Genomic DNA, 69,453 nt, shown 5'->3' on the forward strand with positions numbered 1-69,453 from the left:
GCTCGCAGTAGGCAGATGAGCGCAGCCAAATAATGGGGTGGAGCCACAGGGAGTTACTATACACAGGCAAACACAGACAGCGAATGATGGGGCCAGTCAATGGCAGCAGCCTGGATGGAGAAGACGATGGCAGTGATGCAGCCCTTAGCAGACAAGAGGCCCTCGCCAGGTCTCATTCTCTGGGCTAGTTCTGGGTTCGGGTTCCCAGCCAGCTCTCAATGCCACACAATGGTAGACAGTTAAAAGATCGATAAACGATATAGTGGGAATAGTCAATGTACGAAGGAGGCGAGAACACCCCAAGCTAGAAATTGGCAAAGGGGGGTCACAGCATGTGGCTGGTGTGCGCCGGAAGGCAGTGGAGAGAGGGCTGCATTTGGAATCTGAGGATCTGGGTTTGAATCCCAACTCTGCTAAGTTAATACCCAGGTGTCTCGGGGCAAGCCCTTTGCCTCTTGGAGGCTTCTTCTGCCATAAGATCAGGGGGATTTGACTGAGAGCCATCACTCAGGACACTGATCCTATGGATCCATGCCATTCAGTGAGAGCCAACAGACATGCCATGGCAGTAAGATGCCACACAATCAAAGCTGGAAGTAGCAGAGCTGCCAAGATCTGAGGGACACATTTTCTTCTTTCATGCCAGCCTCTTGTTGCCAAGCTCCGGTCTTGAGGCCACCCAGCTGGCCTGGAGGTCCACGGCATATGGGACACACAGAATCACTAGGGGGCTAATGGCGAAGCTTGGTGTGTTCAGGCACCCTGAGGAGAGAGATGGAGGCTCCCCTGGTCTCCAGACCCTTGAGCACCCTGCCCTGCCCTGCTCAGAGCTGCATCCCCCAATATCGTGGTGGCCCAGGGGGGTTGGCATGAGCACCTCCACTTGAGAAGGAGCCTTTGTTTCTGGATAGGTGGGCAATCTTGTCTAACCCCTGTGCCTTGCCTGCTTTTACCCAAGATCTTTGGAAAGGACAGCCAAAAGACTAACGGAACCCCCTGGGTCTGAGCCCCTGAGGCCAAAGACGGAGCAGCAAATGAGTAAGCCTGTCCTCTGCCCTGGAACACAGCAAATTGTCTCCAAGGCCAGTTGCGGCACGTGAACCCAGCATGACCGTGTACTTTCTGTGTTCTCTCGGTACCTGTGGGAAATGACTCATACCCAGAAGGCCACTTGCCAAGCAGTGCTTCCCTCTGCCTTGGTTTGTAACTAAGGACAAAATCAAGCCTTTGTGTGACTTGCACCCTAAACTGTTGATAATGAGCATCCTTCCCATTTCCCAGTAGAGGCCTTGGGGCCCGAGTCACTTAACTGCCAACTTCCTGCTCCTTTAATCCCTAGGATTCCGAACCTCCTTTGAAAAGCCATGTCCCCAGCTAGCTCTCCCCATCCCTGACCCCTATTCCGTTGAGCCCTAGTCCTCCCTAGTCCCTTTCCACTGCAGCCCCCAGAATGCTCTGCTCTTAGTAGCACACACCCCTTCATCCTCCATCTCTGCCTCCGATGCACCTTCAGTCTTCCTGTGCTCACTAAAACTTACCTTTCTCTCAAAGACATGAAATCTCTTGGTGCCTCCTTCGAGGCTGGTTCCTCCTTCCCGGGCCCCTGGCCTCTAGGACCAGGGGGAGGAGCTGGCTTCCTTGTGGGCCCGATGCTCCTTTTGGAGCCTCTCTCTTCCACCACTACCCAGCTGGCACTGGGCTTCCTTTAGAGCACACTTCATTCTGCCTAGATCCTCTGGACTGCCAACTCAACCTCCCTTTTCCTCCTAGCTCTTCAGGAGCTGGCTTGCCACCTTTTTTCATCCTTTCTTTCAACTCAGGCCCTGCCCCCTTTGAAATACCCTGCTCTCCCACCAGTCTAGCCTCCTGAACTCCCTCAACCTCTGTCCTGGGCCCACGTTAGCTGTGCTCAACAGAAATGACACCCTCCCCCAGTCCAAACCGAACCCGCCCAGGTGTCATAACTCCTAGGTATGGCGCAGCATACAGTGACAGGCAGACAGTTACAGACAATAGCAAATTTCATACAGTGAAAGACAATTGATCACACAATGGCAGACAATGGCAGGGTAGGATGAGGGATGGGACGGCTTATGTGCAGGAAGAGGCAGCGGCAGTTCCACAGCACGATGTGGTGAAGAATGGGTAGCCTCCGCGGAATATCCTTTCACTCAAGTATTTACCAAGCACGTTCCCTGTATCCAGCACCCAGGTGGGCAGGGCCTGTGGTGGGCACGTGAGGCTTCCCTTGATCTGGTTTCTAGCTGCCACCTTCAGTCTTCTCTCCTGCCAGTCCCCTCTACTTATCCTGGGTCCCCCCAAAGCACCTTAGTTCCCGAACATGAGATCTCCATCTCCATCTGTCAGATTCCTGCTCCTCCTCAAGGTCCAGCTCAAGCACCATCTTCTTTCTATTGCCAGGTCTGGGCTCCCAGGGCAGGAGGTGACCTCCTTCCTTGGCCATTCCCCCAGTGCTGTTTTCCTGTGCGCTAATCACCATGTGCTTTGCAGCCCAGTTATTTGTCTTGCCCCCTCACAGACTGTGAGCTCCTTGTGGTCAGGGACTATGCCCTATCCATGTCTGTCTCTCTCTTAGCACTGAACGCTGGGCCTTGGCAGAAATGACAAGAGCTTTGTGGGATGAAGGAGGGAGGAAGGAAGGAAGGAAAAAAGGAAGGAAGGGAGGGAGGAATGAAGGAGGGAAGGAAGGAAAAAAGGAAGGAAAGAAGGAGGGAGGGAGGAAGGGAAGGAAGAAAAGGAAGGAAGGAGGGGAAGAAGGAAGGGAGGGAGAAAGGAAGGAAGGAAAAAAGGAAGGGAGGGAGGGAGGAAGGAAGGACGGACGGACTGACTGACTGAAGCATGACCTTCCTGGGGGAGCCACAGCACCAGGCACTGTGTCTGGTTTGGGAACCACACGGTCTCCATAAGTGGAGGACGTCCACACATAGAACCAGGCGGGGAGAAAGATACACAGAGATGTATGAATGTGCTGCACACAGAGCAAGGGGCGCTGGGGAAGCCGGAGTGGTTGGTCTTGCTGAATGGTCAGTTGTGTGCCGAGCCCTCCCTTCTACAGTGTGGCTCTGCCACCCACACGCACCCCTGGCCACACATGTCCACACGCACACTGTCGTGCTCCCCAGGGTAAGTGGGCAGCAGGTAGCACCTTGAGAGGATCGCCATTAGAACTCACAGAAAGTACAGGGACTTCAGCCCCAGGAAGGAATCAGGTGACAAGTCGGTGATCTGGTTGTTGTCCAGCATCCTGGAGAGAGACAAAAGTCAGAGGAAGGTACCCAGGATGGGCTTTGCTCCCTGTACAGGAGGAGGGAGAGGGACACACCATAGTCCCTAGCCAACACCTCTCCCCACCTCCCCATGAGGATCTGTGCTGGGTACCACCACGTTTCAGAGGGCCCAGGCAGGAGCTGGCAGCAAATTCCAAATGGACATGGTATCCAAGGCACTGGCTCATCCTCCCCTCTACCATGGTCAGCTGGGCTCAAGAGCTAAGCCCAACCCAGGCACCTGAGCACCCGACACGGCTTAGTGCACCCCCCCTGAACTCCCCAATAACTCACAGCCACTCCAGCTGGAAGAGGTCCTGGAAGAGTCTTGGAGGGAGGGAGCGGATTCGATTGTGACTCAGAAACCTGGAGCCAGGGAGAGACGGGGTCTCACTTAGGGGCAAAGCCACAGACAGGACCCACTGCTCCCCCTTCCCACCATCTCCAAGACCCTGCCAGAGCTGCCTGGATGCAGGACAAGACCTATAGAAGCATGGAATGCCAGGGCTGGGACAGAGCTCAGAGCTCCTCAAGGCTGCCAAGGTGCTGTCTCTTCCAGATTCCCAATTCTGGGGCTTTCCCCACCTCCCTCTGTTGTCTCCTCAAGAGTGGGTCAGCTTTTAGGGAAAGGCAACTGCAGCCAGTTCCTCCTCGTCCACACTAATGGGGAAGAGCAGCCAAGGCTGCCCCTCCCCACTGTCTTCTGGAGACTTCCAAAAGAATTGCTTCATCTACCTTCTTCCTTGGCCCAACATGCAAATGAATCTGCCATGTCCTGTTTAGAGCACCTTCTCACTGTGGATGGGCCTAACCGAGCCTGGGAGGGCCCATCTGAACCTTGGCAGGCAGGCTGGGGGGGCACAAGGGGGCACAGCCAGTCGGTGCACTTAACTGCTTTTCTTTGCCACAAGGTAAGTCTCCCTGGCTGGGGGAATGATTTCTCTGGATGGGCAAAAGGCCTCAGTGAAACTTGGATGGCTTGGAAAAAAGAGGGAAAGATTGCTTTCCCCAAGCTTCCACCAAAGTGCAAGAATGGGGCACCGTTTGGTGGCAAGAAAAGGCTGGGGCTCTGATTCTGCCAGCTGTGGGAGCCTCGCCAGGCAAGACATTCCCAGACTCTCATGCATGATAGGTGAACTCAAAGGGCCGTTCCGTAGCTGCGTGGCTCGGGCCCACGGCGCTAGTCCTGTGGGCTTCCCAAAGAACTTTCCCCAGCTACGCACCACAGAGCCTTCTCCCTGGCTGGTGGCCCAGTGAAAGTGCTCCTCTGGGCAGGAAAAGGACTGAGACCTGGCTAAGGGCTTAGGGATCAGCTAAGAAGGGAGGCAGCGTGTGCATGGTCATGTGTATACGTTTGCCTTACTACGGGATGGGCCCCTCTAAAGCAGGGAATCACGAGACTAGCAGAAGAGGACTATCAGATCACTACTGCCGCCTCATTGGCCTTCCCTGGTCTGGGAGGAAGAGACTTCTTGGCCACTTGGGAGCTGAGCACACCTTCTCCCCTCCTCCTGGCCTTCAGAAAGAGAGCTGAAGGGCCAAGACCAGGGCCATCACGGTGCCCAGGGAGAAGGCCCCCACTGCTCCCTAGAGCAGGGGGGGGTCGTCTCTCTCGGCTCCCAACCCTGCCGTAGTGCTGGAGCTTCTTTGGCAAGAGGCTCCCTGTCATTTCCAAACTGCTGTCTCAGTCCCGGCTGGCCCCTCCTTGAGCCTTCTGCCTCCCTCACCTCCTCCGGCGCCAAAGGCAAGGCAGGCCTAATCTGTCCCATATGCCTCCCTTTCCAGCTGGGGACAGAGGCCTTCCTTACAGGTTTGCTTTGGTCCCCTGGCCATCCCGCACCCCCCATCATTTCTCTGTCCCCTGCCAAGGGTCAAGGAGCAGCTGGCTACTCACAGCTTTCTTAGCTTGGATAAGCCAGCAAATGCCCCAGGAGCAATGGAGTGGAGATCGTTGTTCTGCAGGAAGCTGGTGGACAAAAGAAAAGGGTTGGGAGCATTCTGGGGACTTTCTGCTTCACCCCACCCCACCGCCCCTCCTAAGAGCAGCCCAGGCTCAAAGAGGCAGCCTGAGTACTGCTGGTACAGCAGAGTAAGCATTATATTTAGACTCAGATGATCCGAGTTCAAATCCAGCCTCTGTGGCATATCAGCTGTGTGACCTTGGGGAAGTCACTCACTGTTCAATGTCTTAGTTATCTCATCTGTATAAGAGAATTTGAATTCAGTTGCTTCTAAGGTCTCCAGCCCTAAGTCAACAATAATCCCCTGCTCCCTGGAGCCCACATAGGACAGATACAGTGCTCCCTGCGTCAGGGACTAAGCATTTAGCAAGCACTTACTATGTACCAAGCCCTATATGACGAGGAATGCAAAACCAGTCCCTGCCCTTGAGAAGCTCCCAGTCTAATGGGGGGAGCTGGACACCATGCAAATGATTAGCTATGGACATACTGCAGATGAGCTGAATTGGAGGGAATCAGTGGGGAAGACCCCAGCAACAAGGGGTGGGGCAGAAGAGGCTCCTTGAAGAAGGAAGCCTGAGGTGGAGATGAGGAGGGAGAGCATTCTGGGTGTGGGTGCGGGGCAGCCAGTGGAAATGCTCAGCATTGGGAGATGGAGTGAGGAGCTTTTTCAAGGAGCAGCCAGGAGGCCAGTGTGCCTGAACTGTAGAGGACATGGAAGGCAGGAAGGTGGAAAACGGAGGAAGGGACCAGGTTGGGAAAGGATTTCAGAGCTGACTCTAGAGGCACTAGGCAGCCACTGAAGTTTACCGAGTATCCCAAGTCAGACCTGGGGCTGAGGAAGATCAATTTGCCAGTTGAATGTAAGATGGGGCTGGAGTGAGGAGAGATTGAGGCAGGGGGACTAGCTGGGGTGGGGGTGGGGCTACTGAACAGTGGGAGAGAGACGACCCACCAGGCGAGTGGAGAGGAGGAGAGGCACACGAGAGATGCTGTGAAAGCAGAAATACCAAATGACGAGCAATCCGCGGGGAAAAAGGAGGAGAACCTAAAAAGGTTGGGCCTCAACATTATGCACAAAACATTAACTTTGGGTCTTTTGGCTGGGGGATCTTTGATGGCCGTCAGACTGAAATACTCCTAGAGGAATTGAAGCACATCCGTATTGACATTTGCACCAGATAGGAAGCAGATGCCACCAAATGAAAGGACGCTTCAGAGGTTCTCCTCCAAGAGGAGAAACAAAGGAGCTGATTTCATTGGGTACTCAATGGCCGGAGGAAATGAGGCCACTTATTTCTTGGGACCTTTGGTTATCTCATCCTGCAGTCCTCTTGATGAGGCTGGGGAAAAGGAACACAATGAAGATAATTGTACCTTTTGCTCCAACATATGTTGCAGAGGATGAATAAGTGGAGAAAAATCGATGAAGAATTTGACTAAGTCCTCCAAACTGAATCAATATATACCCCCTTGATGCTTGGCCAACTCAATGCAAAGGCACGCAAGTGGAAGGTTGGAAAACCTGGCTCGGGGTTTGGAAATGAAAGATACCAAAGCTCATTGATTAATCAGAACACATGGAGCTGCACAAACAAGCCGGATGCAGTGAGCCTTGAATAGCCTATCAGCTATAACAGAGAATGACTCATTATTGATGGGGGAGTCACGTCAGAGTCACCTTTCTATGTATAGACGGTGGAAATCCATAAGGAGAAGTATGATAAACAATTGCAGTGGATTCCATTTGAATAAGCTGTTCATTGGGAAAAAATGGGAAACAGATAAAAGTAAAGATATTGACAATGATTATTACCCCCTTTGAGGAAGTTTGCTGAGGCCAAATAAGTGAGAAAGCCCAAAGAGCAGAAACTACACTGGTGAAGGCTCGTTCTACTTATCAAGGGTAAAGTAGAAGACTCACAAAATGGTGAAAAGCAATGGAGAGGAAAATGAGCCTACAGAAAGCTTAGTAGGAAACCCAACTAAATCAGGTCACAAAGCACTTGTCAATGAATCTAAAAGGATGAAAACAAAGAGATAGTGAAAGTATTTGACAGAAATCTCTCCTCATCAGCAATGGTAGTACCATGCTTGCGTCTTGGTGGCACTCACGAGGAAGGGGGAATGGAGGAATGGATGAGCATGATCCAGAAAACATGGAGGAAGACACTCTGGAATCAACTCTCTAGAGCTTTCAGAGAGGGAGAGACAGAGACATAGAGAGGGAGGGAGAGACAGGGAGAGGAAGAGAGAGACGGGGGAGAGAGAGAGGGAGGGAGAGAGAGACAGGAGAGAGGGAGGGAGGGAGAGACAGAGATGCCCCCAAAATGGAAACAGCCAGGGATAGTCTAAAAGCAACCAAAGGATGACTGAAGAAACACTGGCAACTGAGCTATATGGCACTTTTTTGTTTCTATTCACTTTGTTTGGAAGATGGTCCACATCTGATCTACCCACCATGTCACCTTCAAGGAAAATATCTGATGGAAAGAGCTGGGCTTTTGTAAAACATTTTCTGTAGCCAACTACACCTTAAAAGTCCCACTCTTAACTGAAGCTATAAGAGTCCAGGGAGTTTTCTGTTTATTGAGTCCAAAAATGAGTTTGGTTTTGGTAGTGAGAGGCAGCCTCCTCTAGAAGGAATGGTTAGTTTGCACACGATTACTTGAGAGATGTAGCCTCAGAGATAACTTGGTTCAGCAATGATCCAACAACATATGATAGGGAGGTGGCACCGGTATAAGTCAACAAGGATTCTCCAGGATCATGGGGCATGCCCAGAATCGGCCCAGGGGAAGAGATTGGGTTGGGTTTGGGCAGTCGTGCAGACCCTCAGTGAGCCTAAGCTTCAGCCTGAAACAAAAAGCCTTGGGTTGAAGCCTGTTAGCTTCCCAGTGAGGATGGGGGGCTGGACATATTATTGTTCTCATCCAGGACACAGATGCCCCATGGGACAATGAAGAGACCATGGCGCTGGGGCTAGAGGCAGGTAATGAGGTGCCTATCGTCTTCCCAAAGATGACTTGTATACCAGCAGTGGCATGGAAGATGCCATCTAGGGAATGAGTCATGAGGAAGGGAGGTGGTTAGTCAGGTGGAAAGAGCAAAAAGCAATGGTGATGCCCGAAGAGCTCAGAAAGCCTCGGGGAAGTTAGGAAGAGCCTCTGGGTAAGGTTCATGAGAATACATTGGCACAGCGCACAGACAAGAAGCCAAGGGTGAGGTGAGTGAGACCTACTGTGGTGGAGGAAACACCTACACTGAAGAGATCCCTCAAGGCTGCGGAGTTTATGATTTGTCTCAACTTCCAATCTCTCTGCCCCAAAGCAAAGTAGCCCAGAATCCCCAGGGACTCCACCCAATCCTGGAAGAGTCCCCTTGACAACAGAGTTCTTTGGTGGGGGAGGAATCCACTGTGTCCTCACTGACTCTGAGGTACTAGAGCAGGGATTCCTTCGGTGCCCCTGCCTTCTTCCTGACAGTGACCCAGAGGGTCAGGGGTCTCGGGAATTCTCAAGGCAGGGGGAAGTTTTCTTCAAAACAAGCCCAAATCAGCTTTCCCGTATTGCCCTAGTTTGGCTTCCTGAGCCCCAGAGGACAAGCCAATGCCCCTGCCACACAACAACCCTCGAATGCAGGGACACAAAGAGCTTCCAGGGGTCCTCACTGCTCCCGCCCCACCCAGCCCAAGCTTCTTTTCTCCCAGGGAAAGATCACCTATCACCGCTTTCCCATTCCGATCGCCATGCCCTCCCCCAATGCAAACACACACAGAGCAGCCAGCTACTCTTGGTCCTTGGCCCATCTATCTTCACCATTATTCAACAGCTTTCTCAGCCTTGAAGCCCCCTCCAGCCCCCTCCTCTGGCTAGTTAATTCCTCTCAGGACCGCCACTTGAAGGAAGATGCCCAAGCCAGCCGTGCTCCCCTCTTCACCCCCTCTGGTTCTCTTCCTGGCTTGGCACCAAGGCCCAACCAATACCTTCCAGATCCAGACCTTCCCCTTCCTTTGTCTTCCCCTGTGAAACTGAAGTGCCTAGAGGCTACCCCGGGCTTCCCATTGGGTCTTGGATGTGCACTCCTGAGCTTTAGCACCTGGTTTGGCCTTAGAAAACACTCAGGGACTTGACCCAGCCTGGCAAGAGCAAGGACAGGACAAGCTTCAGCTCTGGCTCCCCAGAAATCCCAGGGCATCCGGCCAGGACCACTGAAGACTGGCAGAGTATCCTGAAAGACCACCATTGTCCAGGCCCTTGGGGAGGGCAGCTCTAAGAGGGAGAGGCCCCAAGGGCAGTGCAAGAGATGGGGGAGGGAGAGACAGAGGAAAACCAAAGACCTGAGGTCACAGGCAGCAGAATGGCGAAAAGGCCCAAGAGACCTCCTTGGGGCCATTAGGCTGAGTGGGAATCAGGCTGCAAGACAGAGGTGCACTAATGACCCAGGAGAGGGCACTGCCGCCCCCCAGCTCCAGGTGTTTGCTCTCCTGGCCTGGCCTCTCCCTGGCATTGGTTTGGCCCAAGGGACGAGCCCAGCACTGGGGTGGGAGGAGAAGTGATCATCCTAATCCTAATGATCAGTGTGCCTGTTTCTGAGGCTGAGAAAGATGGCCACACCAGGGCTGCGGGCACAGTCAGAGGGCACAGCAGAGCCTCTCGGGTCTACTCACAGCCCCTCCAGGCTCTGGAAGCCGATGAATTGCTTGTCCTGCAGCTGGTGGAGCTGATTCTTCTGGAGGTTCCTGGAGAGGAGGAGACCGGAGGATGGGAGAGAGGGAACACCTGGAGGGCCCCAGCCTCCCCATCCTCCCTCACTGCTGGGCTCATAGCACCTCCACCCCCAAACTTGGGCCTGACAGCATGGTGGGGGAGCCACTTTCAGGAGGGACGCTGGATCCCAGGGCAGGCTTCTGAGAAGGGCTGCCTGACTTCGTCCCTCCTCCAGTTTCTCTGGGCTCTTGCTCCACTGGCCTCCTATTCTGGGGGGAAGGAGAGGGCCTCGAAGCTGGGGACAGCAGACCCCTCCTGTTTGTGTGCCTGCTGGAGAGGCAAGCAGGGCTCCTCCTAAGGGCCACCTGGGGATGGCTGAAGAGCTCTGAGCCCCCACATCTCTAGCTGAAGCCTCCCTCCCCTTCCAGTACCAGGCTTGGGACTTACAGAAGAGACACGTTGTTGGGGTCCGGGGCTGGGGGCACCCCACTCAGCCCTTGAGCTGTGCAGTCAACCACCCGCCAGGAGCACTTGCATCCCTTGGGGTAGAGCCCCAGGCCTGGAAGGAGAGAGCAGAGGGTCTTGGGGCTCCAGGAGAGAAAAAACTAGGGAGGGGCTCAAGGTTCCCAAGACTAACAGCCCTGGGCATGGGAGAGGCTTACTAACAACAGCTTCCCTAATGGAATGGTGGGATATCTGGGGACCCTGAAGTTAGCTGCAAGCCAACCCCAGGCAGAGCAAAGGCCTGTAGTTCCAGGGCTCTGGGGAATGGGCTAGCTACTTAGCCTCTTCTAGCCTCAGTTTCCTCATCCAACACAGGGTTCTCTACCTAACAGAGCCTTTGAAGAGCTTCAGCTCCTGGACAATAATAATAACCAACATTTGTAACAGGCCAGACTCCCCTGGGAGGGATGGCAGTGTGGGCGGGCAGCCTCAAAGCCCCCAGAGACACAAAGCCAGAGGAGCCCCTTGAACAAAATCTGGAAAAGAGCTGGCAATTAGGAGGTGATGAAGATCTGGCAAAAGGGGTTGCACAATGGCCACCTGGGCTCCTTTGTGGGGGCACCCTCCACCCCACAGAGCAGGACCCAGGCAGAAGCCAAGGAAGATGATGACTCTTCCTCCGCCCCCTCCCATCCAAGCAAAGCTAAAGTAAACAGCTCCAAGAACCGAGGGTGGGAGGCACATCCTTTCATCTTCTGCCAGAGCCATCACGCACCCTTTCTTTGAGATCTGACTTCTACTTAGTTAAGGGGAACTCATTACCTTCCAGTACGGGCCATTCTACTTTGGGATAGCTCAGTCTGGCATTGTGTTATGCCAATATCTGCTCCCCTGTAACAACCAAACAACTGATCCATGGACAGCACTATGTGCCAGCTGCTGGAGCCTCCCTCTTGGTTTTGGTCCTCCATTCTGAAGTCACACGGAACTATACCCTCCAGATAGTGGAGGATGCCCGCCCTGTCCCCCAGTAAGGCTTCTCCAGGGTCCCTATTACCAATTAGAGGATCAGAAGGGGCCAGGCCCCTCAGCTGACAAAAGAGGAAAGTGTGGCTTGGAGAACTTCAATGGCTTGCCTAACTAACTAAGGCCACACAGGTGATGGGGATCAAGGACTGGACTTGGTGCTCTTTTTACTCTGGCTGCCTCCCTTGGACTCTTCCTCATATTGATGAGGTTTCAAAGCCTTTACCATCCCAGTTTGTTGATGCGTCTCCTAGAACTGAACCCAATGTTCTAGGTGTAGTCTGACCCAGCCAGTCACAGCAGGCACTTGATGATCATCGCTGTGATTTTTCATTTCATCTTGGGGAACTCCAGGGTGGAGAATCTGAGGGAGTTGCCTGGGGCTCCAGGAAGAGAAGAGATCGTTCCTGACTATGGTCACATGGCCTGATACTCTCTTCACTCCCCCAATTCCTTTGCATTCTTCTATAACTGTATCGTAAAGAGCACATTAGCTTTTGTGACTACCATATTGCACCGTTCCCTCATATCGAGTCCCATCTTGCCCCCTCTACCACTTTTCCATGCTCCTCTCAGTCTGTTGGTGCCATTGATTCTTTGAACTCTGGAGTAGGACTTTACATTGAATCCTGTTCAATTCCCTTCTGTTAGTCTCTGCCCATGCTAATACCCTCCATTCTCCTTGGGCACTCTCTTGGCCATCTGATGTTTCTCTGCCATTACATTGTGTCTGCTATTCTCCCTCTCTTCTCCTTGACTCCCATTCCTCCTCCAGCCTTGGGGCTGTGTTGGGAAACGTAATGAAGAGAAGTGAGGGGAGAGGGACGCACTCAGCCCAGAATACTTGCCTGACAGATGCTCACTGCAGTCCTTCAGTTGTTCCCGAGTCTTCGTTTGGCTTCCCTTTGTTCTCTGAATCAGGTCCAAGAGATTTAGCCATCCGCTGTTGTCCTCTGGGATGGTTGGAGGGAAGGAAGAAGGTATGTGAGCAGGGCTACCCCTCCTATCACCATACCCCAAAGCCTCCATGCCAATGTTAAGGGAAGCAGGAAGGACAAGGACAAGGCAGAACCTGGGAGAGCAAACAATGTCCCTCTATTGTCTCTTCCTCTTCTTACAGAGAACAAAGCAGAAGGTAGCCTGAGCTTCCAGCTTCATGTTTATAAGCTGGAGAAAAGCCCCAGGAGGTCTGGTCAGCTCTGGGTCTACTGGCATACTGAGGAGAAGGAGGAGCAGGGGAGGTCAGGGAGAGCTGGGAGTGGGCAGGGTCAAGGCTTAGGGCCCAGGGTCCTCACCACAGTTTTCTTCATCAGCCCCATTGGCACAGTCTGGATGGCCATTGCAGCGAAGAACTTGAGGAAGGCAGACAGACGTGTTGCCACAAGGGAACTGACCCGGGGGACAGGTGTGGTGGCTACTGCTTTCAACAAGACCAAGGATCAGGAGAATCTCTAGGGGGAAAAGAGGGACCCAGGAATCAGAGGCTGTTTGGGGCCCCCTTTCTTTCACCCATTACCCAAAGCACCCAAGTTAGAGTCATTCAACTGCCTTTTTTGTTTTCATCCTATTTCCATAGAACCCGAGAATGGGCAGGAATAAGTCCAGCCTCTTTGCAGTGAAGGTATTCCTTGCAAGGGGTCAGCCAGCCTCAGGACCTCTTCCAGGGCTGGTGAAAGATAAAACCACCTCCCAAAGAATTCCAACAGGCAGCTTTCAGAAGAAGCAGCACAAGCTGTCAATAAGCTTATGAACAAATGCTCCAAATCACTAATATTAGAGAAATGCAAGTGAAAATGACCTGCATCCTACCTCTCCCCCACTAGATCAGCAAAGATGGCAAATGCTGGTGAGGCTATGGGAAAGCAGGCAAACTAGTGGAGTATTGGCGGAACCCCAAAATTGGTCCAAGCATCCTGGAAAGCCATTGCGAGTCAGTCTGCCTACCCTTTGAAACGCCAATTGGCCGCAACCAGCTACACATTTCAAAGATCTCTTTGCCCTTTGCACTGTCTCCTCTCTTCTTTCTTCCTGCTCTGTCTTGGTTCTCCTCCTACCTCTCTGGCTCCTTTGTTGGATCTCTTCTAGGTCCATTGAGCATGGGGTTCCCCACAGGGTCTATCTTTGCTTTTTTCTCTTTTTGCTTTAGACCATCTTAGTTGGTAACCCACCCCCACAGGCTCAAGGACTATGCAAATGAGCTTTTGCATTTATTTTCATTTATTCATCAAGACTTAACTTCTCTCCTCTGAACGTCAATCTCACATCACTCACTGCTAATTGGACTCCACCTACAGGTCCCATGGCAATACTAAACCCAACCTGTTGGAAATGGGATTCACTCTGCTTCCCCTGCCCCCCCAATACCTCCCCTCTGCCTAGTTTCTTTATTATCATCCACAGTGCCACCATCTTCCCAGTTACTTGGGCTTGAAACCTGCAACCCCTGAGTCCCAGCACTCATCAAACCTGGCCTCCAAGTAGCCTTCCCTCCCGCCTTTCTCTTGGGAAGAAACACAAGACCTTGGTGAGCCTCTGAGCATTTTGCCAGAGGATAAGAATAGTTGACATTTACATAGTGCTCTGCTGTTTGCAAGAATTCAGTGCATTTTGTCTCATTTGAACCTCATCATAAGCCTATTTATGAGGTGAGTACGCCAAGTGTCATTAGCCCCTTTGTACAGATGGGCAAACTGAGGCAAGAGAGTGGGGAAGTGATTTGTTCATAAGTCACACCTCCAGTGAGTAGGCAGGATTTGGAACCAGGTCTTGACTCTAAGCCCAGTGCTCCACCCACCCTTGGGAACCCAGCGGATGTCCAGACTGCTCTAATTCTTCTCATCTCACCAGCCCTTGGGAGCTCCCCACCTGCCCTTCTTTCCCTCTTCTCCACCTTAAAGTTCAGTGTGTGCAAGGGAAGAATCAAGTGTATGGGGGGACCAAAACAGGGTGGCACATGGAGTACTCCAGAGTGAATTAAGCACATTGGGCTCTCCCTTCCCCCAAAGGTCAGAGAGCCTTTCCCTGCCCTTCATGGGCACTGCCCCTCCTGGCTAGCTTCCGAGTGGGAATATCCAGGTGCACTTGCCTAGTGCTTGGAGGGCCTTGTAGTGTTCTGGGTCACAGCCCTGTGGCACTCTGCAGATCACCAGGGCCTCTTTTCACCCCCACATCTCTATGTGGAGCTTCTCTTCTCCACATTGAGCAGCTTCACCTCATCGCGCCCCCTCCCAGCATGGGAACCCACATGAGATAGTCTTGTGGCTTGCCCAAGAGAGGACAGAACCCAATGCCTTGGGTTCACATTCACATGGGGCTGAATGGCACTGCACTATCAAAGAAACAACCAACCTCAGAGATTCGGAGAAACATCAAAGACTTGTATGGAATGACGAGTGAAGAAGGCAGAGCCAGGAAAATAGCTGAGACCATGGCTGCAGCCAACTAAAGAAACTGAGACTTATGGGGGATTATGAGGGCCAGAAGTAGGCTTCAAAAGACACTAGGGAGGAGGGGGCAAAGGCACAGCTCCTCATATATGCCATCAAATGCAGTTGCCAGTTGGCTGGCTTTGCTTAACTGTTTTTCTCTGTCAAGAGAGCAGCTTTGGGAGAGGGGAGGAATATCTCTAGAAATGAGGATGTAGAAGCCAAAGGTATCATTGAGGGATGCATATTGGAGAATTCCATTCCATTCCATTGTGAGCCAGTGACCTTATCTTGCCAGGTCCCAGGCTGTGCTCTGCTCTAAAGTGAGCTCTCATTTCATTCTCATTCTATCTCTCTCTCTCTCCCTCTCCTTCTCTTTCTGTCTCCCTCTTTCTCTCCACATCTCTGTCTCTGTCTCCCTCTGTTTCTGTCCCCCTCTCTCTCCTTTCTCTCTTCCCTCCCATTCTTCCAGTCCTCCTTCCTTTCTCTCTTTCTCTCCTTTTTCTCCCCGTCTTTCTGTCTCCCTCTGTTTCTCTCCCCCTCTCCTTTCTTTCTTCCTTCCTCTTTCCTCCCTTCCCTTCTTCCAGTCCTCCTTCCCTTCTTCCTTACCTCCCTTCCTTTCTTCCCTTCCTCCTTCCATCCCTCCCCTTCTTCTCTTCCTTCTTTCCTCCATCCCTGCTTCTCCTTTCTTCCCTTCCTTCTCCCCTCTGCTCCATTCCTCCCTCTTTCTTTCTCTCTCCCCCTTTCTCTCCATCTCCCTCTGTTTCTGTCCCTCCTTTTTTCCCTCTTCTATTCTTCCAGTCCTCCTTCCTTTCTCTCTACTTCCCTTTATCTCTCCCTCCTTCTCTCTCTCTCCTTCCTCTTTCTCCCCTGTCTTTCTATCTCCCCGTTTCTCTCCCCCTCCTCCTCTTTCTCTTCCTTTCTTTCTTTCCTCCCTTTCCTTCCTCCAGTCCTCCTTCCTTTCTTCTTTTCCTTCCTTTTACTCTCCCTCTCTCCTTCCTCTTTATATCTTTCCTTCCTCTTACCTCCCTTCCTCCTTCCTTTCATCTCTCCCCTTCTTCTCTTCCTTCTTTCCTCCATCCCTGCCTCTCCTGTTTCCTCCCTTCCTTCTCCCCTCTGCTCCCCCTCCTTCCCTTCTTTCTTTTTAACAAATGTCTAATATGTGAAGAATACTTAGCTTTTCTTTGGTCAAAGGTATAATCACTTGATTAGCGAGAGAGAAAATGGATTGTAACCATAACATACTATTTACATTTGAACCATAATTACTGTTCTTTGAAAAGAAAAAAATAATTGCTTTAATGTCACCTTGACACCAATTTCTCCCCCTCCCCCCTTACCTCTCTTCCATCAGTGGCCCTCATTCCTTGACTCTCTCCGGAGGTTTCTCTGTAGGGCCCCCCTACCCCCAAATACACACACACACCCCTCTTGGCTTGGCATTGCCATGGTGGTAACTTGCTTTGTCAAGAGGAAGGGAGGAGCAGCTGGGTGGTTCAATGGACAGAGATTGAGGCCTGGAGACTGGAGGTCCTGGGTACCAATGTGGCCTCAGACACTTCCCAGCTGTGTGACCCTGGGCAAGTCCCTTCACCCCCATTGCCTAGCCTTTACTGCTCTTCTGCCTTGGAACTGATACACAGAATTGATTTTAATATGGAAGGAGGAGGAGGAGCCATTTGTGGCTCTCGCTCTGGTGGATTGCAGAAGGTGGCCTTAGGGTTAGGTAGAGACCAAATCCCAGGGGTAGTGGTAGAGCGGAGGGCGGGACGGGGCTGGGGGGGGGAGGGCGATCCAGTGGGCCAGGGGGTAGGCCCACGCCATGGAGGAGGGAAGGATCGAGGAGATCCTACGGGCAATGGCGTATGCCCCCAGAATCATCCTGTGATGGCCACACAGCCTGTGAGAGGAGTAAGGGCACCTGAGGGTGGAACAAAGATTGGGGTTTGGTAAAGTCCCAAAGCCTAGGGGATGTGTGTGCGTGTGTGTAGGGGGTAACAGGGGAGCAGTGGGCAAAGGGCTTTCCTGTTACCCTGCCCAGCTAGAGGAAGCCAAGCCCCCCCAGACCGAGCTGAGCCACAGTGCCCCCCCCACAGTTTCCCCACTCTGGCCCAATCCCTAGCTCATCAATCTTCCCCCATCCCATGGGGCTTGGCAACTTGCTCAGCCCTCAGGCCGACTGACTGGCTTCTCCCAGCATTTGTTCTCTGCTTGGTCAGTGGACCAACCCCTTTCCAGGGAGGGCTCCATCAATCCCCATGGCCAGCTTGGCCCTGACCATGGCATCACCCAGGAAGGGCCGGCCCCAAGGTAGGGAGGCAGCATCATGGGGCCGCTCTGACTGCACCGGATCAAAGTGGACTTTGGAGTTATGGAAGCCTGTCAGGGTACCCCTGAGCCCCCTGAGTCCCAGTTGGCCAAGGCGCTTCCTTCCAGCATCCCCCGGGGATCTGGGGGCATCTAATGCTTGAAAAGATGAAGGGATTTGCCCAAAGCTACACACCCTAGAGATGGCTGGGCAGGGAGCAATGACCAGGAGGGAGAAGATGGTGGGGCAGGGCAGGACAGGACTCCATGGCCTTGGGAGATCTTTCAGGGCTTTCCTCATAGAATGGAAACTCCTTAAGTCAGGGTGGCAGGGCTGGTTTTGTGTTTGTATGCCCAGAGCCTTGTGAACTGGCTCTTAAGCTTTGGGCATTTCTACCTGTTGAAATCGTCTAAGTCCCAGCAGCACCCCATACATCCTGACCCTTGTTACAGAAGCTCTAACAGAAGCCCAGAGCTAGAAATGACTTGCCCAAGGTCACTTGGTCACTGCCACTCTGTCAGTCAGCTCAAGGTCCTTCCTTGAGGTTGCAGATAAGGCCTTTAGCAGTCAAGAATTCCAGCCAGTAGAGCTGGCAGAGGGGCAGGTCCAGCCTCCCCTCAACAGGACTCGGTGGCTTGGAAATAGGGACAAACACTGGCCCTGGCCTGTGCCATCCTTGGAAAGGCAGTGCCCAGATCTAGTCTACAGGCCTGAGGAGGAGCAGGAAACGCTTGGCACAGAACCATACAAAGCAAGCATCACTGAAATTCAGGATGGAAGGGACCCATCCTCTCTAGGAAGCTCTCATCAGCATGTATTTGTCGGTCGAGAAGTGCCCCTGGCAAACTTCTCCCTGTGGCTTCTGGCTCTGCCCTTTGGGACCAGCCATGGTCCTTCCGACCCTGGAGGGTGGCTAAGATGGCACCAAACCCCTGAGCCAGCGATCGGAGGGAGAAGGTGGGCTTTCGTTAGAGCGTCTTGGCCATCCCTCTCCTTGTACCCACATCAGGGAAGGCTCTTACCAAGGCCACACAAGGAGCAAGTGGTATGGCCGAGATTCCAACTTGGATCCTCTAGTTTTCCCCCTCTATCACACACGGGCTACGTCTGGAGTGTCCTGAGGCCCGCCCACCAATAGGCAGCTATTCTCCAGCTTTGGTGGTGGCGGTGGGTCATTCCTGGCACCCCTCCCTTCCGGGTGACCACACCCCCAGAGTTGTATTGTCATATCCAACAAGGATTGACTAAGTGGCTCCTGTGTGCACCACCAAAGACCAAAATCCACTCCATTGGGAGGAAACTACCTGGCCCCTGAGAGGCAAATATACATTGTGGGCAAAGCGACGTCTAGGGGCGGCCTCAGGTCTAATCGAATGGATGGTTTGTTAATGCTTGAAGCAGGGCTCCAGAGGGCCTGATGGAAGGAGAGCCAAGCAACCCGGATGTGGCCCTAAAGAAAAATCACTTCACTTTCTCGGAGCCTCAGTTTCCACATCTGCCAAATGAGGGTGATAAGGGTGTTGTGCAGATCCAGCAAAGCTCTGATCATCTTTTGTTCTATCATTTCAATCAGCTCTGACGTTCTGTCATCCCATTGGGGGTTTTGTGGCCAAGATACTGGAGTGCTTTTGCCATTTCTAACTCATTTGACAGATGAGGAAACTGAGGCATCCAGGGTAAAGTGACTAGGAAGTATGTGAGGCCAGACTTCAGCTCAGGAAGGTAAGGCTTCCTGACTCCAGGCTCAACTCTATCCACAGAGCCAGCTAACTGTCCAGTTCCTCTAACCTAGCAGAGAGTTCAGACATCACCCTGTGGACCCTGCCAGGCTAATAGTCTCACAGCCTGTGAAGCTGGAAGGAAGGGCTTCAGAGTTCATCCTGGCCGATCTCTTCCTTCCACAGATGAGGAAACTGAGGCCAACAAGCTGAAGTGATTTGTGCAGGATCATACAGCTGGGCAGTGTCTGAGGCTGGATTTGAACTCAGGAAGATGAGACACCCTGATTCCAGGCCTGGCACCCTCTCTACACTGCAGTGCCACCCAGCTGCTCCATACCTCTAGAAACGTGAGCTGCTACCACCTGTGTGAACTGAGGCAAGCAGCTTCCCCTTAGTAGGCCCCAGTCTGGTCGTTTGTACAATGACTTGGACTACAAGAGCTCTGAGGGCCCCTGAACCATTCTTAATAGGCAGGAGGCAGCTCAGAGGTGAGGTTTGCATTTGGGTGAAAGCTTTGCCATCTGGGCCTCTCTGGGCCTCAGTTTCTTTTTCTCTAAAATAAGCGTAATTATGCTTGTGTTGTGTGGCGTTGTGAGGAAGCTCTCATCAGGTCAGACTGACAGAAGAGATGCAGACTGAGGCTCGGGAAGCTCTGGGCACACCCTGCCTTGGCTACATCTCAGCAGTGGGACCCCGGGCAGTGACTTCCTGACTGACAGCTTAGTCTGCCTTTGCATAGCTGCAAACATCACATGCCACTTGGATTCCCTTCTTCTGCTGGCTGGAGTGATGAAAGGGACCTGGAATTTCCAAGATGTATCTGGCTAGCTGTTCCCTCCATGTCTCTCTGTCCATCCCTCCCTCCCTCTGTCTCTCTCCCTCTCTCTCTCTGTCTCTCTCCCTTTCTCTCATTCTTGTCTTTCTCTTTTCTCCTCTCTTCCCCTCCCTCCCTCTCTCTCTCCCTTTTTCTCTCTGTCTCTCCCTCTCCCTCCCTCCCTCTCTTATTCTCTCTCTCCCTTTTTCTGTCTCTCTCTCCCTCCCTCCCATTTTCCTTTTCTCTCTCTCCCTTTCCCTCTCTCCCTCCCTCCCATTTTCCTTCTCCTTTTCTCTCTGTCTGTCTCTTTCTCTCCTTCCCATTTTCCTTTTCCCTTTTTCTCTCTGTCTCTGTCTGTCTGTCTCTCTCTCCCTTTCCCTCTCCCTCCCATTTTCCTTTTCCTTCTGTCTCTCCCTCTCAGTCTCTCTCCCTCCATCCCATTTTCCTTTTCTTTTTCTCTGCCTGTCTCTCCCTCTCAGTCTCTCTCCCTCCCATTTTCCTTTTCCTTTTCTCTCTCTGTCTCTCTCCCTGTCTGTCTCCCTCTCCCTCTCTCTCTCCCCCTCTCTCTTTCTCTCTCTCCCATTTTCCTTTTCTGTCTGTCTCTCCCTCTCTGTTGTCTGTCTCTCTCTCCCCCTCTCTCTTTCTGTCTCCCTCCCATTTTCCTTTTCTCTCTCTCTCTCTCTCTCTCTCTCTCTCTCTCTCTCTCTCTCTCTCTCTCTCTCTCTCTCTCTCTCTCTCCCTTTCCCACTCAGTCTCTTCCTCCCTCTCTCCCTCCCTTTCCCACTCAGTCTCTTCCTCCCTCTCTCCCTCCCTCCCATTTTCCTTTTCTCTCTGCCTCCTCTGTCTGTCTCTCTCCCCCTCCCATTTTCCTTTTCTCTCTGTCTGTCTCTCCCTCTCTGTCTGTCTCTCTCCCTCCCATTTTCCTTTTCTCTGTCTCTGTCTCTCCCTCTCTGTCTGTCTGTCTCTCCCTCTCAGTCTCCCTCTCTTCCCCTCCCATTTCCTTTTCTCTGTCTGTCTCTCTGTGTCTCCCTCTGTCTGTCTCTCCCTCTCAGTCTCTCTCTCTCCCCCCTCCCATTTTCCTTTTCCTTTTCTCTCTCTCCCTTTCCCTCTCTCCCTTTCTCTCTCTCCCTCCTTCCCTTTTTCCTTCTCCTTTTCTCTCTGTCTCTTTCTCTCCCTCCCATTTTCCTTTTCCTTTTCTCTCTCTGTCTCTGTCTGTCTCTCTCCCTTTCCCTCTCCCTCCCATTTTCCTTTTCCTTCTGTCTCTCCCTCAGTCTCTCTCCCTCCATCCCATTTTCCTTTTCTTTTTCTCTGCCTGTCTCTCCCTCTCTTTGTCTCTCCCTCTCTGTCTCTCTGTCTCCCTCCCATTTTCCTTTTCTCTCTCTCTCTCTCTCTCTCTCTCTGTCTCTCTCCCTCTCAGTCTCTCTCTTTCTCCCCCTCCCATTTTCCTTTTCTCTGTCTGTGTCTCCCTCTCTGTGTCTGTCTCTCTCTCTCTCAGTCTCTTTCCCCCTCTCTCTTTCTCTCTCCCTCCCATTTTCCTCTCTCTCTCTCTCTCTCTCTCTCTCTCTCTCTCTCTCTCTCTCTCTCTCTCTCTCTCTCTCCCTTTCCCACTCAGTCTCTTCCTCCCTCTCTCCCTCCCTCCCATTTTCCTTTTCTCTCTGTCTCTCTCCCCCTCTCTCCCTCCCATTTTCCTTTTCTCTCTGTCTCTCTCCGTCTGTCTCTCTCTGTCTGTCTCTCCCTCTCTGTCTCTCTCTCTCCCTTTTCCTCTCCCTCCCATTTTCCTTTTCTCTGTCTCTGTCTCTCCCTCTCAATCTCTCTCTCTCCCCCTCTCTCTTTCTCTCCCATTTCCTTTTCTCTGTCTGTCTCTCTGTCTCTCCCTCTGTCTGTCTGTCTCTCCCTCTCAGTCTCTCTCTCTCCCCCCTCCCAGTTTCCTTTTCTCTCGCTGTCTGTCTCTCTCCCTTTCCACACTCTCAGTCTCTCCCTCTCCCTCTCCCTCTCCCTCCCCCTCTCATTCTCTCTCTCTTTCTCTCTCCCTCCCTCTCAGTCTCTCCCTATCTCGGTTTCATTGTGTCTGTTTCCTCCTGTCTCCCTCCCTCCGTTCTGTGCCGTAGTCTGTCTCACAGTCCCCTCCCATGGGTGCCCCTCGCTCTCCTCCTGTCTCTCCCCAGAGTAGCACCGTGTCCTCACGGTGGGGGGCTCCCCGCAGGTGGGGGCGGAGGGCCTTGGCCCTGGGTTCCAGGGTCTGCCCCTGCTGCTCCTGTGAGGATGGAGGCAGATCCCTGGCCTCGGTGTCCTCAGTTTCTTCATTTGCCAAAGGGGGGGGGCAGCCTTGGCCGTCAGTCCCGTCTTTGGTCTGAGCCTGCCAGGTTGTGCTTGGAGCCAGCCAAGGGCCGAAGGAAGGAAGGGAGCGCCGTGGCCGTGGCCGGCAGAAGGGGTGGGAATGAGTAGTGGGCAGCGGCTGGCCACTCGGAGCCTGCTTCTCCGCTCAGCTCTGCTACCTGCCAGCCCAGACTGCTCGGCAGCTCCCCCCGCCAGCCCCCTCCCTTCTCGGGTTCTCAGGGTGGCCGCCCCACGGCTCTGGGCTGGGTACAAGCGCAGCGGAGAGGGGGGGCGCAGCCCTTCCCGCTTCGCACGCCCCCGCATCTCCAGCGAGGAGCAGCCCCCCGCCCCGCCCCCAGGAAGCGGCGCCCCCTCCCCAGCCGCCCGGCCCTCGGGCTCCGGCACTTACTGGCTAGGGTTCGGAAGGGAGACCGGAGAGGGAGAGGCGGCGGGAGGAGGCTTCTTCTCATGTTGCCGGGGCCGGGAGCGGGCATCCAGGCACCGCAGAGCTCGAGGAGCGCGGAGAGAGAGCCTGAGGAGCCAGCGACGGGAGGGCGGCCGGCCAACAGGACGAACGGACCTACGCTGCAGCGACTGCTGCTGCTGGCGGTGGCGGGCGAGAGGGGACCGGGAGGGAGGGGCGAAGGAGATGGAGGGAGGGGACAAAGACTGGGCGGGGCGGAGCCCTCCCACCTTCTCTCCTCCCCAGCGCTCCCGGATCCAGGCCCAGGCGCGGGCGCGCGCGCACACACACACGGAGACTCTCCCTCTCTCTCACACACCGGCACGTACCCTCCCTCTCAGACTCTCCTGTAGGTATGAATCACGCGTACTCTCCCACACACACCCACCCTCCCAGCCGCAGGGAGCCACAGGTAGGCACCCTGAGGCCCCGCCCACACGCCGGCCACACCCATCATCGCTCCCTAGTCTGCACCGTGGCACAAGCACGCGCATAATTCTACTCGGGGGACGTTTATAGGTGGGGGCTGAAAGGAGTCCCCATAGCCCCACACCCGAGGCGCCCTTTAGGGGATGGCCGAAGAAACTGAGGCCTGCCGGGAGAAGCTGGGAAGCCGACGGAGCTGCCACCAGGACCCCAGTCACCTGGCCCCTGCTCCCTGGGACAGGAGTTCCCGGCCTAGGTAGAGCGCGCCCCCAGGCCAGGGGAAGAACTTCCCCTTCCTCTTCCTCTCCCCCTCCCCCGCCTCCCTCCTCCAAGTGCTCGGGCTCGCGGGGGCCAAACGCCAGCACTAAATGAATGAAATGGAATGAATGAAGCCGAAAGCCTGGCCCAGATCCCTCTGTGCCAAGGCGCATGCTTAGTCCGCCGGGCTGCACACAGTCCAGGCTCTGGGGGAGGTCAGAAGCATTTATTAAGCACTCTGGGGAGTGGGGATGGGAGGGAGGAGAGGGGGAGAGAGAGAGAGACAAATAGAAGAGGAGAGAGAGGGGATGAGAGAAAGAGGAGGGGAGGGGGAGAGAGAGAAAGACAAATGGGGGGAGAGAGAGACAGAGACTGAGACAGCAGGAGAGAGGGGGGAGGGAGGGAGGGAGGAGAGGGGGAGAGAGAGAAAGACAAATAGAAGAGGAGAGAGGGAAAGAAAGGCGGGGGACAAATTGGAGACAATCTCAGAGGGCAGGCGTTGGCACTAAGGGGGATCAGGAAGGGCTTCTTGGAGAAGGCGGGTTTTTAAATGGGGCTGGAAGGAAACCTGTCAGGAGTTAGAGACAAGGAGGAGGCAGATATATGGAAGCTGGAGGCCAGGAAGTGAATGAAATAGTTGTAAAAAGCCTGGAGGGGCCAAGTTGTGAAGGAGCTAAAAGCCAAAGGGAACTTCCTATTGGGTCCTGGGGGGGGGGAGCCCCTGGAGAGGGATGTGGCCAGACCTGTGCTTACAGAAGCTCACTTTGGTAGAGCACTGGGAAAGGTCTAATTGTCTGGTAAAGAGAAAAGTCCCAGGCACTAAGGTCTTGAGTAGCAAGGCTCCAGCCTCCTTAAGGTACTTCCAGTGTTTGTCTTTTGGGGTGAGAAGTTGGGAACAGCTAAGTAGTATAGTCAATAAGAGTGCTGGGCCTGGAAGACATGGGTTCAAATCCAGCCTCTCACACCATGTGAGACCCTGGCCAGTCACTGAACCTCTGAGCCTCAGTTTCCTCAACTGTAAAATGGGATATCACTTAAGTCTCAGGGCTGTTGTGAGGAGCAAATGGGATCTTAGAGCACCTTACACAACTGCTTGTTCCCTTCCCCCTCTGTCCCCTTTTCTATCTTCCCATGGCAGTACAGGCCCACCCAACATCCTTATTCCCCTTTTTCTCGACTACTGTCATAACCTTCTTGGTAAATGGGTTCCCTGACTCCTTGGCGCCCCCCTCCTGGCCAGGCAGCCCAGGTTCCTGGATATTTCCCTGCCTTAAGCACAACTCCAATCATGTGGGTTCTTCTATCTAAAAGTCTGCAGTAGCTACATCCCATAAGTTTTGGAAAGTTATCTCATGGTTGTCATCCTTTTTAATGAAGTCAGTTTATGAAAGAATTAATAAATTCTTTTAATTAAATTATTCCTATGTTCTGTTCTTTGATGATCTCATTCTTTAGGATTAGATTATTTCATTTCTAATGAATGAACTTTTAATCTTTGCTCCCATGGCCCTTTATTAAATGTAATTTTACTGCATCATGTTACAAAGAGAGTGCATTTCCTACTTCTGCTTTTCTGCATTTAGCCATGAGGGCTTTTTTTGTGCTGATATATATATATATATATATATGGTCAGTTTTTGTGCAGGTGCCATGCATATCTGAGGAAATGACGTATTCCTTTCTATTCCCATTCAATTTTCTTCAAGCTGTTAATTTTTCTTGCTTTGTTCTAATTCCTTTCCCCATTTTTTTCCTCTGCTACTCTTATCTCTTTGAAAAAAACAAAACAAAACTCTTCCAGGATTCTTCTTGTGCTTGTGTCCGATTAGCATTTGTCTTTCAGATTTTGGTTGTGGCTGTTTTCACATCGTTGTCGTTGTCTTCTTCTGAATTTGTGTCTGTTTCTTGACTTTGAACTTTGAGTTAAAGTTGGGCTCTACTCACCTGGGGTTGGGAAGACCCATCCCAAGCTGCAGTCTTTTGGGCTGCCCTTTTCAGAGCTCGTTCTAGAGATCTGCAAGTTTTATACTTCCAAGGTGGTGTGCTCTACTGGCCTGAGCTCTGGCCTTTACCTAGGAAGGGCCTCTGCTCTCTTGTAGCCACAAGTGCTGTTGCTCCCCTGGGCCCAGGAACTGTGACAGATCCCCTGTTCCTTTGTGACCCGTGAGAAACACTGCTCACGACCCTAGAGTTGTGACCCAGAACTGCTTATGGGCAATAGAGTTGCCAATCAGTGACAGCAAAGGGTCCTCTTTCTGATCAGTGGTCCAACCTTCTCTTAAATGAGAGCTCCTAAAGCTGCTGTTGCCACCACTGTATGTGCCCTTGGGACAGGGCTCCACCTGGGTGCCACAGACCCCTCCTGCTGACCTTCTAAGATGTCCCAGGCTGGAAAAATGTCTCCCCCAGCCTTTTGTTTGACTTTGATTGGAAGATTTGAGGCAATTTGATTCTTGGTGTTATTTTCAAGTTGCTTGAAGGGAAGTGTTAGGAGACTTCAGTCGAGTTGCTTCCTGTACCCTGTCATCTTGCCTCTTCGTCCCTACCTCATCTTCCTTTCGAATGGCTAATAGCCTGCAGTTTTCTTGACGAGTCCTCTGCTAGGGAATGGTTCTTTGCCGGGCATCTCTATTTGGTCCTCTTCTCGATGTTTTCCCTGCTCCATTGTCTTTCTTTGTATGTTGTCTTCCCTGATCTTGGCTGTGGAAAAGCTCTCACATTTCATGGGACCAAGATCGCCGATTTTGTCCCTGGTGAATGCTTGCTGAGCACTGTTCTGAAAGATTTCCACGTGGCCTGGCCCTCTGGATTCCAGCCAGTGAGCGAGTTCACTTGGACCGTCTTGTAGAATATGGTCAAAGATGCTACTCTAAACCCCAGTTCCGCCGAGCTGGGTTCCCGCCTCGATCTCATGTGGTCCTAGTCCCTGGGAAGCCTTTGTGTCCAAGAGCTAGCTCTGACTCAGGCCCGGTTGCTGCCCTGCTCCTTCTGCTTCTTGCTGGGCTTTAGGCAGCATCAAGGTGCTGGGATGAGCCTGGCTTCCTGACTTGGGCTCTGCTCCTTCACCCTTCCTCTTTCGCTGAGATTCTGGGCCCTTTCCCCCTCGGCGCATATTTTTGCTGCGGCGCTAAGACAGGACGGAGTCTTAGACGGAAACTGGGGTCCTTTCGGTAACATAACAGTTGGAACAGAATCACAACGTCGTGGCCTTTGAGAATCTGAAATTCCCATCCAATCCAAGGATTCTGAAAGGCTTGGAAAACCGTAGTCATGTAGTCTGACCTTGCCTCCTGACAGAGCTCCACCCACTGCTTCCCCCTCTTCCAGGGGAGCCAGAGCATGAGTTGGATCCCTCTGCCACGCACCAGCCTTTCAAGAGCTAGAGCGCAGCCATCCTGTCTCCCCTGAGCTTTCTGTTCTTGGGGAGAAACATCTCAATGGCCTTCACTTCTCGAGTGCCAAGATCCCAGGAAGGAAGCAGCCTTGCCTTGCCAGTGGGGAAAACTTGTCCTTCTCAGACCTGAATTGCATCACGTACCTGCATGGTTATCTGGACCTTAGAAGCAGGCCTCTGTGTTGTCAGCTGCTCCCGCCAGGGCCCCTACCATACTCCCTTGGGCACAATCATGTGGACTCAGGGGAGTTTGCTCAGCTTCAGTCCCTAGCCACGGATGCACTACACGGGACAGTGGTTAGGGCTCTTGGGGGCAGTGCTGTTCTCTGGCCTGGGAAGGCAGGGTGGAGGCTGGACTCTGCCAGGTCCAGGGCCTCAGGACTGGCCTAGGGTAAGTGCAAAAGGGCAGAGGCGAGAGTCCCAGAGTTAGGCTGCAAAGGGAGGCCAAATATGCCGGTCCATTTACCTGAAGGTTATGGATGGTGAAGGGAGACTGACATGGCGAGGCTCCCATTGGCCATAGCCCTCCCCCAGCCAAAATCAGGGGAGGCTGTTGAGTGACCTGGAAGTTAAGCTCCTGGTCACTGGAGTCATCGCTCGGGGATGAGCAGCTGCTTGTAGCTATTGTTTGCCCCCCAGACAAGGGGTGGTGTGCCCTCAAAGCTGGCTGACCTTCGCATGGGGCTGCCATTTGGTTTCCTGGCTATTGGGAGAAGCTTCCAGTTTACAGAGTTCCTCCTCCCTTGGTCTATCATCTGCCCCCCCCCTCTCCGCTGTCTCACTGGATTCTCTCTTTACATGCCAACGAATTTCAGTGCCTGGAATGTGCTGACTCCCCAGGCCCTTCCTGCTCCTTCACTTCTCTCCCTCTCTGGTCAAGGTGAACAAAATGGGTCCTGGTGCCCGCCCCAAATGGGGTCTCAGTCTTAATTACAGTCTACTATTTGGCCACTCCAATACTTTTTTGGCCCTGGCCCATGGGTTCATGGGTGTGGGAAACACCTGGTGTAGAACTACCCAGAGCTTGTGTCTCCAGAGGTGGGCACTACCATTTATTATCTCCTTTTGACAGATGAGGAAACTGAGGCTAAGAGATCAGTTGTTTCTTGCCCCAGAGGGCTGACGTGGCACGACTCTCCCAGGGTCACTCAGCTAATATATACGTCCAGGGTTCGGACTGGAATTGGGGTTTGCCTCCCTCTCCCACCATTTAGGTGCCACTCCATGCCCACTCATGTTGATGCCCCTGCTGGCGGACATTTGGTTGCTTCTGGGTTTTTCATTTGTGTAAAAAGGATTCTCTGCAAATCTTGGAAGTGTGGACAAACGCCTTCTGGGTGTATTCTCCATGCCAGAATGACTGAGGCTTCACTTCAGCTCTTTGTGGCCACACATTTGCAGTGCCCACCCAATCTGGGCTCCAGTTGGGAATTCCCCAAGCAGGGCATCAATGGGCACCTCTGGTTGTCTGCTTTGGCGGTTTGCTGTTATCCTTATCCTGATGGCAGTTTTAATTTGCTGCCCCGTTTACATGCTTGCTCTCCCCCTAGCAAACAGAGTGGGGCCCAAGGCCACTGGGTACACAGCCTTTTCTCCTCTTTTCCCTCTTCAGGGCTTAGGGGAGCTGTTTGGCTGTCTAGCTCAGGATGCAGGCAAGGGCTGTGCTCTCCTGGCCAAGGGGTGGTGCACTCCCTAGTCTCCCCATCTCTACCCAGGACAGGTGATTTGGTCTGGAGCCTGCATGTGGCTTCTCGCCCATGTACTGGCTCGAAGTAGTTCAAAGGGACCCTCGAGAGAAAACTCCCAGAAGGGAGGCACTCTTGTGTCATCCCTTGGACCCCTTGTGGTAACCCCCTGGCCTGCTTGTCTCTGTGGAAGGACACAATTAGGGAGTGACAGGGGGCCCTGAAGGCACTCAGGAGCTGATGCTCACTCTTATGCTTACTCAAGTCAGGGCGATGGATTGAATATGAACAAGCGATGGTGAAACCCTTGATGATCGGGCCAGACTACACTGTGCTGTGTGATGGGCCATGCCTGGCACTCAGGAGGTGGCCTGCCTTGAAGGACATGGTTGGGTCAGGCTGGGTGTGCTGTTTAGGTGAGGGAAGGGAAGAGTCATTCCATTTGGGCTGGCTTTCATCCTCGAAAGTCCTGTGTGCCCATATCTTGGGCACCTCATTACCTGGAACGGGGAAGATGGATTTGGTTTTCTAAGAAATTTGAGACAAAATGTTTCGGCTCAGTAAAAGAGCAAAAGCAAACCCCCAAGGCCTCAGTGCCTGCCCGGTCAAAGGACTGACTTTTCAGGGACAGTGTGGGCGTGACTATGCCCAGCAGGGCGGGGCGAATAGGCCAGGCACTGGAATTTCTGGTGCCAGGGCAAGCAGGTGCCTAGTCAGGTGGCCAAAAGCAGTCTCTCCCAGCCACGCTGTCCTTGCCACCACCAGGTGGCACTTTGCTGGCCATCTCGGGCATGACAAGAAGTTGAGTCTCTTCTCTCTTTTTCACCTTGGAGATGAGACCCTTTCCTCTGCCCTGTTTTCCCCTTGGCCCTCAGGAGAGAGGGAGGCCCTTCTTAGCAGGGAAGAGATGAGGAGCAGCTTCCCACCTTCCCCTTCTAGATAAGCACAGCCTCACGATTGTGGAAGGGGTTCCTCCATTTTGTAGAGAAGGAAGTCAAGGCAACCCAGAAAGAGGAAGAGACCTCAGAGCTTTAGTCCTTTGATTAAAGGAGGACAAAGGACTCTCCCAGGATCCCAGACGAGTAGGTGTCGGGCTGCATTTGAGCCTGGTGTCTCGAGCTCCAAGTCTCTGGGCCTCTCTCTCCCCACTCCACGCTGCTCTGCTCACTAGTCTTTCCCCCTCTTCCCTCTTCTGCTTTCGAGGTAACAACAGCAGGTCCTTGAGGTGGAGAGTTGGCTCCCTAAATGGTGTGCTGCTGAGGCCTCAGTTGAGTGGGTTAGGGGATGGGCAGCCCTCTCAGCGGGGAGCCCTTTCACATGTCCCCCACTTCAAAGTTATGCCCTTCCTCACCTCCCACAGCCACTCCTTGGTCAAGTCTTGTTTTGTTGTTTTTGCATCCTTAACCATCACCCCCCATCGGTCCCTTCTCCCGGTCCCCAGAGACGTAGCTCTCCCTTCCCAGCAGAGCCCTTGCATTAAGCAGCTTGTACCATGGCTTGGTGCTGGCTGACTCAGCAATGATGACAAGCATTAGTTAGGACAGGAAGCTACCAGATGGTGCTCTGCTCTTCTCCCCAGGTGACTAACTCCCTGGCCCCATGGTGCCCACTTCCTCCCCGGTGGTGGCCTCTCCAGCTGCCGTGACGTTGTCCTTGTTCACTGAAGGGCCCCCGCAGGGGATCTGTCCCTCCTGTCATACCCCCCTTCCCCCGCTCCCAAGGTTGGGGATCTCTGTGCACCGTGACTTCTCTGGCCACTGGCCACGACATGTGCTCTTGCCCGGGGGAGGCAGCTGGGGCGGGGGGCTTCCTTTTCTCCAGGAAGGCTCTGGCTTTGCTGGGGAGGAGATGGATGCTCTCTGATCCCCTCGGGCAATTTAACTTTACTGCTTTCCATTTGGCTCCAGCCATCAGTAGCGGCTGTTTGAAGAAGGGTATCATCCCTGGGACAATCTCGGGGCTGGGAGATAAGGAGCCCTAATTGGGTGATAAGGGGAGCACATATTATCGGAATGGGGATAGGGTGGCATCTGTCTCCACTCTCCCTGCACGCTCGTCCTAAAGGTTTACGGAAAAGGTGGGAACCTGGCAGGTTTGCTGATTGCAGGGTGCTGTTTGAACTAGACTTAGAGCTGGAAGGGAATGTAGACATCCAGCGTCCCACTTTGGCAGAGGAAGACACCGAGGCCCAGAGCCAGCTTGGGTCAAGTGACTTTCCCAAGGCCACCTGGCAAGTAGCACATCTGGAACTGGAATCCAGCTCCTCTGCCTCTGGCCCTTCCTGCTGCTCACCTTCCTTCAGGCAGAGCTGCCCCAGAGAAATAAGCAGGGGAGGAAAGTGATTGGCCCAAAGCCATCTGGGGGCAGCTGTCAGAGCTTCCCAGCGGCAAACCCAGGGCTTCTTCTGACATGAAGTCTGCTTTTCTTCCCAGTATATCTTGTACCCTCCCCTCTTCCTCATATTGCTTGTATCGGGGGCACCTCAGTGTTTCCTCAGTGCACCACCCTCCTTCCGCCATTCCCAGACTGCCACAGATGGCATCGGTGCCACAGCTGGATGGGGTGGGGGCTGGCAGATGGGAAGTGGGGGTATGGTTGGGGGTGCTGACTCGTGCTAGAAGAGGGGTTGGAGGAGAGGCAAGGAGGGAGGAGAGGGCTGAGGCCAGGAGACCAGCCCTATTTTAGCTCAGTGGCATCTGGCCTAAGCCTAATGTCTTGCGGGGCCTGAGCCCTGCAGGATCCCTGAGCGAGCGCTCGGAGCTCCAACTCAGGTTCTCAGGATGGCTGGCTCTGCTTCGCCCGGTGACCTGAAGCGATTACTTCTCTCTGGGCCTCCATTCCTTCATTTGTCAAATGGGGATCAGAATGCCCGCCCAACCAACCCCTAGGGCAGAGCTCCTCCTCCTGTAACCTAGTCTCCACGCGGCTGGGACACTCAGCAGCAGTACGAGCTTGGGCCAGTTAGTTCTCAATCATCCTGAAGCATTTGTAAAGCCCTGACTGTGTGCCAGGCACCAGAGATTCAAAGACAAAAATCCACCAGCCGTTGCCTTGAAAGAGTTTACAGCCTGGGCGCCTGCAGTTCAGGACGTGTCCCTGGCCTGGAGCTGACCACGGCCTGAGCACGGGAAAGGCACTAACTCCCTGAGGGGCCTCTCTTTTTCCATTTGGTTCCAATGAGGGTGTAAGCTTCTAAGCTCCTGTCCTGACAGGTGGATCAAGAGGACCTTTACACGTCACTTGTGCCACCTAGGGGGAAGGCCCAGGATATGTGAGGACCCCAGTGTGGTCAGACTGGGCTGCTGCAATACTGGACACTCAGCTCTGGGCCCTGGCCCAGGCTTTGAAGGAGAGAGCTGGAATGGCTGCCAGACAAAATGGCGCTCAGGATGGGTGTGGACCAAGAGAAAAGGAAGTTTCATCGGGCGGGGGCCAGGGTCTGCCAACACAGTCAGCAGGGCCAGGCTGATGAGGCCCTCAATGGTTTGGGGAGGAAGTTTTTAAGGGATTCTCACCTGGGTCAGCCAGAGGCAGGGAGCTCCGGTTTGATGTGTAAGTCCAGGTGAAGGGCCGGTGCTGTCTCACACTGGAGATAATTGGCACCTGGTGGGGGGGAGCAGGCAACTGACGTGGGACCCTTGGAAGCCCTTGAGCTTGTTCTTTCCTGCTTTTAAGCAAGGGAGGATAGGCCTGGACTGTGATTGCAGGAGCTTTGACAGGCCACCAGAGATGACTAGGCTCCATTTTGGATTCAGGTGGATTTAGTAAGCACCTACTGTGTGCTGGACAGTCAGGGAAACCCAGTCCCTGAGTTTGAGAAGCTCCCAGTCTAATGGGGGAGACAACCTGAGTACAAGTTAGAGATGAGTAATGGGAGGCCATCTCAGAGGGGAAGGCACCAGCAGTAGGAGGCAAGGAATAGGGAAGGTGGATTTTGGAAGCCAGGAGGTTGGTGGGATGGGGGAGGGGGAGGGAGAGGCTTCTTGGCCTGGGAGACAGCCAGAGAAAACATCTGCAGCTGAGAGCTGGAGGGTCTCGTTATGGACAGCCAGCTTGCTGGTGTTGCTGGATGGAAGGGCCTGGTCACAGCAGGTACCCAGGCAGCCTCGGCCCTCTGGCTCCGAATGCCTGCATGGTTGTTTGGACATGAGCTTTCGATGAAGTTCTTTTCTGGTTCAAACAGCCAGGAAGGGGAGCTCCTATTTGAGGTGTAGGCCCAGGTGAAGGACTACCACTGACTCCCCCAGGACTGATTGGAGCTGGGGGAGCTGGGAGTGGAGCCTGGTCCCATCTGAGTGGTAAGTATTCTTGTAACGTGGCAGTCTGCCTTCTTTCCTGCTTTTAGGCAGGCCATGTGGAGGAGAAGAAGGTGTAAGAAGCCTGGGAAGGCAAGGGGCAGGGGACTAGGCTGTGAAGGGCTTTAAATGCCAAACGGACCTGGGGTTTGCACCTGAAGGTGACAGGGAACTGTGGCACTTTATCCAGTGGGACACAGATTCAGGGCCTCGGCTTTAGAAGATCCCTTTGGGGGCTATGTGGCTGGTGAATGGTTCTGGGGAGAGACTTGTGGCCCGCAGGCCCACCAATAGCTATTGCCAGAACAGTCCTAGCACCAGCACTGAGAGGGGTGGCAGGAGCAGAGGAGAGAAGGGTGTGGGTTTTTAAAAAAATTAGTTTATTCAGTCAACTTAGAACGTTATTCCTTGGTTACAATACTCACTTTATTTCCCTCCCTCTCCTACCCCCACCCTTCCCACAGCCCATGCGCAATTTCAGTGATTATTGCTTGTGTCCTTGATCAGAACCCATTTCCATGTTGTTGTTTGCACTGGGATGTTCATTTAGAGTCTCCAACCCCAGCCATATCCCCCTCGACTCGTGTATTCAAGCACCTGTTTTTCTTCGGTGTTTTTACTTCCACAGTTTTTCCTCTGGAAGTGGTTTTTCTCATAGATCCCTCCAGGTTGTTCAGGATCACTGCATGGCCACTAATGGAGAAGTCCGTTACATTTGATTGTGCCACAGTGTATCCATATCTGTACAATTTTCTCCTGGTTCTGCTCCTCTCACTCTGCATCAGTTCATTGAGATCCTCCCAGTTCACATGGAATCCCTCCACTTTATTATTCCTTTGAGCACAAGAGTATTCCATCACCAACATATACCACAATGTGTTCAGCCATTCCCCAATTGAAGGGCAGCCCCTCATTTTCCAATTTTTGGCCACCACAAAGAGCGCAACCATGAATGTTCTTGTACAAGTCTTTTTCCTTATTATCTCTTTGGGGTGCAAACCCAGCAGTGCTATGGCTGGGTCAAAGGGCAGACAGTCTTTTATCACCCTTTGGGCATAGTTCCAAATTGCCCTCCAGAATGGTTGGATCCATTCACAACCCCCCCCAGCAATGAATTAGTGTCCCGACTTTGCCACATCCCCTCCAGCATTCATTACTTTCCTTTGCTGTCATGTTAGTCAATCTCCTAGGTGTGAGGTGGTACCTCAGAGTTGTTTGGATTTGCATCTCTCTGATTATAAGAAATTTGGAGCACTTTTTCATGTGCTTATTAATAGTTTCGATTTCTTTATCTGAGAACTGCCTATCCATGTCCCTTGCCCATTTATCAGTTGGAGAATGGCTTGATTTTTTGTACAATTGATTTAGCTCTTTATAAATTTAAGTAATTAGACCTTTGTCAGAGGTTTTTATGAAGATTGTTTCCCAATTTGTTCCTTTCCTTCTGATTTTAGTTACATTGATTTTGTTTGTACAAAACCTTTTTAATTTGATGTAGTCAAAATTATTTATTTTGCATTTTGTGGCTATTTCTAAGTCTTGCTTGGTCTTAAAATCTTTCCCTTCCCAAAGGGCTGGCATGTATACTATTCTGTGTTCGCCTAATTTACTTATAGATTCCTTCTTTATGTTCAAGTCATTGACCCATTCTGAATTTATCTTGGTGTAGGGTGTCAGGTGTTGATCCAAACCTAATCTTTCCCTACAGATACGGTGGAGGTGAAATCAGGCCTTGGCAAATGCTTGGATCGGAGGAGTGCCCAAGAGGAAGGAGTTGAGGATGACTTCTAGTCCAGGGTGGTAGCCAGAGGGAGCTCAGTTGTGCCCTGGGTGGTAAGTAATAGGCAATGTAGGAAGGGGACAGGGTGGGGGATGATGGGTTCATCTTCATTCTTCCTTCCTGTGTCCATCATTTACCGGCTACGTGGAAGGCAAGTTTCTGGAGGGCAGGAGGTGGGATGGAAAGTATCCTCCTCAATCGTGGAGGGCAGTGTTTCTACTCCTGAGCCACACCCCTCTGGCCAAACAGCAGCAAGCACGGCTTTGTTTGTTAGAGCTAAGAGTACTGATGGGATGAAGAAGATCGTCATGGTGATGAGTGATAGCTCTTGGAGAAGTGAGGCGCTGAGCATCCCAGAAGGCCAAAGCAGGGTCCCAGTTGGGACAGGGGTCTGCCAGTTTTTCTAAAGAGCACCTGAGTAGGCACTGAGTGCCTGATCTGAGGGCGCTTGGGTGTCCTCACTTCCAAAGTGGGATGGAGACACTTGAGGTGACTGTGCTACAGAGAATATAAGAAACTGTAATGAAGAACTGGGGAATATTCTAGCAACTGGTCATTAAGGCAGGCAGTGGCAGTGGTCCTTCTTCTGAGCTTGAGGATCCCCAGGCACTCTCTGCCTTTTAGTAGTCCTGGATCTCCAAGGCTACGATCCCCTCCCCCTCTACCGGCCAGGTGGGTCCTTTCTTGGGGGCTCAGAAGGAGGAGAGGGAGCCTTTTTGGTCTGGGTCCATTTCAGGAGAGGGTAGCCTGCCTTCAGAGCTGCTGGGCTGATGTGGCCTGGGTCCCTGCTGTGGCCCAGCTCTTCAGGCCCTGTGGCAGGCGACAGGTGATTCCACGGAACGTGTGCGAGTGAGGGTGGCACAGAAGGATGTTGCCTCCACAGAGCTTCAAAGTAGCTCTGCTGAGGGCATGGCGTAATCAGTGTGGGCATGTGCCAGGGTTGGGTGACAGGGAGGGCTGAGTCACCCCCTCTGAGCTCCCCTGTGCTCTTCTGTGGAGAGAGGGGGCCGGGGGCCAGAGGGATGGTCAGCTGGCCGGCCCGCCCGCCCCAAGCAACCAGCCAGAGATGCTTGTTCTCAGAGCTCCGGATCTGAGAGAGGTGTCCCCTGTCGTCCTCCTGTGTTCTCGGGCACCAGCAGTCCACGGGGACAAAGAGACTAGAAGCCTAAGTGGCTCTGGAAGAGGGGGCGAGAGGCAGCAGGAATTCACCTAAGATAAACAGAAGCCTGTTGTTTCCTTAGAGACAAGGAGGAGCAGATGATCAGCATGGGGGTGGAAAGAGCCAAGGATTCTGCAGTAGAGGAGCAGCTCCGTGAATAGGAAATGAGTGAGTTGGAGCTCCACCACTTGCTCAGCTTTGTCTCGAGCTCTTGGGCCTCCACTGGGAAGCAGGGCCTTGGCCTTCCTCCCAGGGTGCTGGAGCTCCCTATTCGGGGAGTCTCTGAGTTCTGTCCCCTACTTGAGCCACCCTTTCCTCAGCCATCCAGGGGCAAGGGCTACCAAGTAATGCCTCTTTGTCTCCCTGCTTCCTGGAAGTGCCGGGAGTGGGAGCGAAGGGCTCTTCTCTTGGGCCCTGAGGCTCCAACTATTCCCATGTGCGGGATCACAGAGCCTTCTCCCCACTAAGAATGATTGGATTCATAATCACAATGGTAGCCAGTGCTGAAAAGTTTTCTCCACCGTCTGGCCTCCCACTTTCTACCTCTCTGCCTCAATTGCTCATCTGGGAAATGATGGCCAGTGGGCAGGGATGCACATTAAATCCCCAAGAGATGATGGATGCCCCCAACCGAAGTGAGCAATGTGCCAATAGAAGATGACTGCCGAGTGGGGCCCTCTAAAAGGCAGAGTCCTCCCGGGAACCTGAGTGTAAATTCTGGCTCAGACACTCACCAGTTTTGTGATCTTATGCAAGTCACTTCACTCAAGTCAGCTTCCCTCAGTGTCCTCAGCTGTGAAATGCTGTACCTCCCTCCCAGGGTAATTGTAAGGATCCAGCGAGATCGTGCCTGTAAAGAGACCTTTTGGGACTGTCCCTGGGCACGGTTGCCATATTCATCTAGGATGAGAAAGAGTGTCCGGAACAGCCAGAGTCTAAACATTCCATCTACGTGGAGGCAATGCAACTGAGCTGGGCCAGGGTCTGAGCCTGAGTCTGGCAAGTCTGGAAGTCAGGAAAAATGAGCCCCGAGAAATGGGTGACTATTCTCGATGCCACGTCCCTGACCATCAGAAATGACCCAGATTCTGACTCTTACCCTGCCACCCAACTGATGAGGACTTCCTGAAACCCCCAGGGAAACAGCCATCTTGGGAGGGGCTCCTGGGGCACAGAGCTGGCAGCACCCTTCTTCCCTTTAGGGGATTTTCTGGACTCTCCCAAGACCCAGCCCTCGTGTTCTTCATGCTCCTTGGAGCCCTGAGCTGATGCGGACCTCCAACCTTGCTTCTGCTGCTGCCCATTCGATATCTGGGGCTGGGCGGCCTCAAGGCCTCTGAAGCACAACATGGTGCAAACTAAACTTGTAAGCCCTGTTCCCTGCCCCCCACCCTCTGCTTCTGAATATTCTTATTGCTGTCCAGGGCACTGCCATCTTTTCAGCCCCCATGGGCAACCCAGGAGCAGAGTCTGCCATTTTTGCCTTGTTGACATCTCTCTTCTCTTTTCTGACATTCCGCCCCCCCCCCCAAGACTCTCATTGCCTCCTACCTGAATTATCTCAGCAGCCTGCCAGGGGGTCTGCCTGCCTAGAGTCTCTCCCCAGTCCAGTTTGGACTCCTCAAAGTAGCACTGATGTGCCTGAGTGTGTGTGTGTGTGGGGGGGGCCTGATTGTATCATGCTCAGCATGCCCACTGGCTTCATTCACTCTACCTCTGGGATCAAACCCGGCCCCTCAGTTTGGTGTTGAAAGTCCGCCAGCCCTCCCTCCCTCCCTCCCTCCCTCCCTTCCTTCCTTCCTTCCTTCCTTCCTTCCTTCCTTCCTTCCTTCCTTCCTTCCTTCCTTCCTTCCTTCCTTCCTTCCTCCCTTCCTCCCTTCCTTCCTCCCTTCCTCCCTTCCTCCCTTCCTCCCTTCCTCCCTTCCTCCCTCCCTCCCTCCTTCCCTCCCTCCCTCCTTCCCTCCCTTCCTTCCTCCCTTCCTCCCTTCCTCCCTTCCTTCCTTCCTTCCTTCCTTCCTTCCTTCCTTCCTTCCTTCCTTCCTTCCTTCCTTCCTTCCTTCCTTCCTTCCTTCCTTCCTTCCTTCCTTCCTTCCTTCCTTCCTTCCTTCCTCCCTTCCTTCCTCCCTTCCTTCCCAAGCTTGGCATCCACCCCCTAACCCCCTGTCTTCTTACATCTTAATCCCTACCATACACTCTGGGAGACAGTGACACCAGCCTCCTGCCTCTTCCTGGCATAAGAGTCTCCATATGACCCTCAACTCTGAGTGTCCCTCATGCCTGAAGCTCTCTCCCTCCTTCAGGGCCCAACTAGGATCCTTCATCCCCTCCACCAATTTACCCTGCACGTGTCATATCCCTGGCACTCAGCCCACTGCCTGGCACAGAATGGAGCCTTAATAAATGCTTCTTGATGAATGGCTTTGGGATGAAGCCGTTCAGTCATTTCAGTTGTGTCCTACTCTTTGTGACCCTATTTGGGCTTTTCTTGGGAGAGAATCTGGAGTGGAATGCCATCTCCTTCTCCAGCTCATTGTACAAAGGAGGAAACTAGGGCCAACAGGGTGAAGTGCTCTGTCCTGGGTCACCCAGCTAGTAAGCATCTGAGGTCAGAGTTAAACCTGGGAAGACGAGTCTTCCTGACTGCAGGTCCGGTGTTCTGCCCCAAAGCCCCATCTAGCTGCCATTAGGATGAAGTGGAGCAGGTTGAGTCCATATCACATGGATGAGCCATCTTAATACTTTAAGGAACGAGGGATGTTGGGTCTGGAGGAGAGCCTATCACAGACGATGTCGCCATCCATCGTGTGCGTGGACTTGAGTCCTTTCCATGCCGTGGTCACTGTAGCCTCTGCGCTCCCTGATCCTGCCGTGGGTAGGGGAGAGCTCGGGCATTTGCAGAAGCTGGAAACCTGGAGTGGAGGCAGGACCAGGGTACTGCGGTGACTAAAGAGGGGCAATGCCTGGAGAGGCAGACTGAGGTGACCTGGTGAGCTGCTGCTGAGAGGAGGCCATTCCTAGGTCTGGGAATGCCCTCTTTCCTCCTGGTGGCTGCAGATGCCAGTCAATGTTGGAAGGGGAGAGGGCGATCTGCAGTGCCCTGTGGCACGCAATGGTTTCTCTGGACTTTTCTATAGAACAGGTTCAGGGTCTCTCGTTTCCTTTTCTGGGTTTCAGTAAGTCGCATCTGAGGCTATGCCTGAGGCTGGTTGGTGGAAAGTTCTGAAATGAGGGCTGGGAGCTCAGAGAGCCCTGAAGATGACCATACTTCTCCCCCTTCAGCATCAGCGTCCATTTTCTTTCCCTGAGACTGAATGTAGAATCCAGTGGGAGCCACAGCCCTAGCCCTGAAGTACCCAAGGCCAGGGGAGGAGGACCAAGCTGTGGGACTCTGGCAGACGGTGGAGCTCCAGGGCTATAGGGAACCCCAGTGCATGTGCCCACTAGCGGACCTGTGATCATTGAGACTGGTGGTATGGAATGCAAGCCATCATGCTGTGGGGCTTTTGTCTGTGCTCTCCCAACCACTGGCCACGAGGGCTCTGCCTGACACGTCCAAGGCTGTCATCACTTTCTCCTGGCATTTGCCTCGGTTATGGAGGGAGCCCTGTAGCCATCCACTGCCTGGCTTGGCCTCCTGTCATCCTGCTCCCTCATGCTCTTGGCACCCACTGGGCACCTCTCCACTGCCCTCTGCAGGAGAAAAGCCATTTTGAATTCTTCAGAGATTGCTGCATTGCATGCTTTGCTGTGACTCTGCCATGGAGGGAAATAAGAGAGCGTTGCCACTTCTCCCAAATAGTTTGGTGTGCCCCCCCACCCCTGCTCTGCTACACTCAGTGCTGTCTGTCCCAGGGATCTGTCCAAATGTGTGCTGATGCCGGTCCTCTTGCTGCAGCCTCCTCTGGGCGGTAATGGCAGAGCGGGTGGCTCCTTGTTCCCTTCCCCCTCTGCGCCGCATCCCCACCATGAGCCACCCGGTGGGTGCCTTCTTCCCGTATCTCGCCTTCCTGCTCCTCTTTTCTCACCTCTGCAGTATGTGAGTGGATATGGATTTCGTCTGGAGGGTCTTATTGGATTTTTCCGAGAATTTCTCAGCTGCTCCCTGCTGGCCATTGATTCTGGGCTTGAGCTGCAATTATTTCCACAGAGGGCCTTTTGCAAATCAGCATCATTAGTGGGGGAAAGTGATGCTGCAGCATCCCATGAGCTGTTTCTTGGAGCCTCTGAGCACAGGACAAAGCTCTGGCTGGTGGCTCCTTCCCTTGCCTGGGCCTTCTGTTGAGTTGTGTGCCAGGTCCTGTGCTGCAACTGGCTCTGTCTGTGGAAGATCTCGCTCTTTGGGCCTCTCTGATGCACCTCACATGGAACTCTGCATGTGTGCACATGTGTGTGAGCATGTGATCGCCTCCCCTACAGGTCTGCAGACTCCCAGAAGGCAGGCCATGTTGGTGACTGGTGTCTTCTGGGCAGACAGCAGCAGCCCAAGAGTAGCACCATGCCACATCTAAATGGAATCGTTTACCAGCATGTTGCCGCCTCTGGATTAAGAGCCTAAGTAAGGACCAAGACCTGGCTGTGCATCCTGCCTTTGGCACTTCCTCCCGCCTGTGTGGCATTGGCCAGGCCATTTCCCTTTCTGGCACGACGGGCTCGACCTAGATGGGAGCAGGGAGGAACAGCATCCTGCCTGACTGAGGGGCTGCTCCGACGTCAAGGACAAGGGGCATGGAGGCAGGAGACCTCCAGAGGGGAGCTGGGCCCATGGCTAAGGGGAGCGAATAGGCAAGGAGGGGGACTCCCCCACCATGAGCCCCATCTTTGGGGTGCCAGTTGATTCAGTGGCATGTCAGAGGCCTCAGGACACAACCAAAGTGGCACCGGCCAAGGCATCTGGAGACTGGCTCCTTCCTTAGCCCAGCGGCCTCTGCCATGTTCTAGTTGGCTGGCTTTGGACAGCAGCAGCCATAGCAACCCCAGGGGGAGCTGGAGTCAGGCTCCTGGGGTCAGGCTGAGAAGCCCTGCTGCCAAGGGGCCAGTGGGCCAGGCCAGCATAGGGCTTTGCTCCTGCTTCCTGCAAACAATCCATCCTCTTGGCGGGCATGCTCATTTGCATTACGTCTTCCTTTATTAATCACACAGCTCTGCCCAGGCCTGTATGTTTCCAATGTGTTTGTTATGACTGCAATTATGTGTGACCAGCCAGGGATCCAGCAGTCTGGAAATGGGATTTCCTCCCTCCCTCTTGCTGCAGCCCCAGAGCCCAGGCCAGATTCCCAGGCTTCCCTGGCTCCTCAGCGCCTGTGTGTGTCCGTCCTGAGGGGACCTGCTTTCTGCCAGGAGAGGATGCCCCTCCACAGCCTCAGCAGGACTATGAGAGGACTCACAAAAAGGGAAACAGTAAAAGCGCGAAGCTTAGCAAAAGCAGCAGACGGTGGAGTTACACAAGACTTTGGAACAGAGAACCGGGGATGCCACGGAATCCTGGAGAGGTCTTAGAACAAGGAGTGCTTGGGACCCAGAATATAGAATGGCACATTTGGAACGGAAGCAGGAACATGGAGCATAGAATGGGGCCTGACTTCCTCTGGGAAGAGTGCCCATTGCAGCCCCCCGGCCTCTTTCTCTGCCCCAGTACGATTCTCCTGCTAGCTGAGGTCTGTGGGCAGCTGTGTGGCAGTGCAGCGGATAGAGTGCCAGGCCTGGGAGTAAGGAAGGCTGCCCTCTCAGGTTCAAATTGAGCCTCTGAGACCTCCTAGCTGGGTGACCCCAGCCTGCCGTTCCCATTGCATTCTTCAGGTTCCTCTAGTAGTCTCTAGGTTGTCAGGGTCTGGTGCCAAGGCCTTTGAGGACACAGTCTGTCCTGAGCCATACCTGCAGGTGGCCAGGCAGCCAAGTCAGCCAGTTGGTCCAAGTTAGTCAAGCTGTCAAGCTGCAACCCACATAAGGAAATGTTGGCACCCAAGGGGGAAACATGGTGAGAAGCATTCGGGTGGCTTCAGGGACGTAGATTAGTCAGGAGCTCTCTGCGGGTCTCTGGCTAATTTCGCCTTTCCATGGGCGTTGTGAGCCACAAAGGCGCATTCTCTTCTGGCTTTGATTTTTGCCAGCTTTGAAGAACTTGTCACAGGGTAGAAATGCTGGAAACCCAGTGGGGAATGAACAGCAAGTCTGTAACAGCTGGCTACCCAGCCTGGCCCACAGCCTAGATTTCCCAGGCTTTGGAGCAAAGAGGGTAGGATGCTCAGAGGGAAGCCACCTGAGGAAGGATGGGAAACTCCTCGGAACAATAACAGTTTCAAAGACAGCCACCTAGACAGTGCAGCTCCGCTTAGGAGGGAAAGAGGAAATGAGTTCCCAGGAGTCCAAAGGCAGAACTCGCTGAGGGACTGACACTGTTAAAAGCCAAGGAAGGCGAGAAGATGGACCTGCAAGTTGGGCACCTGTCCCACAAGGAGTGTCCCATGCTCCCCTCCTGTCTCTCTGTCCTCCCCAGCACCACTTCAGTCCACTGCTCACTTGGGCTCACCCCTCACTGGCCTATTACCATGTCTTTTCAGAAAGAGCAGGGGCCATCACCCTAGGACAGGTAGGAACAGGCCAGGCCCTCTGGCCTGGGAGACCTGCCTGCCATCTTCAACCCGGGGGGGGGGGGGGGGGGGGCGCCAGGAAAGTCTGACATCTTGATGCTAAGGGAGGGAGCTCATTGCCCTGTGGCAACTGTCTGGCCTTTTAAGATGCAAACGAGCACTTAGGCAAAGCCTCCTGTTCTTTACTTGGGCTTTATGATGCCCCCAGCATGCCGCCTGCCCCTAGTTTGGGGCACCTAGAAATGCTCTGGTCTGAGCAGGCTGCCCCTTCCATGTCACTGCCTTGGTTACACATGCAGGCAGGCACCTCTTACGTAAATCCCACACGTTGCCCAAGGTGGGAGAGGAGGCTTGCTCCCACACATTAGAGAAGCGCTGCCTGATAAGTAAGTATCCAGCCAAATCCCCTGTGATCAGCTGGAGTGCTGGGGCATGCATGCACACACACACACACACACACACATCCTCTTTATCCACATCAGGGAGCCTCCCTTAGAAGCCTGGTCATTTAGGAGTGCCTTGTGGAGCCAAGGCAAACATTTGGGAATGTGGCTCCTTCTCTTAGTAAACAAGATGGAGACATGTGGGCCTGGCACTGGACAAGTGGGGTAGTTAGACAAGACCCTCTTCCTGCTTTGAAGGGAAACTGAAAGGAGGCCTCCAGTGGAATTGGGGATCCCACCCAGTATTTCAGGAACGCTTGGTAGCTTTGCCTTTGAGCCTCACAAGACCTTGGGAGGTGGCCGCTCCTTTTCTGCTCATTTCCTAGTGGAGGAAATTGAGGCAAACAGCAATTCAGTGCCCAGCCTAAGGGCAGACAGCTAGTAAGTACCTGAAGTGAGATTGGAACTCAAGTCTTCCTGACTCCAGGCGCAGCACATTCTAAGGAAGCTATAAATGGCACACCCATCCAATGGGAATATGTGCAGCAGCTTCCAAGGAAAGGTTGAGGGAGTAATGGAACACCTTGCCCAGAGAACCCTTGTACCTGGGTTCTATGAATGGCGATTCTGTGAATGAATACTCCTCGGGTCAGCTGGGGTGGGCATTGCGGATGGAAGGCACAGACTGTACAGCCATATTGGACATCCTGAGGAAAGCATCACCAGGAATAAGAGAAGCGCTTCTGATACAGGAGGCTGGGGAGAGCAGCTCTCTCCACCTGGTCGCCATTTACTGCATGCAGCATCCATTGGGAAAGGCCATTGGAAGGCCACGGTAGCTCTGATCTCCTCTGTTCCAGGGGCCCTCCTAGTCCTGCTGCCTTCATCCCATTCTCTGGGCCATTTTGTTCTGAGTTTTGTTTGGAGCCTATCTCAGCTTTCCATTGTCTATGGCCTGGCTCAGCCTTGCTTTTTTAAAGAGTGTGAGTGTGTGTGTGTGTGTGTGTGTGTGCGCGTGCGTGCGTGTGTGTACATGTGTGTACACACATGCCCACACCCACCCACACAGATGGGAAATACAGTGAGGGACTGGCATCTGTAGAATGGTTGAGTGCTCTGTTGGAACTGGGAGCTGGAGCCCTGTTTTCGCCACCTTCCCTTCAGGTGTGGAAAGTGGAGGCTCTTGAGGAAGGAGCTTGGTGGAGGGGCAGCAAGGTACACTAGAGATGCGGAGCTCCCCTCCCTCCCTCCCCAGCTTCTTGTCCTCTCCTCCTCCCTCCTTCCCCCCTTTCTTTGGTGGCTGCTCACCAAATGCCCTGCCCAGAATGGTCAAAATGGAATCACAGAATATGTAGGATGGCAGGGCCCTTGGCCAGGGTGGTGGCCAGCTGGGGCAATCTGTACTCAAACGGCACCCCTGCCATGGCTGGAGCCTCTGGGGCCTGACAACCTCCCACAAGATGGCCCTTGACAAGCAGGGCACAGGATGCTCCAAGTGGGCGGGACCTCACTGAGAGTGAGAGGGATCTCTGACTGATCAGGACACAGAGCCATGGCAGACATGGAAACTGAGGCACTGAGGGCGAGATGACTTGCTCAGTCTCACCTAGCTGAGCTCATGCCCTGATTCCCGGTTCAGTCTGCCCTTCCCCAGGCCGCTTCCTTCACAGAGTACAAGAGCCGAGGGACCCCTACCATAGCGCACCAGGCTATGTCTGATGGGGCCCCAGAGGAGCCGTGCTGTCAGCACAGCTCTAGTCTGTGAATTCTGGGAACGTGAGGCAGGGGCGGGAGGGGGGTCTTGAGCCCAGCCCCCCCTCCCCAGAGAACTGTTCTTCCCATCAGTGGGGCTGGGCAGGTTAATGGCATTCCCAGGAAGGGCCAGGGATTAGGGGAGCCTGGGCCGCGGAGCCAGATTCCATCACCTCGAGTGAGTTTTCCAGAGCTTCCCCCCGTTGTCCCCCAATGGATGGCCCCACTGACTAAGCTGGGCCCAGCAGGGGACAGGGTGTGTGTAGAGAGTGGGAGGCTCTCCCTCTGCCAAGCAGCAGGACAAGCCAGGATCACGGCAACATGTTACTGGCCACTGCCATGGCTGCTCAGGAGCCTGGAGGGCCATTTTCTCCCTGGGTCTCGGCAGGGGCAGGGTGAGGAGAGAGGAGGGGGCTGGGCCGGACAATTAGAGAGGAGGCACATTCCTTGGGAATCCACATCTGGGATGAACCAGAGCTGGGGCCAGCCCCCTAATCCATCCCAGATGTGGTAGTAGGGAAAGAGCTTGGGGAGGGGGGAGCAGATGTGAGCAGGGCCTGGCCCATGGGCAGTGGGCAGGCGGGTGGGCAGCATCTTCCAGACACTGGCAAGCCCTCCTCCCAAGGGGCTTCTACCTGGCCTGCTTCCCAGGCCCTGGCCGAGTGCTGGGAAGAGGCCAAATGAACACTGAGGGAGGGGCTCTGGGTTTGGGCTCTAGCCATGCCAGGCTGCCCTCTGTCCCAAGCAGGGCCCTGGCTCTTGGCACATGCAGGCACTACCTTGCCTTCAGACACCCATTACTGCTCCAGTGGCACCTCCTATTTCCAGACCCGAGGATGGGAGGAGCCTTGGCCTAGACCAGTTACAGCCAGCTTTTCTGTACCAAGCTCCTAGCAGCTGCCAGGCTGACCTGGCCAGGAGGAGGAGGCACCTGCCCAAAGGTGCTAGAGGCCTCTGGAGCTGCCTGGGCCCTGGGCGCCTGACCCCAAGGAATTTCGACCACCCAGCTAGAACTGGGACTGGCCCCACATATCTGTCATAGCTGGTGCCAGCAAAGAGTCTAGGAGAGTGAGCGGGGTAGAGGTGCCGACCAAGGGCCAACTTGTTGGGATGCTTCCTAAGCCCGCTGGGAGCTTCCTGATGAGACTTGGGGCTTTCTGGGGTGGAGACTAAACTCAGTTCCTTCCTCTCCAGTGCCCGTCTTCTCCCCATCCCATGTGTGTGGGGGGGTCCGAACCCAAGGGCTTTGGGGGTGGAGGGTAGGGATGGGACGGAGGAAGGGAGACCGGCACAGGACAGTTGCTTAATAGAAACTCACTGAATGAAGAATGGATGAACACATGGATGTTGCTTGTCTGTGAAAGGAGAGGGGTAGGGGCAGAGCTGTGGGAGATGGTGTAGGGATGTCAGCCCTCCTCGGTTCTGCCTCTGAAGGCTCAGCAAACCCTCCAGAAGCAGTCAGAGCTCTCCTACACGCTCCACCCCGACCCTGGCCATCCCTCCTCACTACAGCTGCCTCATTTCCCAGAAGCTCTGAGGCTGTCAAGCCAGGGGGGAGCCAGAGCCAGAGGAGGCTGGAGGCTACAGTGGGCCCTGGGCTCTGGCTCTTGTGCCCAGCTCCCTGCTTCTCCCCTCTGCCAAGCGCCAAGCCTCAGAGGCTGCCCCCTCCTGCCTGGCCCCAGCCACTGCTCCTAGCACCACACCCTAGTTCAGGCAGGCAGGTGGGAAGGCTGGAGGTAGGCCCCCCTTGAGTGGGGCCTGAGGCCGACTGCAGGCTGAGGTTGAAGTCAGACTGCATGACACTCCATGTAACTGATTCCTGCTGTGGGAGCGGCTGGGCAGCGGGTGGGGACCAGGGTTGTCAGGTGGTGATGGGGAGAGGAAGGCGGCAGGAGATATGGGTGGGGAAGTACCCAGAGAGCAGCAGATGGCAGCAGAGTACTGTGGTGGGGGATCCTAGCAGCAGGGGCGCCCAGGCCTTCGGCCAGTTAGAGCCCCACCCAGGCGGCCAAGCGAAGGCCAACTGGGCCCCTCAGGGACTCTGGGGGAGGCACCTACGGCCTGAGCTGGCAGGGGAGGGGGATTTGGAGCAACAGTCTCGGGGAGAACCAAGGCCCAGTTAAGGAGGGGACAAGGGAGAGAGGAAGAGAGACTGAGCCAGAGGGGCCCAGAAGCCTGGAGAGGGACATGAGGAAACACAAAGCCCATGGAATGTGTGTGTGTGTGTGGGTAGAGGCTGGGAACAGAGAGAGATGGCAACAGAGTGGGGCAGACAGAGACAGCCAGGACTGGTGAGGCAGAAGACCACACCAGAGGGGACAAGGCCAGAGGAAATCAGTTCCCAGCTCTCCCTCCTTGCCACCCGTGCTACAGAACAGACGATAGGGGCTAAGCCTACGAAGCCCCCAGGGGGACCACCTTAACTCTCCCCTGATTGCCTTATGTCTCCTCCCCAGAAGACTCCTCCATTGCCCCTGGCTTCATGTAGCTTTCCATGACCATTTCTGTGGACCCCAAAGGGAAATAGGGCCGTGTCAGCCTCCCCCATGGCCACGATACAGAGCCACGATGCAGAGATGTCCCCCACAGCTGCCTGCCCTGGGCCGTGAGGATATCTAGCAGCTAAGGGCTGGGCCAGCCCCAATTAGAGAGCACCTCCCTCACACATGTGTGGACCAAAGCCAGAGGTTGTGGTGGGTGTGCTCCAGAGGCCCCTTCCTTTTCCAGAGACAGGGGCTCCTCCTCATGCCAGCCTTCTTTCCACGGGAGCCACCTTCTCTCAGAGAGTGGGCAGGGCCCAGGAGAGAGTGTTTGAAGTGAGGGAGCTTAAAGCTCAGACCATAAGGAAGGAGCTCACACACAGGGCACGAGGAGATGAGCCAAGACCTCAGCAAGGCCTTCCTTCCCTGGAGGAGTCCCAGGATTGGCCAGCTTTGGGCTGAAGGAAGGCTCGGGGCCTAATGGCAGGCTGGCAGAGTGCCAGTGGCCTCCTCTTCATCTCAGACCCACTTGGGCTTGCTAACTCGGAGAGGAAAAACTACTTTCCCCAAACAGAACTGCATTTTCGTTTGGGCAGCTTGATTGGCAGCTGACCTAATTCCTTCCTATCACAACATTAGCCAGTGGCTGCGTTCTTGAAGTTCTCCCCCATCTCTCTTTGGACAGGTGCTTGTTTATGTGCCTGTGCTTGAGCACACACACACACACACACACACACACACACACACACACACACACACACACACATATGCATCGATGCCAGCAGTGGCTCATGGGATCAGAGCGAGAGCATTGGTAAAAGCTCCTGAGACAGAGTCCCAACTGACGGTTGAGGTCTTAGCTTTGGAGCCTCCTCAATGCTCTTAGCATTTGGCCCACATCCTCCCTGCCAGCACCCACTCCAAATGCCCAACAGTGACTTCCTTCTCCTTCACAAACTCTACCAGAGCCCCAGCAGCAAGCACATGGCATAGATTTGGGGGGAAGCTCAAGATGGCACCAATTAAGCAGTCCCCAATGTCTACGCCTGCTTCTCTTGACGGAACCCTGGTTGCCCTTCTGGTCCATCTCCCTGCAAACAAACGTGCCCTGGCCTTCCGTGGTGCTCGTTACTCTGGCAGTGAGTTGGTTCTTCCTCCCTGGCTGTCATGACTGCTTTTCAGCCCATGGTCTGGCCTTGGTGGGCCCTGAACCCAGTTGCTCAGCACCCCCCATCACTCGGGGCTCTCCCTAGCCACTGGGATCTGCATCATCCCCCATTAGCCCCTAAGTGGCCAGTGTTGCCTTCTCCTCCAGGCTGAGATCCCAGCTTCATCTTGGCTGGCAGGGGACCCGAACTTCCATTCAGTTCCAACATTAAGTGCCCACTAGGGCCCTCAGGCAGAGCTCAAGCTACTAGGATGTATGTGTGGTAGGTGGGCAGCAAGGGGGAAAAGCTCCTCCTCATCCCTTCCTGTGGCCCTCGTGGGGCTTGTGGTTCATGGAGTTCAGGCTACCAGGCAGCCAGGCAGGCAGGCAGTCAATTAGTCTCCAAACCAGGACCTGAGGATCGAGTGATTGGCACCCCCACCCTCACCCCCCTGCCACTGTGCACACTCAGTGGACTTCAGTGGTTCCCTGTGGCCTCCAGGAGCAAATCCCTGAGCCCCCATGCCATCCTTCTTACACCTTCCTCCCTCCCATGTCCTCTCCGAGCCAGCAGCATTGCCCTCCTGCCCCCCCTGCCACCTCGAGGTTTGAACATTCTCTCTGGCTATCCCCCAGGCCTGGAATGCTCTTCTCCTCTCCTCTCCCCTGTTCTGCCTGCTGACTGCCCCAGGCTCTTTCTTCCCACTTTGAAGCCCACCTTCTCCAGGAAACCTTTGCCCACCTGAGTGACCCTCTTACAGTTCACTTATACACAGCTGGTGGCGTGTTGTCTCCCTCACACACAGTGGCACCGACTTGGGGAGTCAGGTTCAGCCCTAGCCCCAGACACCTACTCGGTGTGTGTCTTTGGGCAACTTTTTTCACCTCTGCCTGCCTGTTTCCTCATCTGCCAGGGTGGCTCTGATGATCAAATGAGATGATAATTGTAAAGCTCAGCACAATGCCTGGCCCACAGCGAGCTCTCTAGAAGAGCTACCGATAAAGGTCATCTCCCTTTGAGCCCCCAAACTATGACCGAATGAATCAAAGATGATTCCAGGTTTCCAAGCCTGGGTGCCCAGGAAGATGGCACTGCCACTAATGGGAAGCTCTGCCAGCGTGAGCCAAGGTAGCCTAGGAGGGCTTCCTGGAGGAGGTGGGCTTGAGAGAGGGAAGGAGGGCAGGAATAAACGTTTCTAGACCTGAGCACTTCTCCCCAAGCTGATCTCATTTTCTTGTGCCGGGTAGGTGCTACTCTCACTGTTCGTCTCACAGCGGAGGGACGGCCAAGGTTGGCCTGCGGGTAGGGCCACTGTAGTCCCAGCCTTCTTTCCTGGAGAACTAGCCGTGTCCCTTATTCGGGCTGGTGCAAACTAAAAAGTCTAGGGAGAGCCGGAGGTGCCCAGGCCCGACTGGACGAGGCTCCGTGCACCCGTCAGCTCAGGGGAGCTCTGCAGTCCTTCCCTGGGCAAGACCCGGCCAGCGCTTATCATTGGAGCCTGGTAGGGGAGAAGGAGAGCATCCCAATGAGGGCCCGCTGGCACGGGTGGTGTCTGACCCTCTCCCCGTTTCCCTTCCTCTCTCTGCCCAGCTTAGGAGCAGCCTCCAGACAGGGGAAGTGCTAAAGAGGAGAGCCAGGGCGCCGTCAGGCCTGATAAAGCCCCAAGGCAGGAAAGGGCTGCAGAAGCAGTGGAGGATTTAGAAGGCCAGGCTGGGCTTGCCCAGCATACAAGAAAGTTCCAGGAGTCCAGGGGAAACAACGGGCTTAGGAGGTAGGAGGCGGACCCAGGGAGGATGCTGGGAGGAAGGCAGGGAGGCGGGCTGGGGGCCAGGCCCAGAGCTTGGACTCTTGACCCCTCTAGATGATCCCAAAGGCATCGTTGGCACTGAGCCCGCTGGAAGTAACCGGGGGACCACATGGGGATGGGGCACTCAAGAGTGGAATCCAGAACGTCCCTCGGCACCAACATTCCCTTCGTCATATCAGAGGAGTCCACAAATGGTGCAAATATGGAGTGCTTGATACAATGTCCATATTGCAGATGAGGAAACTGAGGCTCCATTTGGGCAAGCCAGTCTTTCTGAATGCAGGTCCAGCACTGTTTACTGCAGCAGGACTTGATGGTCGGAAGAGATCTCAGTGGCCATTTAATCCAATCCAAACTCCCAGGAGGGATCACCTTCTCCTCAGGAACATCCAGGCCCTACTGGCAGCCTCCTGGGGACAGGAGCCCACTGCATCCAAGGCAGTCCATTCCCCTTTAGGCCAGCCCTCATGGCTAACAAATTGGTCCTGATAGCAGGCCGAGCCTGGAGTCTCTGTTGCTTTTCCCCAGGTGACCCTCCCACCCAGCCCACAATGAGAGTGTATGTGGAAGCCCTTGAAAGTTTACACCCGTGACCTCATTCATGTTTTGTGAGGGGGGCATGATTCCGGCTATGACCCCGGGACAGGTGGGCTGTAGGCAGAGTGCCTGTGGATGGACGGATCAGGTCCTGGGTAGGAGAGAGGCCCAGACAGTTATGGGACATGTGGGGGTGGTTCCCAGCATGCCCCTTGGCACCGCCATAGCCCCTGGGGCAGGTGTGCTGGTGGCAGAAGGCCAGTAGTGCCCTGTGCAAACACAAGGTGATGTGAAACTCCTAATGAGGATAATAATGACTGTAATTAAGCCTCACTATGGAGCATGTAACTTTCTCAGAGCATTTTCCCATCTTCTCACAGGGTCTGGGGGAGGAGGGCTACCCAGAGAGCAGGGAGTGCACCCAGTCGGGGGCAAGATGGCAGCTCCTTAGTCAATCTGTTTCTCAGAGATGGAGGAGCTACCTGGGATTCGGGCCTCCCACAAAGTCCTTAGGACGTGAAAGGAATGAGAGCCAGAGGGGCCAGAAGGGTCTTTAGGGGGCAGGGCTGGGGCAGGGCCAGAGGGGAGGAGGAGGAGGAAGGCCATCATTCCAGCGTACCAGGGTTTCCCAAGTCTCTGTCAGGGACTGGCAGAAAGAGCTGGGCTGGGGTGTATGGCTATAATCGATTAGTCCCATATACAGTACCATCTCGGGGATGTGGCTGTTCCCTGTGCTACTGCAGGCCTGCCCTGGCCTGGGAGGCTCCTTCTTGTCCACGGCCCCCTGAGGGAGCCAGCCAAGGTGCTGGGGGCTGGCGTGGGGGGCCTTCCTTGCTTCCCTCTGACAGACACTGCAAGCATCAGAGCACTCCCGGTAGAGTGCCCGGGCTGCTGCACAGAGCAGCTCCCATGTTTCGCTCGCATGCGGCTCTGATGAACTCCTTCCCCGATAGCTTCGCTTTCTTAGTTCCTTATTTGCACGATGCTGTGGCATATACATGCCCTGCTGCCCCAGGCCTCTCTCCTCTGCCCCTCCCAGAAGTCCTCCGTTTCCATCCTTCAGAGGTCAGCTGGCACCTGGCATCCGTGGTTTGTGGAAGAACACGAGGTCACGGGAAGGCAGAGATTTCCTGACGTGTTCCAGTTCATACCTGCCTAGATGCCCAATAGATGAGGGAATGCCATGCAGCTTTAGGGCTGTATCCCCCTCCAATGCCATGAAAGAGCCTCAGGAGACCTGAAAGGAAAGCTGGGCATTTGGGGGCCCACTGCTTGTTTTTCTCCTCAGCCTATCAGTCATTTGGGCCCTGCTCACAAGGAGTTCACCCTCCCGTGGATGAGACGAGAAGTATGAAAGTACAAGGCACTGTGCCAGAATGCCATCCGACAGGGATGGTCATGGGAGTGATAGGAGGAGGCCCGAGTAGGCCTTGCCTTCAAGAACTGCTAGACTTGGGGCCATTGCCCAATCTAAGTACTGAAAAGTAGTAGATAAGGGCAGCTGGGTAGCTCAGTGGATAGAGAGCCAGGCCTAGAGGAGGGAGGTCCAGGGTTCAGATCTGGCTTCAGATACTTCCCAGCTGTGTGACCCTGGGCAAGTCACTTGCCATCTAGTTGCCTTAATCCACCAGAGAAGGAAATGGCAAACTACTCTGGGATCTTTGCCAAGAAAACCCCAGGGCGATATTGGTGGGCTATAGGCCACGGGGTCACAAAGAGTCAGACGTGACGGAACAACATACGTATGTCTGGACATACATACGTCTGTGGGTGGGTGTGAGCCATCTGGGTTACTCCCATAACAGCATGTCAGTCTGGACAATAGCCTTTTTGGTTCACTTGGGGTTTTTTCTCTTGTGGATGATTAGGCCCAATTGTGAGTAGTTGAGCATCTCCTGGAGGACAGGCTGTGGTTTGAGCCAATCCATTCAATCTCCTCCACGACCAGCACTAGCCGGAATTGCCAGCAATTCCACAGAGCTTGCAGAGCTTCCTTTCACGTCTAGATGCTATTTCCGTCAGCACGAGTGCTCGAGGACCTCGTCATCCGTCCCGTCTCCTCCCTTTGGAAATTCTCGCTGCGTTCTGCTTCCCCTGATGTTCAGGAAGCGGGCAGTCTCCACTGCCAGAGCCTTGCCAGTGTGTCCCCTGTCCTTCTCCTCTAGTCCACCTTTGCCCTGGAGCTAGCTGTCCATTTGGTGTGCAAGGGCTCAGTGAGTTCCTCGGACTCTTCTTCCCCCCCCTCAATCTCTCTCTCTCCCTCCCTCCCTGTGTCTTTGGCAGTAGACATGGATGCTGAAGGTGCCATTATTTTGCCAATGCTTAGCCCAAGTGCCATGGCACAAAGGCCAAAGGTCCCATGTGGTGGTCTTTCTTTTACTCTTCATGCATGTGATGACAGCTTTCTGTGCCGCCATCTTGACTCTGTCTCCTGATCGCTGCTTTCTTTGCTTCTCTCTTCCTGGAGCCTGGATGTCACCATGTCATCATGCTGCTATGCCCTTCAGGCATGCTGCCTTTGACAGCACTGATTCCCTGGGTCTCCCCAGGAGGGTGCCCACTCATTGGTCACAGGGTGAGAAGTTGGCATTTTAAGTGCCACCAGTCAAGTTAAATTTGAGTAGCAGCTGAAAAATACTGCACTTCAGAGCACTGTCTTCTGCCCCTCTTGGAAGTCTCCCACTGTCAGCATACCTAGAAGGGGTATCTTTGGGCCTGGTGCTCATTTTCTGCTTGCCTTTGTGTCATGGGTTGCCCTGGCCAGAGCCATCAGGCCCTGGTGGCAACTTGCTGGCCCAGAGCCTCTCCATCCTAAACCAGGCTGCTCTTTGAGCAGCAGACCTAGCCCACTGGAAGCCTTGACCACAGGTGGCCGCTTGGTTCTGCTGCTGTGGCCTTGGAGAACTCAGGGCACCCCTAGCACACGGTGCCAGGACATGAAGGAATGCTAGCCAAACACGAGGCATTCAGAGGAACCCAAGCTGATTTCTTTGAATGGATGCATGGCAAATTCCACAGAACCAAAGGAACGTGATCTCTACGATGGTTAGAATGGAGGGAAGCCAGCCTCTCCCAGAGGGTAGAGAACGACTCCAAGAGATGGGATGCAGCCCTTGGATCATTACTCAGGTGGGCTCTGTTCCCTCCTGTGCCCCTACCCATGCTACAGTATGGTCTGGAATCAACCTCCTCTTTCACGGCCCACTTCTCCTCTGCCCCCTACTCGTGGCAGCCTCAGTGGCCATGGCACACTTTCTTATCCCAACTCTGCCCCAACCCCAAACTGGGCCCAACAAGCTTATTTATTAAGTGCTCAAGCTGTGTTTGTGCCACAGGACCTGACGGAAACAGTCCCTACCCTCCCTCCTGAAGGTCATAGTCTAGTGGGGAACACAGTGTACAAACACCCTCGTTTAGACAGGATAACATGGCAGGTGGTCCCAGAGGAAGCACCCTAGAGGGAGGTGAGTGTGGAAAAGACCTGCTGCAGAGAGTGCCATTGGGTTGTCTTTTAAAGATCAAAACCCTCACCTCCCATCTTAGAATCAGTACTGTGTATTGGTTCCAAGGCAGAAGAGTGGTAAGGGCTAGGCAATGGGGGTCAAGTGACTTGTCCAGGGTCACACAGCTGGGAAGTATCTGGGGTCAGATTGGAACCCAGGACCTCTGGTTTCTGGGCTGGGCTCTCAGTCTGCTGAGCCTCCCAGCTGCTCCTTGAGTTGAGGCTTGAAGAAGATAAGCCAGAGAAGGCAGAAGGCCGAGGCAAGACAGTGGAGCATCTTGGGTATGGGAAAGTACTCTGTTACTAGGTAGTACTCCCACCGTTGACTTTGGAGCCTCTGACTGCTCTAATGACCATTTCTCTGGCTCCTCTGCTACACCCTCACCCCTTCCCCCCTTAATATTGGAGTTCCCCAAGCTTCTTTCTTTGGCTTCTTTCACTCTACCCTCCCTCCTGTGGCAGTCTCTGAGGAGAAGCATACAGGAATCCTCTGCATGGAAATGACCCCAGAACTCAGAGTCTGAGCCGTTTGTTTCTTGGCAGGTGGGCAGAGATGCTTTTGAAGAAGAACTCCTGGGGTTCGTCCAAAAAGGGATGAGTGAGCGTGGAGATGGGCCAGTTGCCCGGGGAGAGTGAGAGCAGAAAGGATGGACGTTACCCCTGGGTTTCAGCGGGCCTGTGAGATGTCATTAGGAAGCCAAGGAAAGTCTCCAGCACCCAGTGAGCCAGCCCTACCCCCACTGTCTAACCTAGGTGGAGGAGTGAACAAGAGCTCCACAGGAGGAGCAGGCATGGACGGCCTCTAATCTATGCAGTTGTTGGAGGGACTGCACATGGCTGGTGACATCATCAATCATAGCTCAAGCCTCCCAAGACTCCTTAGACTTAAGTCCTACCTGCAGACTTTGATTTGTGAGCCATCCACAGAGTAACGGAAGTTGTGGGGCTGAGTGACCTCACCCAACTCTTCTGCCCGGAGGGGGACTCCTCCCTGGCACCATTCCACCCAATTCTGCACGTCCAGGAGAGTTGCTCCTCTTTCCCCTGAACCAGAGCCTTCCATCTCATCTAAGACTGGCCCCACCCAACCAGTCCAACCCCACTAGCCAGAAAACCCTGTGGTCCCAAAGACTTAACTGAGGGTTTGCTTTGAAATACAAATACTTTGTAATCAGAGAGGGAAGGGGGAACCAGACACCTCATCTCTTTTTCCTGAATGAAGCCAGGACCTGGAGTTTCAGAGGAGATGGCTTGCTATTTCTTCCTTTCCTCTCCTCTCCTCTCCTCTCCTCTCCTCTCCTCTCCTCTCCTCTCCTCTCCTCTCCTCTCCTCTCCTCTCCTCTCCTCTCCTCTCCTCTCCTCTCCTCTCCTCTCCTCTCCTGTCCTCTCCTGTCCTCTCCTCTCCTGTCCTCTCCTCTCCTCTCCTCTCCTGTCCTCTCCTGTCCTCTCCTGTCCTCTCCTGTCCTCTCCTGTCCTCTCCTGTCCTCTCCTCTCCTCTCCTCTCCTGTCCTCTCCTGTCCTGTCCCCTCCCCTCCTCTCCTCTCCTCTTCTTTTTTTTGGAAGGGGGGAGAAGGGTGATTTTAATGTGGTCCAAATTAAGTTTAGGGCATCCAGGTGGCACAATGGATAGAGTGCCAGTCTTGGTGTCAGGAAGACTCATCTTCAAATCTGGCCTCAGATACTTCCTAGCTGTGTGACCCTAGGCAAGCCACTTCACTCTATTTGCTTCAGTTTCATCATCTGTCAAATGAGCTAGAGAAGGAAAAGGCAAATGTCTTTAGTATCTCTGCCAAGAAAGTCCCAGACAGGGTAATGACTGAAAATCCATGGACCCCAAATATTCCTTAGGTTATTTACATTGTTCTACATTTCTTTGCCATTGATCCCATACAAGGCTTTTGCGTGCTTTGGTAGGTTGATCTGCAGATATTTCATGTGCCTTGTGGTTTTGTGGAAAGATTGCCATTTCTCTCTCTGCCTTGGATTTTGTTCTGATATCAGAATGCTGTTGATTGGGGGCTGCCATACCTGTTGAGATGATTCAATGTCCCAATTAGTAGCTTTGCCTATTCCCTGGGGTTTTCTAAGTAAATCATCATATCATCAGTAAACCAGTGAGAGTGTTACCTCTCTTTTACTTTTCTTCATGCTTTTAATTTCTTCCTCTTGTTGTCCTATTGCTTTGCTAGATTTCTAGAGCAAGACCAAAGAAGCGGGAGATAGTGGTTACCTTTGCTTTGCTCCTCTACCTACTGAGAAAGTGTCGAAAGAGGGGAAGTGACTTTTGCAGATCACACAACTAGGAGGTATCTGGGGCAGGGTTTGGATCCATATATTCCTGAAGTTTCTACTGTATTTCCATCGCAGGTAGCTATCTCAGTGGATAGAATGTTAGGCTTGGAGTCAAGAAGAGCTGAGTTCAAATCCAGCCTCAGGTTCTGTTAGCTTTATGACCCTGAGCAAGTCATTTAACCTAGGCCTGCCTCAGTTTCCTTAGCTCTAAAATGAGGATAATAATAGCACCCACATCACAGAGCTGTGCAGATTAAATGAAAGTATGCTCCCCAACACCTTCCCTTTCCCACCACATCTGATACTTTAGGCTATTTTTTTAAAAAGCTCATAACAGAAAAATTGTACAATGATCAACTATGAAGGACTCAACTATTTCCAGAAAAACAAGGTTCTGCGATAACTCCAAGGGACTCATGATGAATAAAGCTCTCCATGGCCAAAGCAGCAACTGTGGGAGTCTGATTGCAGATCAAAGCATGCTGTCTTCCACTTTATTTCCTTCATGAGTTTCTGATTGTGTATGTGATATGTGTCTTCTGCCACAGCATGGGGAATATGGAAACAAGAATTGCATGAAAACACTGGCATAGCTTAGATCAGACTATTTACCACCTCAGGGAGGAATGTGGAGAAGGAAGAAAGGACAGAATCTGAATCCTGAAATGTCAGAAAACAATCGTCAAAGAGTGCTTCTCTGTGGAATGGAAAACAACACGATCCAACAAAAAGACTTTTTTGTGTCATAAAAATGCACCTTCAGGATATTAAAGAGTCTTTCTGTGCCTGGTCTGCAGATGTGTTCTCAGTAGAAATGAAGGTGTCGCTTCGTCATATCTATTAGGAAAAGTGGCTGGTTTTGAGGGGTTTGTTTTTAATGTGGTCCATTGTTTTCCTAATGTCGAGCCATCCTTGCATCCTCGGGATAAATTTGATGTGGTCGGATTGAATGATTTCTTGAGTGAATCACTGGAGTCTTACGGGATTTTATTGGCTAGTTTTCCATCAATATTCACAAATGATATTGGTCTGTGGTTCTTCCTGTGTGCTTTAGCTTTCCTTGGTTTAGAGATTAGTACTAAACTTGTGTCCTCAAAGGCATCCGATACAGGACTTTCTTGATTTTTTAGAATAACTGGGGAGGTTTGGGGACGAATTACAGCTTAAAGTGTAATAGAATTCTCCAGTGAATCTCTGTGTGTGTGTGTGTGTGTGTGTGTGTGTGTGTGTGTGTATGTGCGTGCGCGTGCTGTGTTTCCATTTCTCTAGTTCTCTTCTGACTTTTAACTATCTCCTCTTTGAAGGTGATTTCCTATTTGTTTGCTGTCCAGTTTTTACATGTATGTTCAGTGTGTTCATCCTCTCTTTCTCCTTGTTGATAATGTAGGCTGGCAGGGACATGGTCTTCCTGCGAGGCTCACCTTGGCTGCCTCCCAGAAATGTGGGTATGCTGTCACCTCATTATTTTCTTTCCAATAATTATTAATTATTTCTGTGAGTTGTTCTTTGAACCACTCATTACTTAGGGTTTTACTGTGCAGTGCCTGTTTGGGTCTGTGTCCTTTTGTTGGTGTTCCCTGAACTGATTACTCTTTTTATTTAGTTATGGTCTGTAAACTATGTGTTTACTATTTCTGCCCTTTTACATTTGTTTGCAATAGCGCTGTGCTAACTTAGTATAGGGTAATTTCTTCGTAAAGTTCCATATGGTGCTTCGAAATGTGCCTAAGTCTTCAGCAATCCCATTTAGAAGATGCTCTAAATCCTTTAACTGAGTTTCGTCAGCCATTTGTTCAGTTCTCCCTTTTCCCTTTTGATTCTTTTTCCACTGGACTTCTCTAAAACCGAGAGAGGGACATTGAAGTCTCCTGCCACTGCTGTGTTACTGTCTATGTCTTCTTGTAATTTGTTTTTTATTTCTTTTGTGGATTTAGATGTTACGGCATCTGTGTTGCCAATGGTTCTTTTTACTTGCCCCCTTTTTGGTCATGGACATTTGTGTGTGTCTGGTCCAATAGTAGGTTTGCAGCTCTGCCTTTTTTGGATTCACTTTACTATGTGCATGGTAATTGCTTCCCCAGCTCCCTCCTCATTTTCATTCTGCAAACATCTTTATTTGTTGTTTTGCGTTTCTTGTAGGTGACAGACTGTAGGGTCCAAGATATCCTTCCTTGTTTAAGCCACTCACATTTGAAGTCATGAGAATTAGGATTACCTTCTCCTCCATTTGTCTCTAATATTTGGTCTGAGTACCTCCCCCCCAATTAGCATTTTTAAACCCTTTCTTTCTCTGTAAATGCAGCACTTTGCCTCTTCATTTATTTGGACTTTGTCACATCCGACTCTTCCTGGCCCCATTTGGAGTTTTCTTTTCTTGGCAGAGACCCACTGGAGCAGTTTGCTTGTTTGACAGATGAGGAAACTGAGGCCAACGGGGTGCAGTGGCATGCCAGGGTCCCACAGCTCTTGAGTACCTGAGCTCAGATTTGAACTGGGGAGCTGAGTCTTCCTGACTCCAGGCCAGGCACTGTGTCCCCCAGACCATAGCTGCCTGTCCACACAAAGTGGTCTTCTTCCCTATCATGTCCTGCGGGCTTCTGGCTGGCGTTGGGTGCGGTTCTGGAAAGAAGTTGAAGGCAGTTGCTCGCTCCCTGTGGTTTCTCATTTGATTTCTTGGCCCTTCTCCAAGTTGGTGTGAACTTCCAGGTTTGGTTGGAGAGTTGGAGAGTTGTTAGAAGGTGACTGACCAATCACCTTCGAGTCATCTCCTGGTGACTAGGGGCCAATCTGGAGTTGCTCTGTCATCCCAGAAAGAGGCATGTCTTCAGCCAAGGAGCCAGCAGGGGCAGGTCTGGGTCCAGTAATTGATGAGTGTTTGGGAAGGGCTACGTGCTAGGCTGCTGGGGAGAGGAAGATGGAAGACAGCCTGGCCTGACACATCAGCGGGGCCCAGGATCGCCCTTGTTGCCTTTGAAAAATGGAGACCAGCATGTCCCCTTCCTCCCAGGCTTTAGAGCCTCTTCCAGCTCTGCAATTTCTGGGAAATGGCCAAGAAATGGAGAGTTGGCTGGCACAGGGAGATTTTCTTTAGGGAAAGCCTTTTAGGATCTCATCCAGCCTGAGCTGTTGGGAAAGTCGGGAGGGACTTGAGCTCCCAGAATGCCCGAGTTGAAAGGGTCCATAGAACAGAAAGCAGATGATGGCTGGATCCCAGGAGGTCTGGGACAGCATGTCAACACATGGTCTCATTTACAGATGAAATGCCCCCTGCCCTGCCCCATCACAAAGCCAGGGACTGACAAAGGCTGGACTGGAGTCCAGCTTGGACTCTCGGGAGGCTGAGGCAGGAGGAGAAATTCCAGCTCCTCTCTGACCCTACCCTGGCAGATCCCAAAAGGCCCGCATCCCTGGTCCTGTCCCAATGCCCACCAGACTCACGGTGCTTCATAGCATAGCACTGTGTTTGCCACAAGGAACTGTTTTAGTTGGCAGAGAGATGAGCTCCCGGGTAGTTGGCCCTCTGGCCCCACTACCTAGGCTCTAGGATCCCCCTACTTCTCCTTCCTGTGCCTCTCCCCATCCCCGAATTCTTTCCTCTCTCTCCTTTCTTGGCTTCCTCAAGACTGGCTTTGTGCCTCCAGGGATGATGGACTTCCCTGACATCAAGGGAGCCAAGTGCAGCTGGGGCAGGGCCCGGCACTGATTTCATGGCACATCCAGCAGAAAATCCCTCACACTAGCCTCGTGGGTCTTTGACAGCTCCTGCAGAGCAAGTCCCAAAGGGCTTCTCAGGGATCTGTGGGGAAGGGTCCCCCCACCACACGAGGGGCCAGGGCCATTCTCAGGCCCTTCCAAGGAAGGAGGGGTCACTCCACTCAGCTACAAGGAGAAGGCCAGAACTTTTCTCTGGGGCCATTGGTTGATGGCTGGCATCCGGGCACCTCACATCCTTCTGGTGCCGCCCCTGACTTTTGACCCTGTGCTAGGCCAGGACAGCCCCCCCTCTCCTGGCCAGCAACTCTTCCAGTCTGAAGTGGGGCCTCTCTGTGGATTCCTTTTCCTGTGACATCCCTCCAGGCCAGGGACTCGAAAAGGGAAGGGGCAAAGGAGCCAACCACACATTTCAGGCTCATCCCCAGGAGCTGAGTTTCATGCAGGCAGAGACAACATCTAAGCCAGCTCATTGGCTGGGCTCTAGTGCCCAGCACAGTGTCATGCACACAGCAGGCATCTGCCGACTGTGCATCTCCGAGGACCCCTAACCCTGGCTCCCTTCACGTCTGGGCATGTCCTAGCTGTGTGACTCGGGCCAAGTCACTTAACCCCAATTACTTAATCTTTGCTCGTCTCTCTTCGAGTTGGCCCTAAGACACAAGGGAAGTGTTCCAGGCAAAGGCCGGGGCTGCTGGTGCCTTCCCCTCTCAGGGTGCCTCTCATCCAGCCCGCCCTTATCCTGGACGTCCCCAGCTGGCCCGCATCCGGGCTTTTCTCCGCATCTCGGTTCTTAGCAGAGCGCCTGCTCCAGGAAGAACTCAAATGCTCAGTGCTTGAGCCATTTGTGTAATTGGGTTGGGGCAGCCGGGGAACACGCCCAAGAGACCACACTTCGTGTCCTCTGGGAGGCTGAGGCTCAGGTGGGAGAGCCCTGGCTTTGGGCGGCTGCTGCAGAGCTGTCTCCTGCCTTCTCCCTCCTGTCAGATCCCTCCTCTGCTCCCCAGCCCTCTTCCTCTTCCTCTTCCCCTCCCCTTATCAGCTCCCAGGCTCCTGCAGGGGCAGGACCAGCACTTCTGCTGAAAGGTGGTGCTTGGCAGACCCCCATGTACATTGTTACCAGACCGGATCGGTTTCAGTAAGGGCCCAGAAAAGAGGAGCAGCCCCAAAGGGCCATTCCAGAAGCAGGTAGGAAGCTGCTGTTGCAGTCGGCACCCTAGGGGAGAGCCCTTCTCCACACTGGGGAGGAGGGCCAGAGAGGAAGGCAGAACAGAAGGGACTCTGGGTAGGCCCCAAGAAGAAGACTCACTTCCCTTTGTGTGGGGAGAACTTTTGTGCCCTTGGTTTCCTCGAAGCCTCTTCCCAAACCACTGAGGTTGGCTAGCCAAGGGTTGACCTCCATCTTAAGGAGAAAAGGGCGGAGCCTTGTCTAAGGTCAGAGGCCCAGAGAAGGGAACCCCTGCAATTCCAGCCTCCCTCCACTGATTTTTGAAGGTTTATTTTCCCACCTCTCCTACTTCCTAGCTGCAGGACCTTAGGCAAGTCTGTTCCCCTCTTTGGGCCTCTGTTTCCTCCTCTGTAAACTGGGGGCTTTCAGTGACTAGAAGATCTCTATGGTTGGGATCTGAACTAAGGTCTTTGGATACCCTCATGGGTGTTCTTTCCCATACAAAGCCGGGGCCCATGTCTGGGTAAAACTAGAAATATGGTGGCTTTTCTGGTAACCCCCAGAGTCCTCGTGCCCTCCGCCCCCATCTCTCCATTGGGCTGATGCTTCAGCTGCCTGCTTCTCACCTCTCCCTGTTCCCCCAGAATGCCTTTGGTTGCCCAGTCTGGATTCCCTGGCTTTAGAGCACACAGAGCTCCCAGCAGCTCCCCTGGTACCTTTTCCTTCCCTTCCCCTCCCAGAGGCTCCCCAGCTCTCGGGACCCAGGGTCAGTGCTTCCTTGAAGCTGTCGCCCCCATTTTGGTCGCCAGGATGACTCAGACCTTGGGCCCATGGCTGCCCAGAGGCTGGTCCTCTCCTACAAGTCTGGACCTATCAAGAACAGAGGTGCTTTCAAACACATTTGAAGAGGTTCCATGGGTGCCCATGCCAATGGAAATGGGAGTGCAGTGCTTTGAATTCGAAATAGACTGAGGAAGGGCCGCTCTCTTCTCTGCCAAAAGCTGAACTCCATTTCCAGGCTTCAAGTTCTGTGGTCTTCCCACTTGTGACCTCTGCTCTAAGGGGCAGTCCAGATCCAATGGTCTACATTCCTGAGCCTTCGAATGGCAGGAACTCGGGCCAGAAGCAGCTGTTAGGTGTCTACTGTGTGCCAGGAACCACCAGAGGTGAAGGAAGGTGAAAGCCAGCCCCTGCCTGCCCAGAGTTCCCAGCCCTTCTGGCTCTGCTAGCTTATGTTTTCAGTTCCTTCCCAGCTGGGCATTCTGGGTCTAGTTTAGTCTGAGACTCCCTTCTGGATGTTTGAGGGAGGCAGAGAACTCCAGATTCGAGCCCCCCCCCTCCGAGAAAGTTACCTGAGGAATAGGCACAGGGGTGGGCACCAGAGCTGTGATTCATTGCTATAGAGAACTCCCATGTGAGGAAAGTCTCTCCACTAAGGTAGAGCGGCACTGTCTCTGGAGGTTTCAAGAGCTGCCTGGAGCCCAGAGAGGGCAGGACTTGAACCCAGCCTTCTGTGCTCTGAGGCTGCCTCTCTACCACACTACCACCAAGCACAACAACCACCTAAGATGCTCGATGATGTCTCAAACCCTTCTCTCTCTCCAATAGACCATGTTAGTGGCATCAGAGACATTTTCCAGGTGCCCAGGTGACCTTTGGCTCACGTGCCAGAGCTTGGACTGCTCCCTGCCTCGTTCTCTCCCTGCTCACTGTGCTCTCCTGCCTAGAGACCTTGGCGATCCACTTGCTAATTGACCGAGGAATGATGGAGAGAGCCGGGGAACTTGGGCAATCTCTGGTCCTGAAGGCTTTTAAGAAGACCCAGAGGTCTCCCCCCTCCCCCAGCACACACACACAGACACCTCCCCGTCTCGCTCCTCTTTCATCTGGGCCAAGGGGGTAAGCTCTGTGGGAGCTAGGGAATGGAGCAGATGATTTCCAGGGGCCCCTCCTATGAGTCACCCACTGGAACCTGCGAGTCTTCCCTGGCTTGAGCATGGACCTAGAAGGGCAGGCCAGAAGGCCATCTTGGCTCGATTCTCTCAGAGCCACAGCCAACCACATTCCATACCTCCTGGCTTCTCTGTGCACCCTTGAGACTGCTCATGGGCAACCCTGGGGCAAAGGGAGTGAGTCGGAGTGGCTGAAGTGCCGCTCATCCCCACAGTGGTAGAGGGGAGACGGGGCCCCAGGACGGCCTCATCTCCTCCCTCAGACCCCATTCCCCCAAGGCACCCGCTGAGCAGAGTTCAGATGGCTCCTTTGCAGGGAGCCATGAAGGATGGGACAAGTGCAAGCCCCCCTCCCCAACCCAGTGACGCTGCCAGACTGTGAGGGAAGAGGAAACTCCCCCTGTCACATGCACGTGGTCTTATCACAGGGTCAATATGGCATAAGATCAGAGCATTAAGAGATCCTTAGAGATCATCTGATCCATTCTTTTACAGATGAGGAAAGGAGGTCATTAGCGACTTGCCCAGAGTTCCCAGGGAGTGAATGAAGGGAAGGGCTGCCATTCGAGCTCCCTCCTTCAGATGCCCGCCATGAAGCCATTTATTCCTGGGTGCTAGTTTTACCCTAAGGGACAACTCAGAACAATGGTGCTCTGGCTCCCAGATCTCTGTGGTCATCAGGAGAGTGAGCATCCTTTCTGTGGCAGCTTCCCTTTCTCCAGGGCCTTTGGGTCACTGGTACATGGTGTGATGTCTTGCTCATTAAGCCCCAAGTGGACCTGCCAGAAGAAAGCATTGGGAGCATTGAGGACAGGAAGGTTCACAATCTTAATAGGTTTTGCTCAATTAAAATTGCTTAGAAAGCCTGGTGAGCTCACCCCATTTTCTGCCCCTCTCAAAGAGCTGGCAGGGCAAGGTGCCTCCAGGATCACAGGAAAGGTGCCTCTGGTCACTCAAGCCAGAGGGAATCAGCTCCTTCCAAGTTGGCCGGTCGGCCACGCAATGGGCTGATGGGAGGCTGATTGGACTAATCAGCTTCTGTGGCACTCAGGGGTCAGCACCCATACCAGCTGATGTGTGTTGCTAAGGAACAGGCTGACAAAGTGAGGGAAGGGGAGGGCTCCCCCAACATGTGCCATCAGTGAAGCACACCTGATCTGATCTCAGGGGGGTAGGGAAACGAGCAGCTCCTAGGAGGAGGGCAGTGGAGAATGCACAAAGGGCATCCCCAGGGAGTCTGTCACACTGGATTGCCCACTACGGGACGCCCATCTAGTCCCCGGTCTCCTGGCTGAGCTGCTCACTCCCAAACTGGTCTCCCTCCTTCTGAAGGAAGAAACCTAATTAGTCAGGCAGAAGAGGCTCCTGGTGGGGAAAAGGGAGACAAGAGCCAGAAGTGGCTTTGAAGTGGAGGGGAGGGCAGGGTGGAGAAAGGAAGAAAGGGGGTGGGAGTAGTGGCTAGGGAGAGGAGGGACAAGAGGGAGACATTAGATGGGGAGGGAAGGGAGGGGAGCAGGAGGAGGCTGGGGCGGGGGGGGGGTGGAGGCTGGCTTGTGGATCCTCCCAGGAGTCACTTACCTCAGCCCTTGGGTTTCCAGAAAGAGAACTTTCCTGGCCAGGCCCTCGAGATGTCCATGAAACTCCCAGCAGCCTGCTAACAGCCGAGTTCTGCTGACCACAGTCTACATCTAGGAATGGCTCTGGGATATCAGCTCTAAAGCCAACAAGGGCATCCCATCTGGGTGGCGGCTCTCCTCCTCCCCCCGCACCACCAGAGCCCTGCCCTGTCCCTTCTCTGACTTCCTCCTGGCTCTTGTCTCCCTTAGAGAGGGGAGCCCATGAAGTCTCCTGGCTGGAGTCTCTCCCACTGGCTGGGCTTCCGGGACCTCCGAGCTCAGGACTGGGATAATGGCTGCAAGTGACACAGCCTTGGGAACCATTAGAGCTGCCAGAAGAGAGAGTCAGGCTGGGTCATGGACAGATGGCGCAGAGGCCATACCTACTTGTTCACATGGTGGCCTCAGCTACCTGCCAACTGTCTGATTCCGTGGCTCTAGGAGGGTCGAACCCTGGGAAGGCAGGAGCTAGTCTAGGCACCCCCCACCCCCGGCTCTTCCAAAGACTTCGAGAAGCAGAATTGGACAGAACGAGAGTCCCCTTTGTGATGGCGTCTGCTCTCCACATTGACACATCCCATTCTGAGAGGTCCATGGGCGTCCGACCCCTCCACGGAGCCTGCCTGACTGGTCCAGGCCACAAACAAGCCCAACTTCGTCCACCTTCCTCCCACTGACGGGGCTTTACTTTTCTTTCCCCACCCCTTCACATTTCTCTACCAAAAGACTATGATTGGTCGTGGCCACTCCCTCCATGGGCTTCTCCTCACTGGGACTAGCCCCATCCCTAGCTCAGCTGTTTCTCTGTTGAATTACAAGCACAGCGTTGTGGCACCACCCATGTGGTCAGTCTTCCTCTGTCTATTTCCAATATGAATGAGGTCTGGCTGCCCATCCACTCCCCTCCTCCATGGGTGAATCCTCTTCTTCTTGGCTCCCCCATCCACAAGCAATGGCAGGCTCTCCACCGCCTTCTTCCTCATTTCTATCTGAATGTGTTCCTCCTCCTTCAGCCCTCTGGAAACTCTCCAAAGAGGATCCCCGCAGCCCTAGAGGCTCTGCCGTCCTTGGCCTACTCCCTCAGTAGCCCCTGAAGACATTGAGGGTCTCAGGGCTGACCCTAACGTCCCATTAGCAGAGGGCAGATCTTCACCATTATCAGACCCCTTTCACATGCCTCTAGGACTCCACCATTTTTGTTTCTGTGTCCTCTTGTGCTCCTGTTCAAGCTACCTGCCTGGCCTCCCCTCCCCTCCCCCCAGCCTTCTGGTCTCCAGGCCCCTCCCCATCCTGGTCAGCCTCCTCTGCCTCTGCTCCAGTGTTCTTCCTAAAATGCAGCTCCCAATTGGACCCAGGTCGGGGCAGCCAGCCCGATGGTGGGTGGGAGCGCCCAGGAGTTGTTCGAGCTGCGGTCTCATACTCGGAGCCAAGAGGCCTCCTTCCCTGAGTGTGTGCTGATGTGAATCCTTGATGGGTCGGCCCGGGAGGGGTCCTGTTTCTGGGGAGAAGGGGCTCAGATGACTCAAGGAGGTATTGAATGGCCCTTCAGGTCCCCTCTTCTCCCCTCCCCCAAAGAAGGAGGCTGGGAAAGGAGAGGGGAGCACAGCCACTGGCTGGCTGAGTTCCCTGCATTTGTCTACTTGGAGTCCTGGAGGAGACCTCCAAATGGAGGCCGACCCAGATGTAAGATGCTCCATCCAGAAGAGATCATTTCCTCACTCGAGTGCAGTCTGGGGCCTTTCCTACTCTTCAGAAATTCTCTGGTTTGAGGGGACAAAGTGGGAACAACCAACCCCTGTTCTCTGGGCCATCCTCCCTTATATGTTTCTTTGAGTTGAAGCTGCAGAGCGAGCTTATGTGTGTTCAATGTAAATGTGGATGCTGGGAAATTGGGATGTTTGAAACTGTGCATGCTACATGCTTCCTATGGCTACATGGGAGGGAGTGCCAGGAAACAGCTGAGAACAAGGCCCGAGAAGTGATGAGGGAGGTCTGGCAGGCCAAAAGCCATTCCTTCACCAGGCCTCAGTTTCCTCTCTCTGACATGGGAGGCTTGGACTAAATGGTCCCCATGTCTCCCCCCTCCAATCTCCTAAACTCTGGCACTTTCTCTTCTAAGGACCCCCTCTCCAAGCTTTCAGCTTCTATGAATCTATGAGATGCGAAGAAAACCCAGGGGAACCGAGACCAACGGGTAACCCAGAGAAGTGCAGCTGTGACCCTACAGGCTGCTGAGGAGGAAGGGCAGCTCAGGCCTTCTGTCTATGTCCAGGTAAGGAGACATAATTCGTGTGGAAGTCCTACTTGGAAGAGGCCAGGCCAACGAAGGGTTGAAGGGAGGAGACAAAAGAAACCTTGGACACCAGCTAGTTGGACCCTCTCATTTTACAAATCAGGAAACTAAGGCATTGGGGCGGCAAGGGGAAGGAATCGGCCCCACATTACCACAAAGTAATGGAAGAGGCAGGATTTCTCTGCCATGCCAAATTCACTGTCCTCGAGGCTTTCTGCTACACCAAGTTGGCCAATCCCTCAGCTCTTGACCTTCCCAACCCCTGGCACCCAGTACAGTTCTCCTGACTCCCTGGATCCTTATAATTGGAGCAGAGGGAAGGGCTGTGGTTGTGAACGGTGCTCTAGGTCTGTGCCATGGCCGTCAGTGTTTCGATGCCTACTGTCTCCCACTATAACAGCCTATGTGGGCAGGCTGGTACCTGGGCTCTGACTCCTATTTCGGGCTAAGACAGATAATTCCTCCAGGCCTCAGTTGCTTCAGCTGTAAAACGAAGGGCCTCCAAGGACCCTTGTGATTCTAGCCCCATGGGCCACAAGAGGCATGAGGTCCAGGTGGCGGCCAGGGTGGGACGGTCAGTTCCTGGTCCAGGCTTCCCTTAAGCTGTCAAGGCAACAGGAATTGGGGGTGAGAGCCAAGCAGCTGGCTGCCCGGGTTTCCCTTCTCCTCCAGCTTCCTAAGCTTCCAGGCCCTTGCCACTTCTTCTTGCTAGGGAAGGCTAGGACGGTCTTGTTAACTGGAAATAACACAGAACTCTCAAATAGTCAGAAAAACCAAGTCTTTAATCCGGAGAGGGATGAGTCCAGTATTCAATTCTTTCCTCAGAGTCTGGCGCCACCACTTTTTCAGGGCATGAACCCTGGACTCTGGGAGGGCCACCGGGCTAGATGGACTCCAGGGAACAAGAGAATTTGGGGTTCCTCTATGCCATTTGGGGTGTCCAGGGGCAGGGAAAGATGACTGACATCACTGTGGCTACAAAGGGAATGGGAGGGTTCAAACTACACTGACAGGATAAGATCAAGAGGCTGGGGTGTAAGAGAAGGGGCTGCTTACTATGGATACTGAAGGCTGGTCCCTGCCCAGGTGTGGATCTTCTTGGGGAAAGGTCTGATACAATAGGGGAGACCAAGAGGGCCCTTGGCACAGGTGTATCTCACCCAAGTAGGACTGTCATTCCCTGAGGGTCTCCCACTCAGTCTGAATCAGCCTGGAATTCCCTTCAGGGTGGATTCTCATGGGAACAGGGAACAAGGACAAGCTTTGGGGTTTCAACCTACAAGCTAGTCCTGAAACTTGGGGCTCACCAGATCCCCCCAGGCCACAAGCTTGGGGTTCCTCGATTCCATGTTGACAGGGGTGGGGCTCAGGCTTCCCAGGGCCTGCTAGTGTGTGGCGGGTTAGGCTTCACCTCAATAAGCTTTCTGACCCCTTGGGGGTGGGAGATGGCCCTAACCTGGGCTGGCCCTAAGATCCCTAAGCCCTTCGGTAACCCAATTCCTCCAGGAGGAGCTGTCAGAAGGCTGAACTCATTTGAAGTGACAGGAGGGGAAACTGGGGGCTAGGAGGGGAAGGGGCCCAGCAGGGAGGAGGAACCAGGTGTCAGGGAGGGGTGAGAGCTGTGAGAGGAAGCAGGCCTCCTGCTGAGCATTTGCCAGAAAACAGAATCTGGGAAACTGAGCCTGCAGCCTCCCCTCCCTCCTCAATGCCATCCTTGCTGCCCTGAGTAAACCTCCACAGAGGAGCCCAATGAGATTCCCGGCCTCCCTAGTGTTGCTGGGAGCAAGAGAGAGAGGCTGGAACAGGCTCTGGCACAGGCAAATGGGTGGGCACACTGGGTGGCATTTTGGCTCCCTTCTGGGTCCCAAGGCCTGGGACGCTCCGTTTCCCGGTTTCCAGGCCCTGCAAGGTTCAGCTCTGGCTGCCCTGTGCAACAGAGCCAAGGCTCCTGGGTCGGGGACTTTTGCTGGCTCCCTGAGCCCCTGGGGCGGGGCGGGGTGGGGGTGGGGGGACCACAGTCAGCCTGGAGGTCTCCAGTCAATCAGGCTCCCTGGCCTCCTTAGCAGGTCCAGCCCTTCCCCCCCCCCCCCATGGCACTCCTGACGGTGGCAGGGTAATGGAGGTGCCCGCACTCAGCTGGACCTTTGGGAGCATCCGGGCTGGCGTCCCGCCCTCTTGTGTCTCCCACTCCCTGGAGATCAGGAAAGGAGAAGCGCAAGACAGACGAATGGCTTCGTCTCTATCCGCGAAGGAGACCTGGGAGGCTCGGTGGTGGGCACTTAAAACACGCTCTGGCCCTGCCCCCGACGTCGTCCCCTCTCCTGATCCTCCCACGGCCTTTGGGTCCAAATACGAAGTCCCCGGTCTGACACCAACGGGACTAGGGTCCGCGTCCCCTGGGAGAACCCTCGAGGGCCACCGTCCCCCCCCCCCCCCCGCCCCCACCGCCTGCAGCCAGTGTACGCCGGGAAATGTCAGCGCTGAAAGCTCTTCACATAATGGCTCCTTTGATCATCTCGCCCTCAAATCGGGGAGGGAAAGGAACAGAGACGAAAAGCCATTCGGCCAAGGGTGAACAGTGAGGCGGCGGCGCCTCCGTCCCGCCCGCCCAACTGCCGCGGCTGGGAGGCAGTCACCGGGAAGAACTAAACGGAGCTGGGCCCGATTGCCAGCGGAGTTCCCCAGGGGCAGAGTCCTGGGGTGGGGCCATGGGGAGGGGGAGGAGCCTGGCCCCGCCATTTCATTCGGCTAGGG

The 69,453-nt window shown here is 53.9% G+C and overlaps 1 protein-coding gene across 1 annotated transcript; it reads right to left on the bottom strand.

The window, feature by feature from the left end:
• Positions 1–2,003: 2,003 nt before the first annotated feature.
• LOC103098391 (relaxin receptor 2-like) lies at positions 2,004–23,151 on the bottom strand. The gene is made up of 8 exons (XM_056809642.1): positions 22,421–23,151; positions 12,723–12,878; positions 12,276–12,380; positions 10,405–10,516; positions 9,918–9,989; positions 5,182–5,253; positions 3,582–3,653; positions 2,004–3,265 (listed from the first exon to the last, which is right to left on the bottom strand). The coding sequence occupies exons 1-8, from the start codon at positions 22,503–22,505 to the stop codon at positions 3,190–3,192; spliced, it is 750 nt and encodes a 249-aa protein (XP_056665620.1). The 5' UTR covers positions 22,506–23,151; the 3' UTR covers positions 2,004–3,189.
• Between the last annotated feature and the right edge of the window lie 46,302 nt (positions 23,152–69,453).

This window comes from Monodelphis domestica, chromosome X (assembly GCF_027887165.1).
Source record: "Monodelphis domestica isolate mMonDom1 chromosome X, mMonDom1.pri, whole genome shotgun sequence".
NCBI lineage: Eukaryota > Metazoa > Chordata > Mammalia > Didelphimorphia > Didelphidae > Monodelphis > Monodelphis domestica.

What these genes read in the sequence shown, in the direction of transcription:
- LOC103098391 (XM_056809642.1), bottom strand. Translation starts at nt 22,505, where the DNA reads ATGCCCGCTCCCGGCCCCGGCAACATGAGAAGAAGCCTCCTCCCGCCG. An exon ending in GGCTGATGAAGAAAACTGTG is followed by an intron (nt 12,381 to 12,722) that starts GTGAGGACCCTG and finishes CAACCATCCCAG; the next exon opens with AGGACAACAGCGGATGGCTA. An exon ending in CCCAACAACGTGTCTCTTCT is followed by an intron (nt 9,990 to 10,404) that starts GTAAGTCCCAAG and finishes CCTCCTCTCCAG; the next exon opens with GAACCTCCAGAAGAATCAGC.